The sequence below is a fragment of the Necator americanus genome, chromosome V, assembly GCF_031761385.1.
Source record: "Necator americanus strain Aroian chromosome V, whole genome shotgun sequence".
Taxonomy (NCBI): Eukaryota; Metazoa; Nematoda; class Chromadorea; order Rhabditida; family Ancylostomatidae; genus Necator; species Necator americanus.
In genome coordinates, this window is record NC_087375.1 from 14,696,739 (window position 1) to 14,757,686 (window position 60,948).

At 40.8% G+C, this 60,948-nt stretch overlaps 5 protein-coding genes across 7 annotated transcripts in view; 2 read left to right on the plus strand and 3 right to left on the minus strand.

Moving 5' to 3' along the window:
• RB195_013901 (uncharacterized protein) overlaps positions 1-3,250 on the minus strand; it is a gene marked incomplete at both ends in the record, with an annotated part of 15,551 nt that extends 12,301 nt beyond the window's left edge. Inside the window, 2 exons of the mRNA XM_064203926.1 lie at positions 3,047-3,083; positions 3,157-3,250. Coding sequence (XP_064059807.1) covers positions 3,047-3,083; positions 3,157-3,250 — 131 coding nt within the window. The remainder of the gene's footprint in view (positions 1-3,046; positions 3,084-3,156) is intronic.
• A 10,404-nt stretch (positions 3,251-13,654) lies between these two features.
• Positions 13,655-34,252, plus strand: RB195_013902 (uncharacterized protein; the record flags this gene model as incomplete). Of its 2 annotated transcripts, XM_064203928.1 has the most annotated exons (17): positions 13,655-13,750; positions 13,842-13,914; positions 20,800-20,852; positions 21,825-21,959; positions 22,060-22,185; positions 23,525-23,604; positions 23,915-24,018; positions 24,075-24,244; positions 26,516-26,613; positions 26,874-26,972; positions 27,551-27,610; positions 28,946-29,104; positions 29,170-29,299; positions 29,356-29,437; positions 31,427-31,608; positions 31,675-31,857; positions 34,175-34,252. In XM_064203928.1, the coding sequence occupies 17 exons, from the start codon at positions 13,655-13,657 to the stop codon at positions 34,250-34,252; spliced, it is 1,908 nt and encodes a 635-aa protein (XP_064059808.1). The 2 variants fall into 2 exon arrangements, with proteins under 2 accessions (XP_064059808.1, XP_064059809.1); XM_064203927.1 differs by lacking the exons at positions 13,655-13,750; positions 13,842-13,914 and having other exon boundaries at positions 20,808-20,852.
• A 2,033-nt stretch (positions 34,253-36,285) lies between these two features.
• On the minus strand, positions 36,286-49,689 carry RB195_013903 (uncharacterized protein; the record flags this gene model as incomplete). Its single annotated transcript, XM_013444624.2, has 10 exons — positions 36,286-36,498; positions 37,556-37,629; positions 37,885-37,973; positions 38,033-38,129; positions 40,808-41,006; positions 41,070-41,164; positions 43,246-43,365; positions 48,038-48,155; positions 48,284-48,442; positions 49,636-49,689. 10 exons carry the CDS (start codon positions 49,687-49,689, stop codon positions 36,286-36,288), a joined length of 1,218 nt encoding a protein of 405 aa, XP_013300078.2.
• Positions 49,690-50,714: 1,025 nt separating this feature from the next.
• On the minus strand, positions 50,715-53,538 carry RB195_013904 (uncharacterized protein; the record flags this gene model as incomplete). The annotated part of the gene is made up of 4 exons (XM_064203929.1): positions 50,715-50,861; positions 50,932-51,086; positions 53,218-53,352; positions 53,403-53,538. 4 exons carry the CDS (start codon positions 53,536-53,538, stop codon positions 50,715-50,717), a joined length of 573 nt encoding a protein of 190 aa, XP_064059810.1.
• A 264-nt stretch (positions 53,539-53,802) lies between these two features.
• RB195_013905 (uncharacterized protein) lies at positions 53,803-60,559 on the plus strand (the record flags this gene model as incomplete). 2 transcript variants are annotated; one of them, XM_064203931.1, is made up of 15 exons in its annotated part: positions 53,803-53,859; positions 53,950-54,075; positions 54,850-54,948; positions 55,099-55,113; positions 55,643-55,738; positions 55,795-55,887; positions 57,789-57,971; positions 58,231-58,385; positions 58,449-58,642; positions 58,719-58,864; positions 59,460-59,608; positions 59,738-59,875; positions 59,946-60,071; positions 60,137-60,227; positions 60,443-60,559. In XM_064203931.1, the coding sequence occupies 15 exons, from the start codon at positions 53,803-53,805 to the stop codon at positions 60,557-60,559; spliced, it is 1,785 nt and encodes a 594-aa protein (XP_064059812.1). The 2 variants fall into 2 exon arrangements, with proteins under 2 accessions (XP_064059812.1, XP_064059811.1); XM_064203930.1 differs by having other exon boundaries at positions 54,850-55,113.
• Between the last annotated feature and the right edge of the window lie 389 nt (positions 60,560-60,948).

Genomic DNA, 60,948 nt, shown 5'->3' on the forward strand with positions numbered 1-60,948 from the left:
TTCCAATGCCTCTCTTCCAGAATTCATTTGTTTGTAACGGCAAGTTCCTCTCTAGCGACTTTATGGCCTGTTCTATTGAGCTCAAATTTTTCTTAATCAGATAATGTTGTGGAACTGCCGAATCAATCCCATATCTGCATTAATATTCCTCGTTCCTGGACAACCCATTCACTGATAAACCGCTGTTCAGCCAGATTCAATTTGTTAATTAAATGTCACTTGTGTTTAAAAGTTTGTTATTGCCCTAATTCTAAAATTTCTCTGAGATCAATCATTCAGAACAAAACATTAGATCTTTCCTTAAGTAGATTAGATCTGTTTCTTAAACGAGAGGAGTACTTCTCGTCTCGGATGAGGTGAATTTTGGGAGAGGAGCATTGAAAATATAACAGAAAAAATGGAAACGATTGTAGACGTTGTCAAAAACTAAATAGAAAAGAAACTTGTAGAACGAGCCAAAGCAACGTATGATAATGTTGGAAGCGAGAACGCCCACAGAACAAGAAATGGTTCCACGCTTCGATTGGTGTTTACAGCTGCGAGAAATCATTTACCCTGTGCTAGGAAAGACTTTTTTGCCGATCAAAATTTCTATCTTGTTAGCGAAATGCTGCCAAATTCATTAGTTCCTGGGAGCAACTTAAACGAAAATTTGCGGGAATTGTCCAGTTCGTTTCACGGTCACTTTCCACAAATTCCACAAATTAAGTTGCTCCGTTCGACTATTTTGGGTTTCGTGGCGGTTTCGTCAGTGTAATGGCAATCATTGAAAATAACTTCAAAAATCAAGAACATAAAGAAAAGACGTAAATCCAACAGATTTTTCGGGCAAACAATGTACACCTGTGCGAACAACGGCAGGAAAATGTTTGTGCACTAGTTAGACAGCGAATTATTGAAATTCATGTAATAACAGCAAAAAAAAAAGAACTAGTTTATCCCTTCTCATAGAATATTCGCTGTGGAGTTCGTTCCCATTACGTATTTGTTGACAACTACAGAGAAACATTCCTTTTTTTTCAAAAAAGTTGATTCCAACATTAAAAAAAACCCATCGTGGTTGATCTGCGAAGAAAAAAAAACATGGCGAAGGAAGTGCTGCGACGTTATGATCATGAGAAGTGACAGCTGCTCGAAAACGCTGCTCCACAACAACAACTCAGGAGTGCAAAATTTTAGAACTTTTCGAGGAGGATCCAAGCATCATATCTCAATCAGCTCGGATAATTTATCACAAAATATGGTTGTTTCTAATTATTTTTGATGACTACCTTTGTGAGCAGCGCTCTTGAATAAAGCACAGTGCATGACGGAAGGAGCAGGTACTTCTGGGAACACATCCGGATTGACCGTCGGTTTTTCACCCCGATTTCTAAATTATAAAAGAACATTTTTTTTTGAAAAAGTATCAGGTCACACCATATCTTTTCTCCTACTTACTAACTCTAAATTTGTATTCTAGTCAGTGCAGAGGAATTTCTGTAACGGTTCAACTATGTTGTAAAATGTTCTCAAAGCTTCCCTTCGAGAGTTTTATATAAAAAGACGCGAGAGCGCGTGTAAATAATTGCACCATAACGACCGATCGCACCAATTTCGGAATTCGTTCCCAGGGTTTCAACGACCGCGACATGAATCTGAGAATAAAATTACTCAGCGTAAGCTCTAATGTGAGAAATCCATGTGTTTTGTTTTGTTAACAAGGTTTTCGTGAATCGTCAACAGTCGTCAGTCGCCACAAGGCTCTCGACTACAGAAAAGTGCTGGCTCGATGTATCCCTCACACCTTAACGAATGGCACCCAGTTTACCCGGGCCTGTCAATCTCTCCTTCTTTGCCCGCATCGAAGGCAGTTTCTCTAATATCTTATCAGTGGAATGAGAGTTGGGTCCTCTACGACTCTAACGCGCATGGTGCCATGTGGCTCTTTCGAGGAGAAAACCAGCTGACGCAAGCCAAATCGGACCTCCACCCCAAGAAGTGTCTCCTGTTGTCTCTTGTTGTTTCTGAAATTCGAGGGAAATGGTGTTTTATAAACTGCTCATACAAGGCAACACTGTCACCGGTTCCATATACGCTAGTCAGCTGCAGAAGCTCGCATCGGCCGTTCGAAATAAATGGTCGAGACGAGCTTTGGTGCACTTCCTCCACGATAACGCTAGGCTACATGTGGCTAAAAAGACCCATGAAAAACTGGAGGAGTTAGGCTGGGACGCAGTGCCCCATCCTTCCTTTTTTCCCGTTCGTGCCCCCTCAGACTACCACTTATTCCGGCCTCAAGCCTTTCTTAACTAAGAACAATTTCACCAACTTAGAAGAAGTCGAACGGGCGGTCAGCGAGTTCCTCGACTCCCAGCCTCCCCAGTTCTGGGAGAAAGGGATAGCTGACCTGCTCATTAGGTGGAACGTTGTAACTAATAATGGTGACTATATTGTTGATTGATTTCTATTGTAAGCCGAGTAAAAAAACTAAGGCAGAAAAAATGACAAATAGTGAACAAGACTTTCTGTCCGGCTTAATGGAAGTTGACAGGAATATCTTCTGCAATGCTCACGGAGAACAACAGTTCAATGATTCGCCTGAAGACGAATAAACTCGTACATAATAGAGTTTTTGTTACCGTAAATCCGATTGGTTCGCAACTCGTCGCAATTGGGACCTTCAAAGAACGTGTTGCTTGGTGAGCACATACGTACGAAAATGCCTGGAATTAGGTCGTACGCTGTTTCGGTAGCACATCTATCACCTGTTCTCACATTGCCCTTCGATTTGTCGGCAGTACTTCCATTTGTCGTGGTCGCGTGTAAAAACTGTCCATCGGATTATCTTTCCGAACATAAAGAGACACGAAAAACACCATGTTTTCCTCCGAAGAACTTCGCGAAGAAATCTGCCCAGTCACCGGTGACAATCATGAATTGCGCTTAACATCGCTCGTCCACGACGTCTCTCGTCATCGATCGTTAGAAGAAAGTTTTGAGTCTCTCTTTCCACAAACGGAATAGTACTAGCATCGTCCTTCTGATGAAGCATTCAAAGACCCACATTATATTTCTTTCATGCGTGCGAAGCTGCCGGGTTCCTGAAGCAAGGATTGAGGAAGAAAGAACGTGCTGTGGAGAAGAAGAACGCGATGTTCTCCACTACAACCTTACCACAATGCTCTGCTCCTGTAGGAGGTCTAAGTTGTGATCTGCGCCGACAAGTGTGATTCCAGTTTATCGATTCCGGTAGAGTGGAAAGTTTCATTAAAGGCAGCGTACTACGAGTCTGACGTGGTGAGGGAATCCGCGGGAAAAGCTAGAGATGGAATTACATATTACGGGATCAGAGGTAGTTCCGCTCATCTCTCCTTGATCGCTATAAAAATGGCGTAGAATGCGCCGTCGTTTACGACAATTTATATGCCAAAGCGCCACGTCTGTGTTCGTATACCAATGAGTTTGCTGATGAGATGACAAGAACGTGTAGGCAGAGGACCGTTCTAACGTACATCGTAATAACTGGAGCGTTTAGCACGCTGTTTTTTATAATTAGGGAGAGATGAGAGGAGCCTCCCTGGAACCAGAATTTACAACCCTACCTCTAGCTTTCACCTCAAAGCCCCACAAAACGTGGTATGCTGCCTTTAATGGCATCACTCCACCAATCTGGAGTGGTACGGATTTCCGGCTTCGAGCGTTTCGGTGCACTATTTTCCACAAGGAGTTCGATTGGAACGCGCCAGCCTTGTGCACGCGCGCATCTTCCGGGCCGTTTTTTACGGAAATTAGGAAGACGTGGAAGGAATCGCACCCCTCTCCATAATCTACTATTCCATGTGCAAATACTACACCTGAAATCCGCACCACTTCAGATTCGTGGTATGCTTCCTTTAAGCTTTATATACGGTGCGAAACCTGTCTGATCTCTTTCAGTTGCGTTAGCCCGCCATAGCCCACTTTGTACACCTAAATCCAATTATCCTCCTAAAAACTGCAAGATAAGAGCTTTGACGGCTGAAACTGTTATTTTTAAAGTTACATTCTCTGCTTTCCCCCATTAAAATTTCTTTTTCAGCAAAAGTGTCAACGAATAGGTTCAAGCAAATAGGAGGACCGAAGTCTAGAAAAAATACGAAAATAGATGAGGGAAGATATTAGGGCCAGAATGGCCACTAAAAAAAATACATGGGCACTGTTTGGGCACATTTGCTGTCTAGGATGACTCAACGGATTTCACGAGTTGGAGATTCTGTTTATTTATGACTGGAATGAGGCTGATGCGGTCTCAGCACGCGACCATACTCAGGATGAAGGAGTTTTAAGAAATAAGACGTGACAAAAACTGAGACTGCAAAATGTCTGTTATGTTTTTCAGAGAAAGACAATTGCAAGAAAGAGAAACAACAAGAGAGAGGGAAAAGGTTACTCGGGTCACTGTTGATACATTCAAAGAGTGTTTGTGAGAGTCATTTAAAGCCAATAAAAACAGTGTTGTCGTGCCTGAAATCCAAAATGCACTCCGAAAGTATCACGCGGATGGTGGTAGCAGCGCCATGTTGGCAATCATAAGATATGCTGATGTTTTCATCGTCAGCACTGAAATGTTTTCTGCACACGGAAGAGCTGGATGGATCAACCAGGCATTAGCCAGTAAATTGGTGAACGATAACCCTCGTGGATAATCCATAAATTAGAGCACGACATAAAATGTGAACGATTGCCGGTTTCGCGTTGAAATTTTCAATAAACTATTAGATAAGGGCATAGCAATAAATTCTACGAAATGGATTCATTGGATGGAATCAAAATAAGGATTGGGGTTGTTTTTGTTTCGCGAAGGGTTGTACTGCTTATTTGAACAACGAGCAGCTGATGCGGGGCAAGTAGAAGAGATGTCCAGTTCAGTGATGATTATTACGTTAACAAAAATGCCATTTGAAGATGATTGGTGGGGTTTCAGGACAAAACGAAGAAAGAAAAAGTAGCGAAAAGAGTAATAGTTGTCTTCTTTTGACCTGGAATAACCATGTATTTCTCATGCAAATGCTTCCATCTTCCATCCAAAACCTTAAAAAAAGAGTAAGTGGATGGACAGATCACCTGTAGCATGTATGAAGGACCCTAGTAATGCGAAAAAGGAGTGGCAAGGCGTTACAGAATAAGTTCATGAAAAAGCTTGACAAATCTTTGCCTTTTTAGTTCAAAAACGTTGAAAAGATGCTGTGTAAGTAAGCTTTCAGCTTCGTCAGAGCTTTTTGTTTTCGAAAATTGCTTTCAAAAAGAGTGGAGTTAAAGCAATGAGCAATGAAGTCTCGGTTTCGGCATCAAGAGGAATGATAACGAGCATCCACGCTAATATCCACCTAGTCACTTCGCCTCTGGATTTCTGCATATGGACTCACTCTGCAGTAACCCAGAGTACTCTACGTTCATCGCCTACTTTGGAAAAATACAAACTGTTAGGCTGATAAATAATAAACCCTACCGACAAATAAGAAATGTGCTGCTATCATTCGTTTGATTATTGCGGATAGCCCATTTTTTGTGTGGAGAACCTCCCTATCACAATTATCCTCAGAATTAACCTATTTTGGTTCCTGCATAGAGATTGGATGTTGTTGTTGTCCGCACTAGCAAGAATGCTACAGTTACCTGAAGTTCTGCCATTTAGCTAGCACTTTTCTCCGAAACAAATATATGTAGCTAAACCAAAAAGGCATAAACTCGCTTTTTTTGCGATTAATGGTCAAACTACAGTAATTGTACACTACAGCTCAATTTTTATCTTACTTGAAGAAAAAACTGGACAGTTCTTTTAGCTCCATGAAGAGAAAGCGAGCACTAACTCATCATTTCCCATTCTTTTTTCTAGTAACTTACAACTACAGGGAATAGTGTTAAGTTGACCCGTGAACTTTTTTCAAAGGTGAAATAAAAATAATTTTAAAAAATACAAAAGATTCAAAAACTCAAACATCGAAGAAATGAAAAATATTTCTAGAACGTTATACACCTCTTGGAAGAGAATTTCTGACTCTAGAAGACCCTGCAACTCAGATCTGTTAAATTCAAAGACTCTTGCATATTTTTTAATAGTGCCAAGTGCACAAAAAGTAGCGCTTTCTGTACCACTTGCTTTTTTCAATTAAAGGCATCATCCCACGAATTTGAGGTGGTGCAGATTTCAGGTGGAGTATTCGTATAAAGGATGGGAGACTACGGAGAGGAGGGTGATTCCGTCCATTTCTTCCTAATTGCCGTAAAAAACGGCCCGGAAGATACGGCTTCATTCGTTTTGACGCACCATTTTGTACGAGAGGTTCGATTAGAGCGCCGTCTTGCGCGGCGCCGTATCTTCCGGGCCATTTTTTGCGGCAATTAGGAAGAAATGGACGGAATCACCTCCCTCTCCGTAGTCTCCCATCCCGTATACGAATACTCCACCTGAAATCTGCACCAGCTCAGATTCGTGGGGTGATGCCTTTAATTGATATGATAAGGCCGCTGAAGTTGAGATTGGTGTTGTGAGGAGAGAAGAGCCTATTTTTTAAGGATTAAAGTTGTTTGTCCCGATGCTTTAAAGATGGGAATTTTTACATTAATAGCGAATCACACACTTGTTGATTCAACTAACGGGGTTGAGGTAAAATTTATTTTTCCTATTTTTTTCGGGAACAAAAACGTGCTGATGATTGATTAATCCGTTGCTGTTTTTCCCATCGTGTCCGATAACTTCGTACTATCGATCAATAGTCTTTTCGAGGGCGATTTTTTTACTGGTTCTTCGGTGTTTTTTCAGGTTTTTTTTTCGTTTTTTTTTAAATTTTCCATTAGTCATTTGGTGCCCCTCACGCACAGTACAAATATCGCAAACAGCTTCAGTGGCCTTATCACCTCGATTAGTGGTAAACGAAGTGAAGTTGGTAAACTGAACTGATGTGTTGAAGCTCCATTTTCGTGACTTGAAAAAACTAAGAGTCGATGAAATTTAGAAAATCAGCACAGGATTTTCTCGAAGAGTCAAACGTTTTCTATCGAATCACATATAACGTTTTAGGAATTGTTTTGGTTTCTATGCATATGCTTAGCCGTCAAAAAAGCGCTCAAGGCTTACTCCTCGACACGGTACATGCATGAGTTCCACCTTCAAACACCCGCTTAGCACCCGCACATTTAACCACACCCTTGTGATTTTCACCATTACCTCAAGGAAAAAAACAACTGCATAAAATTCCTTTTCTGTCCTTAGCTTGGAAAAAAAAGCTGAAAAACTCTCATATCTATCGAAGATGAGCCTGATGCTCTCACTACTTGAACTGCTTTTATCTCGAAAAGAAATGTGTTTTCAATGGCGCAAGATGCACTAATTATGTGTTTTTTTAAGACCTTTCTCAGTTTTTTCTTAGCGTTCTTTCTTTAATTAACAAATCTTCTAGTGGATCTTCATCCTGGACCAAGTAAGCATATGTATTTGCACGCTGGAGTTTGCGATCCAGAATATCACTGGAGTCGACGTGAGTCTGTCTTCCGAGCTAGGTTTTTGCTAAGCGAAGGTAGATGATTAGATAACACTTTGAGAAGAATTCTCAGAAGAGACCGGAAAAAAGCACCATACACCGATGTTAAAAATGACTATTTCTCCTACACAGACTGACAATTGTTTCTTATCAGCTGCTAGAACTCTACAACAACAATATTTACAAAGAACAACAAAATAAGCAACAAAAATCTCTGGGGTCACTGGATTATCAGACAGATTGCTACATGCAGCAAGTCATTTTAGAGAAACCAAACAAATTGTTATGCGATGAATGTGTGGGTAAAGTGGAAGGAAACAAAGCATGTAGCAGAAAACGTAATCTTTTTAGCTCTAATAAATAGGAGTTAGTGAACAACTGATACAAATCGACATATATTCTGTCACGCACGAAAAGCACGTAAACGTTTGTGTTTATCTGCATCAAGAAGTTACTGACTGATAGTAGGTGTACCACCCACTCTTTGGTGCTATTTACTCCGATGTGCTTAGATTTATTGGAGCAAATAAAACGTTTCACTGATTCCTTTTCATCTCCTTAGCCGTCGATGTAGAGAAAAACGGAAATGTTCATGTTGAAGAAGGTGACCGTAGTTGGAAAGATTCGTTATTGCGCACGGAAGCTGAGAATACACTTTGCTGCTTCGCTTCTGAGCAGAACCTTCTCTCTCAGGTAAGAAGGGACCACCTTTGGAGAAGAACCGTACTGCTCAAATCTACCCGCCGTGAATTCACTCAACGTTACTGACCCATATTTGCTTCGCTTTCGATGGCAATGACAACGATTCTGTTTACTATGAATAGCAGCTAGATGTTGTGTCCGTGGTTTAAACTCAAGAAGGTGTCTCTTATGCACTCGACGAGTAGCAAGTAACTTCTTAAACGCGGCAACGGTGCCTGTCCACGTCCAGGAGAGCGTTGGTAGAACTGTCGGCTTAAAAAGGTAGGCACAGAGTTTCTGGTTTGTCAGTCCGTTCATAACTTCTCTGACGACCTCAAATTTTGCCCACACTGTTCTCTCTCATACTCCTATTCATTTTTTCCTTCAAATCGGTCTTCATATTTACAGAACATCTGAGGTACGCGTATGATGAAGTTTTCATGATTCAGAGCCTTTCCTCCGTCCTCTCAGTAGAGATAAACGAGTCTTTTTTCTGTTTATTTGAAATTTTTTTCTCTTCACTGTTTTGTTTAATATCTTGAGCGTCGTCCCTACTTCACTTTTCGGAGAAAAAAAAACGGTGTCGTCCGCAGAACGAAGAGGCGATTCTTCCATAAACACGTATGCTCTTTTCTCTACGAGTAAGTGACTTCATTATCCACTGCAATGGAGCCGTGAGAAACTTCCACGATACTGTATCCCTCTTTCACAGCGTAGAAACTAATGCAACACTGCCAAGGTTTTTTTCGCAGTCGAAGAAGACTGAGACAGGCGGCAGACGATAGATCTCCAAACCAGAAAACGTCTCCCAGTACAAAGTCACACGCATGGATGTACTGACTTTCACGCCTATGATTCCAACTCGTACTTCCAATGAAGGAATCCGGGGTAGAACTTCGTTCGATGTTCGGAGTTAACGGAGTTGATAATCGGAAAAGTTCGATTTTAATCCCATCTTCCTCTGGCAGTGTTACTAGCAGAATATTGTATTTCGACGTTCTCTGCACTTTTTAGGTTTGGTCTTTCTTGCGCTGCTTCCAAAATTCTTCATGTACTTTCGGATACCTTCAGACACGGATTCACCTGATGGACTCCCTGTTCCTGCTCTACCAGGAAGGGCTCGTATTACAATTGTGTCCCACACGTCGTTCATGGATGCAAGAAGGGGGGGGGGGCGCTTCTTCGGGTTTGGAGTCACTTCTCCAATTGTCCAATTGTACAGGTCCAATTTTCCACTTCGGGAGGACAAACGTTCTCCTTTAGAGCCGTTTGACTAGAGACTTGTAACCTGTAACCTGCCCATATGTTTTAAATTCATATGCAAAACACAGTAATAGAAAAGAGTCTCCTGATTCCGGAGGAAAACCTGGAACGGTAGCGCCAGGAAGGAGAAAAAGACGGAGTTGCAGGAGTCGTGTAAGCTACCGAGACGGAATAGAACTAAGATGACGATCTGTACTTACAATGTCGGACATATGAACACACGACAGTAGAGGAGTTGGTGTCGTTGTCAACATGAATATGGCAATAAACATCGATTCTTTCGAACAACTTTCAATCTGAATTGGAGTTTACGGATGAGAAGATGTGGTTCAACGCCAGCTTTGACAATCTTCTTCGCTTAAGCTCTAACATCAAACTACTACGAAGAGGAAGTCGAAGCTTTCTATATGGACTTGGAAAAGTTTTACAGAGAAGAACTTCCTTCTACAAGGTCATAATAAGTGATTTGAACGTCAAAATTGGCCTTAGAAGATCGCCTGGAGAACTTCACATCGGAACCCACGGCCTTCAATGAAAGGAAGGGCGTGGGTTCCGATGACGACTAAAACTATCCATGGCAACTCTCAATTCCAGAACCCCTCCTTTCTACGCTAGACGTGGGAGTCACTCGATGGAGGATATCATAATGATGATTGACCACATCATCGTCAGTAAAAAGTTTTGCCTGACGCATGTCTCCATTGTACTAAAGCTTTATACGGGATCGGACATCGCCTTTTTCAAGGAGGATTTTCTCTTACACGGAGAGGAGAAAATGCCGCGACGTTCACAAAGCGAACTTCTACAACCATCTTCGACTGGGAGCTCTTCGCTTCGTTTGTTGGCTTAGGCAACCAAGAACTCATGTGCGAGCTCGCAAGACTTTGCGGAGATGCGATAAAAGAAAGCATCAAAGAGGGAAGAGCAGAAGTGTTGGCTGAAGATGCAGGGGGGGGGGGAAAAGAGCATTCGATACGCCCGTCGGACCTTCGCCAATCGTAAAACAAAAATGACTGCTCTCCGTACCGTAGATTTAACAACTACAGCATGGAGAACAGGGATAGAGACGTCGTTCACGACTTCTTCTCTCTTCGACAGCCACATCCTCTCCTTTCCTCATCACCTGAGTTAAGATGGACATGTCATTCTAAAGGTCCTACCTTCCGAAGTTCGACATGTCACCATGTCGGTGAAGAAACGCACTCCACACAGTCCCGATAGATAGCAAACCTTGACATGTGAAGTATCTACGACAGTCCTCATCAACACACTAGTGAGAGTCTTCACTTTTTATCTGTCAGAACGAAAGGCAATGAAATAAAAGCAAGACCGTGCTGTTATATAAGAAGGGGAACTTATTACTTCCGTCATCTACAAGCTCTTTGCAACAGTGATCTTTATAGGATTGAAAAAGTCTTCGATAAAGGGCACCCATGCGAGCAACCAGGGTTTCGAAAAGGATTTAGTACAATAGATCACATACACACCGTTTCAGAACTTATAGAAGTATTGCGAGAATACAAGATGCCGCTGTGTCTCACTCTCATCGATATGAAGAGATACAGTTGAGACCGAAGCGGTCATGGAGACTTTGGGCAAGCAAGGCATCCCTACTCCATACATAAAGATCGTGTCATAAGAACTTAGTGAGATGTATAGTAACATTAACGCCAAAATTTTCTCGTTCTACAATTATGTCGTAATCGACGTGAGGGAGAGGGGTTCGTCCGGGTGACACAATTTCACCCAAAATATTCAATGCCACTCTCGGAAACGCGATACGAGGATTGATATGGGATAACATGGGTTTGAAAGTTGACGACCGTCATTTACACTATCTTCGTTTCGCTGGTGACATCGCTCTAATAACATTAAGCATCACTCAGGCGGAACGGATGCTGGCCGGATTTGATGAAATGCGTAAAAAGATCGGTTTTTACTTGAACCTAGGCAAGACGATGTTCATGAAGAACGGATAGGTTTCTGATGCTCCATTCATTCGCTAGGAGTAACCCACTTCACGGAAGTGACAAATGGTATTCAAAGTTCACTCCTGCGTCACCGTTCGAAGATCAGAGACGCTACTGCATTGGCCAAAGAAAGCAAAGTTAGGTGGGTCGGAAACGTGGTGAGTATCGAGGACGGTCGTAAGACCAGAGCCGTAAGCTATTGGATGCCGTGCGACATCAAACGTACATCAGGAAGACCGCCGACCGGCTGGTCAGACCTCTTTACGAAGTCTTCCAAAGAAAATTTCGGCGCTTTTCGAGTCCTTTGAGAGAAGAGATGCCACTGGGGAACACTCGCGTGCGATGAGGACAAATAGAATTATTACTGGTGTCTGCAATGAATTTGTAGAAGGACTTCTCGTTACGCATCAGTTCCTCCAGCTCCTCATAAACATACCGAATTCGGATTCATCAGCTGATGTAGGCGAGTAGCAGTTGATGACGCTTACGTATTTTTGACGCTATTTCGCAGAGGCGAAAAGCGGCCAGGCGAACTGACAAGATATCGTGATTGGGCGAGATGTGCCACAGATAGGTGCACACTTAGCCCAGCACCCTTCCCCCCCCCCCACATTTTGTGGCGGGGTCCCCTTCGCCAGTGATGAGTGTACCGTCATTCATATTGTTGTACGTCGCTCCTTCTGCCCTTGTCTTTTGCAGAGCGATCAAATGGAATTTGATGGCCCCTGAACATTCTATTCTCGTATTGTAAGAAGGAGTTCTGAGAAAATCTCCATCTTCTGCTAAACGTTCATTTTTACTGTATCATACGAAAAAGTGATAACAATCGAGAGGAAAAAGAGAAGAGCTCCGGCTAGCTTGTTGCACTCTGTGGCGATTGCCGAGTGCTTTTCCTCAGCGAGGACGCAATGTGTCACTTCGATACAACACTTTGCTACACAACACTCCTTGCTGCGCATTTTCTCTTGTACTTCACAATTGGAATCAAATCATTAGCAAACTTCACAATTCATCTTCTGCGCGATCCAAAATTTTTCGTTCTTCGTAGGAAATAGTGAGCCTGGAGCAGTGCATGACGTCTTCTTTGACTCAGTCTTGCTCGTTGTTTGCAACTTTGAAGCTTTCATCACCTGCATTCAGAAAAGGGTCCTCTGATTTCCTATGTATTATCTGTGCTAAATTTCCATTTGAGTATTGAGCATTACTGGTACTCTATTTAGTGCAATCCAAAGCATGAACTGTCTCAGGTTCACTTGTAACTGTGAGCGAAAAGCAGTGGATGATGAAATGGCAGCCATTTTTTCGTAAGAAATCTACAGAGTTATAATAACAATGTGAGTCAATGCTGAAAACTAAGCCAAAGCATCTCGAAAGCTAAGCCTGAGAAAGGAACGAACTACAGCTCCTCTGAATGCTCCTGTCAGATGCAGTCGCGTGTCACTGACATGTTGCCGATGGCAATTAGATTTGGGAGATTTGGGGAAGCTTTCAAAAGTATTATCAACAACTCTCCACCGAAAAGAAACTTATAAAATCTTATCAAATGTAACAAATAGCTGTCCACTGGGAGATTTGTACCCAAGTCGATAATAGGAGCTGTACCTCGTACGGTAGACGAGCAGACATCATGAGTAAGAAAATTGTAATTACTTTTTTCACGGGTGTCTGTGCTTCGGAAGCTTGAAAACTGATATGAACAACCTACGCCATTAGGCGGTTGATTAGTATTCTTTGTGAAATGGTGAGTGAAGGTAATAATGGTATGTTCTTCTCCCTTTCAATTTTTTTTCAATTTTTCATTCAAAAATAATGCTCAAAAATTGCGTTGTGGACTGCAAATCTCAAGGTGTGCTGCTTGCCTGCACTTTTGGAGGTTGGCGAGCGGATGTCCTTCACTTCTGGACAAGCGGCAAATGGACCCCTTCACGCTGCACTCCATCAGCTAGACTCCCTTCACCTATGTGCGTGATTAGGTGCTTATATGGACAACGGATCTTGTAAGTGGAGAACATACGATACATAAAACTCTGAAACACTACGTAGATCTGTACGGCATGTACGGCAAAAACGATGAGAGAGAGACTAAAGTGAATCGATGCTTTTATGATTTGCATGAAGTCAATTCAGAATCGGAATGATCAAAAACGCTCATGAAAACCACTTCTTGCGGGCGCCAACCGCCGCATAAAATGACTGCATTTAGCTTTCCAGACAGTTCTGTTTAGCGACACAGGAACGATGAAAGGATTGGCCTCATGCAGTATCGTATCATCGAACTCGCAGATGAGGTGGGGATCAGTGGTCACAAATGCGCCCACATGTGGACAAGCCGAGGTAAGAGAAAAAGAGCGATTTAGCCCCGTATGATTCACTCGGACACTGGTAAGAAAGTAGGAAGATATGGCAGCATTGGTGAATTTTTCAGACCTGTTTCATTCGTTGCACAACTCTAACTCAAACCGTGGATCGCGACTGCTCATTGCAGCAATCAAATTTTAGTATTTAATATAATAAATAAATAAATATTATAATAAATATCCTAAATATAAATGATATTTAGAATCGCGATATATCCATATTTACCTTCGATAATCGGGAAAATAGCGACTCAGAATAAATAAACAATAAAATAGCGGAAGCTCAAAGACGTCCCATAACGCCGCGCCTCTTTGCTTCTTGTATTTGAGGATTTGTTGTGGTTTAGAGCGGCAAAATTTCAACTTTGAAGGTTCCTGTCGCGAAAGAAGTGATTATGGAATTTTCTTCACAAAATGTTGTCAATGAACATCATTTTTTCTCGGACTTCACGAGCATACAAGACAAATACTGTCTGACGTGACTTTATACTTTTTTGCCTCTGGATTTTGAGCAATAACCTTTGGCTTGCAAGCTTTCAAGCTCAACAAGTTTCTTAAAATACAGTATGATGTAGCTGAACAGAAACAAGACGATGAAAAAAGGTGTTTAAAGCTGGTTGAAGCTGGAGTGACATGCAAACAGCAAAACTGCTTTAAATTACATGTAGAAAAGCCAACTCCAACAGCAACCGCACACTTTATACTAATTTAATTATGCATTTCCAAGGAGATGTGTACTAGTGTGTAACCTTCCTTTGTCATCACTCATGAAAACGTAGTGTTGGTAAAAGTGGCCAAAACTTGTGTTCAAAAACAACATTTTCCATAGCCCTTAATAATCACTTCCCTGAAGACTGAAAACAACATTCAATTAAATTTCTCAGGTCGAGTACCGTTAAAGGCATCACCCCACGAATCTGAGGTGATGCAGATTTCAAGTGGAGTATTCGTATACAGGATGGGAGACTACGGAAAGGGGGGGGGGGAGGTGATCCCGTCCATTTCTTCCTAATTGCCGTAAAAAAACGGCCCGGAAGATATGGTTTCATTCGTTTTAGCGCACCATTTTGTACAAGAGGTTCGATTGGAGCGCGCCAGCCCTGTGCGGCGCCGTATCTTCCGGGCGTTTTTTACAGCAATTAGGAAGAAATGGACGGAATCACCTCCCTCTCCGTAGTCTCCCATCCCGTATACGAATATTCCATCTGAAATCTGCACCACCTCATATTTGTGGGGTGATGCCTTTAACCAATAGCTGCCCCGTTAGACGTAGTTTTTCTGAGTTCATAATCTACATAGAGAGAACGCATAGTCAAAATCAACCAAAACTATCGAAAACCTCAGCAGCACCAAAGACCTCACTTTGACTACCGAGACAACTCTTCACTCGCTTAGAATTCGCGGAATTCCATCACACCCGTCGGATTCTTGTGATGTCAACTACTCAGTATCAACGTGGTTTTCCATCTTATCTTCGAAGTTCGCAATGCCTTGAAACATGTATTCAAATATACATATCCGTCCGTAATAGAGAAACACCATTAATTTTCTGACTAATCAAATAATAAGCCGAGAAATGATGTGATATTTCTCAGAAAAAAAGGATCGTTTAGACGCTATACAGGATTAAGGTGTGTGATTTGGAGATTTTATTGCCTTCGTTGGGCGATCGTTGGTTCGAAACTACCCGATGCCAACCAAGTCTTTCATCTCTGCACCGTCGGTAGACTGGTACTATGAGTGCCAGAGATGACAAAATTGATATATCGGTTTGATTTGATATATCGACTGGAACCAGCAAGTCATATACGCCGATTATTTCGAGCAGTTCATTCATGAACTAGAAAAGATTTCGAATTGAAGTCGAACACATTGAACGAATAGATCCCGATGGAATTCATCGACGACAAGCACTTTGTTATTCTTCCGTTTGCAACATGCATTAGGTTGATTCACTAACAAATCCGGTACATTCTCCAACGCTAAAATGCCGTCAAAGAAAAACCTGAGTCAGAAACTTCTGTCGGAGAAGCCTCTTCAGGGTCGGTTGAACACCATGAAGACGCTAATCACACTATGATGAGAAATGCTAAAAGGATAAGTAGACTACCCCATCTAAAGCCTCTTTGTCTTGGTCGGAAAGAAAATGACTTTAGAATTGTTCATAAAATCATCCTCTATAGTTATGGCAAATTGAAATCTCCTTATTGTTTTTCCATTCAAGAATCGATAATGCGTGGTCCATAACTTAAAATTGGTTCTATCATTCCTAGGCCGGTGATGAGGCAGTATTGTTTCATTATCAGTCCTGACTCCGACCACATACTAGACCATGAGAGAAGCTAAATTTTGTTGCCTAGTGAAAAAACTGATAAAGGAGTGCTTATCCAAATAAGTAGAGTTTTTCTTTTCATTTGGATGATGAAGTACTTTTTTATCGCGCATTTTTGTACTGTTGATTTATTAATTTAGACGTGGATTGCCATGTAATGCGTAAACAAATTAGACGAGCTTATGGAGGGGGCACGGAGGTCACGTTGAACAACCGGTGATCCTCCTTATCGCACGTGTTGGGAAAGCCGAACACCAAATAAACAGCCACATTTGTGAAGCGGGCGATCACCGCTGATAACATATCGCCCATTTATTGATGGACGTGGGTAAATCTGTGTTTTCTCCCTCATCGTATTTGCTCCGCTCCTTTAACCTTTGAAATGAGTTTTGTTGAATTTCACATCCTGAATTATTTTGCTGCTTTTGAAACTACGCACCGTAATGTTGCAAAGCGTTAAGAAGTATGTCATTCATCTGAGCTCAGTCGCCTGCGCCCTTTGAATTAAGGTAGATAATTCCGTTGCTAAGTAAAGTGACTAGTCAATCGAACATTCGGTGGTGGAGTAGAACTTTGTACATCCAAACAACATTAGCTTTCTTCTTTGAATTGTTTATTGTAAGATTATGAATGCAACAATGACAACATCGACAACCAACCATCAGAATCGGTGAAGCAACCACCTCACCGGTGCCCAAAGCAGCCGGTTTTTGTGGGGTGGGAAACAACCGCAGAATGATGAAGACTGCGTTTGCTTGCTGGCGGTGTACTATCTACCCATATAATACAAGCTGTGCACCTAAAGCTGATGGTCGCGCAGAGTTTTTGCTTTTGCGAGAGTCGTACTGGAGTGCTCCCGTTGGATCGCGTTTAACATTAATTTATTTCGAGTCATTGATGCAGCGAGTCGCCTGTCAGCCGTCACGCAGAACAGAATTTTCTGTCTCCAGGTTTCGGTGAAAATGGAGAACAGCTATTAACAGCGTAAGCACTTGCGTCGACGTTAAAAAACAATAGATGCATTGGTGTTTTACAATGAACAGTACGAATTGAGCAACATCCAGAGATTTCTCTCCAGACGGAAAACTTCCTCGATTCAGATTATTAGGGCTCATTTGAATTAAAGCCCATGACTCCAACAAAATATAATTTTGATGTGGAAGAGAGAATGGGAAGAAGAAAGTGGCGCATATCGTTTGCTGTCCATTCTGTAAAAACTATACAGTTCTGGAACGTCTTTTTTCCAGGAAAAAACCTCTCACTCCGCACTCCACTTGTATTGCTAGAAATGAGGACTTTCTGATTCGAACCGTTCACCTGTACTTCTGCCAAACATGCTCGGAACTAGTTCTCGGTGAAATTACTTCCGTCCTCAGCAGGTTCCTGCAGTTTTTCGCTCCCATGCATTAAAGGTTGCCAGTGTCGATTCATGAAAACACATCATCGTGGTTTCATCCCGCACGTGAAATCACGACTTTGATCAGTTCTTCACTCTTTATCTATCGATTGCTTGAACCCATCGTTTCACCGCTTTCGTCCCTTCGAATAGTGAATTTGGCCTTACCAGCAAACCCTTCACGTTTTCACAGAATCTTTGTTCGATACTGTATTTGCACTGTACAGTACAGTGCAAAGCACCTACAGAAAGTATGCTTGATGCTTCCAAAACATTAGAGGCGTGTACAAAGAATGTCGTTTGTTCGTCAAATTAAAACAAATTAACATTTTTTACTCTATTACTCTATCTAAAGCTAAATCTAATTTTGATGAATAAACATTCAATTTTTGTGACTTTTGCTGCATTTCTGCTTTCCTCGAACTTAAACAATATGCTATTTTTGATATGCAGTTGTTCTGGTTTTGTGCTCGACATTTCGGGCAACAATACTACAAAAATTTAATAAATCTATAAAACAAAAGCAAGAGAATCGCCTTTCTCCGCAGAAGTAATGCTAAATAAGCTCACTTCTAATAACTAAAAGCTGAGTTTGAAAAACGATACTTGCAGGTACCTTTAGTAAGTGCATTTGGACTGTTTATTTTCCAAATATAACGATGATTTATGTGAGCGAGAGAAAAATTTCCAAGACTAGTGCTTCTGTAAAAAATCATTAGGTGAAAGACTAGCTAACAGCCCAATTTCTCTTCTAGTTCATTTTTTCAAGTTAGTTGCTGCAAGAGAATCCGAACTGTTTATGTTTAGTCGACTTGAACTTAATCTACTTTTCCCTAGAAAACTGAATTTAGAAAGCACCGGTATATTCCAATAAAAAAGCTTACATTAGAAACCAGAATTCCAACTCAGGATGGGGAATCCTTCATTCCAAAAGTTTTACTGCAAGTTTAGAGTTCATGAGAGTGTCAAGACTAATGTGGAAAATTAAGTAACTCACTGCGACTTTGGCATCTGGAGATCCTGAGTAAATTTTCAGGATTTTTTGCTTCTGTTCCTTTTTTGTTCGTTTTCCAGCATTTCGTGGTGGAAAGAGATCGGCATTCTTTACTTCAGGAGTTTGACCGCAACCAAAACAATTATTATTTCTCGGTTATATTTCGTAGTTTTCTATGAGCTTTCCGAATCTTTTACGGTGCAAATTCAACGAACCGGGTAATATTTTAATTATTTATCTTCCTACCATTTATTTTCAAGAATTTATTTTCTATACTTGAAGTGAGCTAATCATTCTCTTTTCAAGTTTTTTTCTTCGTTTTAACGTTTGATTCTCAGTTAACATTTTTTGTTAGTATACCTTGTGCCAACGCTTCTTCACATTTCACCATGCAAAAGTCTGGATTTCGATACGTCCAGAACTAGTTTTGAGGCACTTTGCCTCCATAATTACCCACATCGTTTTGCGAGAGCAAACATATTCCCTCTCAATAGACAGTCCGACCATGTATTCACGGAGTAACAGACTTCCAGCGACCTTTCAGTGAATCACTCGGTTCCGAAAAGTCGCACACAAATTCTCTTCTGCTTCTGAGAAACTACTCTTCTGCCTACCATATTTGTTCATTCAATGCTAATCCTGTTTTAATTCTGTCAGCTGAGAACAGTCATAGTGAATAGAGCCTGAAAGATGCATAAATGTTTTCTTCTATGATATTTTGTATTTATTTATTTATATTTATTTCTTTCATTTAATGGCGGGGATGAATATGAAAGAAGAACATGAAATGAAAGAAGATGATAGAGAAAGAGGACATAATCAAGGATGTAGGCTGTTCGGTTAAAAACAGTCTCCTATTTTGAAAATGAGTTACTGTTCACGTTTCTCTCCAAATCAATCGAAGTTCACGCTTTGCGTTGTAACCGAAACTTACGAGAAAAACCTTAGAACTATCTGACTTGTGCCATTTCAGTTCCTACCGAGATGTAAGACTTGATACAATAATCTATACCTTTCCACGATTTCCTTCTTTGTTTTTTTTTTTCTCATTGTTTTTAAACGTTGCGCGTTTATTCTATTGGCAATTTTGACATCGTCTCCATTTTTCCTCCTCAAGAACAGAATAAGGAACAAGAAACGCATATTTTTCCTGTACATTTGAGAAGTTTTCCATCCACGAATTGGGGTATTTTGCGTTTTTGCAAAATTAAAAGAAGATTTTTTTCGAAACATGTTTTTTCCTTAATCAATAGAGGTAATCCTCTCATCATCAACCGTACATGTCCTGTCACTTGATGGGTAAATCACCTCGACTGGAGAGGAGAAAAATGGTTTTTGATAGGAAAATATTGAAATTAATTATGGCCAAAAAAAAGTGTTACTTCCCGTACTCCTGATACGGGAAGTAACACTTCTTTAGGTGATAGGAAAGTGTACTTCAACTCTTTGCATAACTTTCAGTGATTATGTTGATATTTGTTTTCACGCTGAAATGTCATATCAGTTTGAGGAGTAAACCGTGAGGTTTCTTTTTCAGGGTGAAAAATGCACATAAAAATAGAAAGTATTTCAAAGGTGGTATGTAGTGAAAGACAACTTTGCGCTTTTTTGAAATTTCATCTTCATCATCTGTCTTTTTGGGCCATTAAAGTCAAGTGTCAGGAAGGCAAATGGGAGATATTTTCGACAGTTTCTTTTTTGCATCCACTAAAGATGATAAGACCTCTGAAATTGAGATAGGCGCTATATAGAAGATGTTTGATAGTTGCCTTGTCGGCGCAAATCGAGGGGAAATTTATTGTCTTTTTTTTCAAAAACAGAAAAAAAAGTACTGCTGATTAATAAACAGTTCACCACCTCAATCAACTTCAAGAAGCTGGAGATGTTGAGGATGCGCACTTTCGTCAACTTAACACTTCATCTTAGAGATTTGAACGAACGACAATCGATAAAACTAAAAACATCAGAACAGGACTGTCTCGTAGAGTGAGAACTTATTTAATTAAATGAAGTACCATATTTTTTAAGTGTTTTTTTTTCGTTACATATTCTTCATTACATTCATTCATTATTGTACATCATATTCTTCACTTAAAAAACTCTCACGAGTTATTCCTCAGCTTAATACGTGACACCAACGAAGAACTGTCCAAACGGAGATAACAAACGGCATCTGAAGTACTATTGTAAGGAAGCTCTTCTGAAGCCCTCAATGTTCTGCATGAGTGCATCTTTCCTCTTAACATCTTAATCGTAAGAGGTTTGACTAGAAACTGGAGCATCGTTTAAGTTCAATGTTTGTAGGGAAAAACATGACTGAAGAAGACGCTGAAGCTGCAAAAGAAGACCGAATGAAGGTATGTACTGGTCTTCACCACAGCAACCTAAATTTAACCCCAAATATCTTTCATATATTCCTAGTTGTTCAAAAACTTGTGAAGAATAAACAAGGTTGAACCTTTCAAACGTCCACAAATTCCAAGAGTGTATTTCACATCTTTCAGAAAATCACGAAATTGATGTTATACGGAAATCCTAGGGAGAACGTACATAGAGCTCAAGCTGTAGAGTGAGCGTGCTTTCGCTCAACTCCCTCTAATCGTCCAAAAAAAAACAACGTGGGAACCGATTTATTTCCTACGAGGTACATTAGAACGTGCTACCTTTAAACCCTTTCCAGTCCCCTCAGCAGCCTACACATTAGTTTTACTTGTGTAAACTAGTGAGGAGACCTCATTGATATTCGACAACATGCAGCTGGATACGGCGCGTGCACAGAGGCGCATTGTAGCTGATTTTGTAGGAAAGGGCGTCGTCTTCCACAACGTTTTTTATACGATGATTTGGGAAAGATGAGCGGAGCCACGCTCATTTCCCCAATTTACAACCTGAACTCTACGTTTTCCCTGGGGTTTCCATATCACGTCAATTTCGTGATACGCTGCCTTTAAGACATAGAGACAGTTATTTTTAGACCAAACTTACATTCTTTACCTCTTTTACGTCCCCTTTCCTGAACGAATTAAATCTAATTGCAGCTTCTTCAGCTCCACAAAGTAATCCAAATTTTTCTTCTCTAAATATACGGAAATTGGCTGTGCCTTCTAGATCACGTCCAGTGCCTCGAAGAAGTTATTGTTGTGTGCCTTTTTTCTGTTGTATTGTACAGAAACATAAGATTGGTCAGAACCATAAGAAATAATTTATTTTCAAAACATTCACAAAAACCATTTAAATCCAACTTTTGGACTTTCTCATGCTTTAAACACATGAGTTTTTTTTTTGTTAGAGGCTGATAGTAACTTCATTTATTCTACCGGTATGTATAGCACCAACTACATGAGGAAGTGCCGTCCACGGATCCGCCTGGAGAGCGATCGCGCGCATCGTCGCTGATCGTCAACTATTTACACCTGGATGCTGACAAAGTGTTATCGGCATATGGGAAATTCGGTCGATATCAGGTGAGAGCTCACCTCGCAGCTTTGTACTCAGTTCGTACTCACCACCGTGTCCGTCGCTATGATACAGGTCGGAGAAAAAAAGAAAATTTGCGAATTTCAGATGGTTACCTACCTAATTACGAATAGTGTACACATCCTCTTCGCGATCAATATGATGGTGATGCCATTCATTACGGAAGATCCTAAATTTGAGTGTGAAATCACTCCTCCGAAAGGTGTGAATTGGGTATGTTCACTAATATGTATGTATGTGTAGTGTATTATGTAGGAATTGGAATGTGCTAAATTCTAAGCTGACTGCAAAAAGAAGCGAAGCAGAGTCTCCTAGTAAATTCCCTATAACTGTGGTAGTCGTTGCTGAGCTGGCCAAAGCACGAGTCACGCGGGAATCTTGCTTCACAACAGAACACTTTCCAATTATACCTTTACTGATTGAAGAAAAACGATTGAAAATGATTTTAAACCTCTATTAACCTTCTTTTCCTCGATGCACGTGGATAGATATTGAAGATATTGCTATTAGCTGTCCAATTATTGGAAATGTGGTGCGAAAGACAAGCAAAGCTATCAGAAACTCGAGGAAACATCTACAATAGTGAGAGGTCGATATAGTGGCTTGTACAGAAGGCGAGAGCAGCATAAGCCACACGTCAACGCTTAGGGGTTAAGGGGGTCTCAGGGTATTGAGTCGGCCGGCAGAAACGCCACCGAAGTCGTCGAGAAAGGGGAAATAAAAAAATACAGCCTTTTTTCAACAGCTTTCATTGAAACAAGGAGACAATCATTTGTAACACATTTTGGCGCTATCAGCTATGAGCACCTTCAATATGATATAGACACAACAAGGTTCTAATAGAAAGCTGAAAAATATAAGTACGAATCACAAGTAAACCCTAATTATTGTCGCTCAGCGATGATAATGTTCTCTGGTTCTTCAGAACAACAATTTGCACAAATGAACCACAGTCAAAGCCGAGCGTATTGTTTCGATCTGTCACAAAACGGGGGGGGGGGGGACACCTTGCTATAGAGCGTCAAAACGACATGAAGCCATTTACACAACTGCACCAAGTTTCATGTCGTTTTGACCCCACTATATTTTGACTCTCTGCACTCACGACTGACAAGACAGTAATTAATAAGGTGATGACAACTCTCTACTGCTGTTCTTTCTTTGTTTTCCTTGAATGAACAGTTTCTAGAGAAAAGACACGAATGATTAGGATTAGCTCATAGTTGCAGTCGTAGCAAACGGCACTACTGATTGTTCTCCCATCGTTTGGCCTATTCCAGAGCGGGCCCACAGAGTGCAGTTCGTTTTGCTGACAAGACAGCTACTATTAAACAAAACTACATATCACTCCAAATATTTCACAATATTCTGAACATGTCTAAGGAGTCTGACGTTAACCTAGAGTTTTATGAGCGCTGTGAGAACCAGATTTTTGTGTGCACCTTAAATAATGAGTAGATTTTCGAAACGAGAACTTCTTGGAAAAACCCGGTTTCTTTCTCTTCTTATCGTTCGAATAGACTATCTTGATCAAATACTCTGTTTCGTTTAGGACTATACTATAGTGGACAAGTGCACAGTAATGGATAGCAATAACTGGACACTCACATGTAGCAGTATTCCCGGGGCCAGGTTGGAGAAGGCTCTAGTTCCGTTCAATTCGAGCAACTTGTTTGTACGCTAATTTTAGGGGACAGGAGAGTAATCTCTTTTTTTCTTCAAGTACAAAAACAAAACGTTCTTTTCGTAACACATTTCCGTTCCCATTCAAAAGTGTAATAATCCTCATAAATTAAGAAGGTTCTTGATATAAGAAAAATAGTTGAAAAGGCATGCATAACAGCGACATCCATTCCGAAACCCCTAAAAGTGGCCAGGCAGGTGTTCAGTAGAACTCGAACACGGAAAAGCAGCTTAAGACTCCAAATGCAACAGTTCCCAGGTACAACTACAGCGACGATAAACACGAATCATTAGCCTCGGAATTCAACCTCGTCTGTGACAATTACGAGGCCGTGGAACATGGCGCATCTGTGTTCATGCTCGGTAACGATTCCGTCCTCTGTTTTGTGGAACATGAAAGCGACGCTGATCCATTGCAGGCGGAATGCTCGTCGCTCCAATCATCACGCAACTATCGGATCTCTTCGGCCGTCGGCTCACTTTCCTTATTCCTCTCTATGTGGCCGTGGTTTCAAATTTGATTTGTGCTGTCGCCCCGAACTACCTTGTATTTTTAGTATTTAGATTCATTGCTGGAGTAGCGACAACGGTAAGCAAATTACACCATTTTTCGTGTATTCTATCGAAAACGCCCTATGATTATTTCGGACTACGTAAGTCCCCATCCTACATACTTCTCCTCAAGTGATAAATGCAGATAAAATGTCCCCTTGTTCTTCCAAATGTTCCATTCAATACGATGTGATTGATGTTTTTTGACGTGGCGAACAGCGGACAGGCTTGCATAACGTGTCCTCCTTTGAAGCTATCACCGTCTTCCGCTGTACCACAGATTTGAAGTACTACGGAAACCGTAGCGAAAACGTAGATCTCAACTTGCAGATTACGGAAACGAGCGTGGCTCCGCTCAACCACGGTCAAGGACACGGATACAGCGTATGCGCAATGGTAGTTCATTGTGACTGATTTTGTAGGGAAGAGCACAGTCTTCCACGACGAATACGGTAGGAAAAACGGAACCACGCTCGCTTCCCTGATCTACAAACACGGTCAAACTCCGCGTTTTTCCTGGGGTTTTTCGTACTACATCATTTCGTCTTTTTTCGTACGTCGTGATGTGCTGCCTTTAAACTCTCATTGATGAGCTTCTAACGCAGTGTTTTCGTTGGTATGCGGGACTCAAATCCACCCACAACGTTTACCTCAGAATTTACAGTTAAATCAAACCAGCATTAGTGGGACAATGCAAAAAACGCGAATAAGGAGATATCTGCGTTATCAAGATGCTTTACACTATCAAGTATGAGGTAGACATGTATCAATATGACACTAAATAATATAGATTGGTAATTCACACGGGTAGAGACAGCAAAGGAATTACAGATATTGCGATACCAAATCTTTTATGTGCGTCAAACTAGCTGCAGCATAACAAGCGTAATTATATACAACGTTAAAAGAGCTCGGCAGACTTTTTTAATCATAAGCCATCAACCGCCAGAAAGTAACTGACAAAAATGCACAGCTGAATCGAAATTATGGTTCCAATGTTTTTCCAGTGCGTATCAATAACATCGTCTAAAAGGCTTGCGCTGCTCATTATTAGACGCTTCTCATCACTTGCATATGTGAATAAGCTACATTTTTAGCGTGTAAATATTTTTAGAACTATACCATTAATTAATCACATTAAAAAAAGAGAAGTCGCTCACGACAACTGACTTCCTGGAACCCTGCACAGCTGCAGATGACAGATCCGCCTTCGGATGAATATACATCGCGCTTATACTTTATACTGTATACATCCGCGTGAATCTTCTAGTCCACAACCAAATTATTATTATATGGCAATGTATTCAAACAGAATTCACATGTCCGAAACACTTTGTTTGTCCAGATTTATAAATTATACTGGATGAGGATCCAATTGCGTTTCATAATTCATGTGAATTGTTGTTGAGAAGTTCGATATCGGAGACAAATGTTTTTGTTTACGCCTTCAAATTTAACTTCTGTGCATGTACTATGGGCTTTGGAGATGTACATGACACTTTCCGACTTCGAATTACTAGTAATATTCACTTAATATGATACTGCTGCTAAATTATATCTCAAAATTATGTCCACTAATAAAGTGTGCATCACAGAAGGAAATTGACACAATAAGTTCTGTGTAAAACTGCACCGCTACAAAAGTGAAACAAACACATGCAAGTAAAGATTCCGCAAGGAGTGTATTGTGTATTTATACTTTTGCAACATTATCCTAAATAAGTTTCTCATTAATACGAGGAAAACATTAATAAAACTCTCATATTTGAAGACAGCGACCTGAGAAATTTTTGATCCTACGTCCTCTCAGGTAGTAAATAAAGTTCGAGAAAACAGCTTGTACCAAAGCTAAAATGCAAACCAACATCTACGAGTCTAGAAATCAGGGCTATCAAGAGCATGTCAGAGGCATGTTTATCCAACGAGGCGCTGCACCGGTAGCATTGATAAAGTGAAGCTGTCTGACTACATTATTCGTGTATTCGTGCAGATGAAATATATTCAATTTATCGAGTAACATCGAAATATATTCCGCTTCAACTGCGTTTTCTTCGTTCAATACTTTCGTCGTAAAGAGTTAGATGCATCCTCTGATTTGTGGATTTTAAAGGTGTGGTTCGAGTTTTTGCGTCAATATCCACTGCTGAATAGAACAGAAGTTAAAAGAACAGCACAGAGCAGAACAACAAAACTCTCCCAAATGCTGCTTCAGCGAGCGCTGAAATGATTTTGGATCTGTGTTTATTGGAGAAGCAGCAAATGTTTGAATGACTTAGCCTATTGTCAGCATGAAGGTTCCTTTATTCAGGGCTTTTCCGCCATCGGATGGGTTCTCTGCATGGAATCGGTTGCTTTGGAGTTCCGTTCCCTCATTCCCTTAATGGGCAGTATCACGTGGGTTATTGGGTGAGTCCTCCTCCCGCAGATACACATTCGACAGCATGACTTACACGCGTTCACCAAATGCGGAGAATTTATGCGATAGCCACCATTAAGAACCTACCAACTTGTACGCAAAACGGTCTACTGCTCTGTACGTACACGCGCACATTTTGAGAGGACGCGCAAGTAATTTTGCCGGACTATATTCAATAGAGAGATGTCAACCTCAAAAAGTTTTCTGGATGCTGCTTTTAGCTGTATCCGTTTTATCGGTTGTATTTCAGGTACGTAGCAGCCGGAGTCCTGAAATTATTTATCTCAAACTGGCGTTGGCTTTATTTCGCAGTCTCTGTTCCTGGCATTCTGACAATACCATACTACTGGTAAGCACTGTTGAGACCATTCGCAGAAAAAAATGCAGCGCTCCATGAAAAAGAAAGAGACACCATACACATACAGTCGGGGCAAAGCGACCTGAAGCCGCCTACACATATATGCATATATGTGCGTCTGAAGTAAGCGCTTGGCTTATCAACAAAGCGAATGGTTCAGACACCCTCGACAACCCCTGGATATTTTAATGAGCATGCAAGTCATCATCAGTCATCATGCAAGTCATGCCATCCATCCGATCCTTCCACCTCAAATTTTAGATAGAAATTCGATTTTCTTTCTGGTTGTCCTCAAAGCCACCATTATGAAATATATTTCCACCTATCGGTGGCCGATATAAGCACAAGTTGGACCTCGCTGCAGCTACGCACGCTGGTCGCAATGCGGCGACCAGTAGAACGAAACTATGACAGGTATCTTAAAACGTGATTAAATGGATAGCACCATAGGGCACACTTGTGCGTTCTGACCTAACCACAACTACGCGGTGTTTCATTTCACACAATACGTTCAAAGGTGATCTAAGCTCGTGCTTGTTGTTCCTCAGTCGCAACAGCCACTACTTTAGGTTGACACCTGAATCTCTCCATTGGCTAATAACGAACAAAAAGAACAAAGGTGTTTCCAAGTAAGTGCCTTTTCCTTGGAGATAATCTCTTACTGGTGCAAATCTTACGAAAATCAAAGTAGTTAGAAAGGTCAAACGCAAAATTCTGGGAGATTTTCTATGTTGTGTTCCTTCTACTATAAATAGGCTTTGGTATTCATATCCTCAAGTATGGCAGTGAAAATACGAACCATCCTATCAGAAAGCCTCATTTGTCCAAGCAAAGCAACTCTCTACGCGCAAAGAATTGAAACTGCGTGAAGCTGTTTTCACCACCTGTACAGGCAAAGTGTAGCTCTTCCAGAGACTTTCACGCCTAATCTATTTTGTGCGGTCAACACTGTGGGGTAATGATTTCCCTTATAACTTAAGGCCTCCACTTCTTTTATGGTCCTGATTTCTGGACATATGTAAGGCGTTCAGCGTTTTTGCTGTAGTGCTTTTGAAAAAGTCTCGAACGGTCTGTTAGTGAAGAGATCCCAATACTGAAACCTCTCCCTAACGCTTCCTAAAAGGCAGCGTCCCACGTATCTAACGTGGAGAGAGAATAAGGAAAAGCTAGAGATAGGTGTTGTGTGATCCGGGTGCTTCCACTCATACCTCCCTAATCCTCGTAAAAAAAACGGGATAGGAACGAAGCGTAAAAAACGTTCTTTCTTGAGAGATTCATTAAAAAGTGCCCTTTGAACACGCTTTGGTACCGTCAGCTGCTTGTTCAATAGTTTTACTTGAATAGGCAGTCGAGGAGAATTTAGCGTTAAAAGCATCACCCCACGAATCTGAGGTGGTACGGATTTCAGGTGGAGTATTCGTATACCGGATCGTAAATTAAGGAGAGGGAAGGAGGGTGGGGTGATTCCGTCTATTTCTTCCTAATTGCCGTAAAAAACGGCGCGGAAGATACGGCTTCGATGGCTTCCGGCGCGCTATTTTCTACGAGTTCGATTGAAGCGCGCCAGCCTTGTGCGGCGCCGCATCTTCCGGGCCGTTTTTCACGGCAATTAGGAAGAAATGGATGGAATCACCCTTCTCTCCATAATCTATATACATAATCCGTATACGAATACTCCACCTGAAATCCCTACCACATCAGTTTCATGGGGTGATGCCTTTAACGCGGCGCGTGCACAAGGCTGGCGCGTTGCAACTGAATTCGTCGTTTAAAAAAAAACGGAGTAGAAGACGACAATTTTAGTTGTAACGATTCGGAAAAGATGATCTGAACCATTCCGGATCCCGCAATCTACAACCACATCTCTAGCTTTTCAAGCGGATTCCTTCACCAGGTCAGATTCGTGGTGTGCCGCCTTTAAGAGCCTTTAAGATTGGTCACTATAATCATATGTATATATTCAGATACATTCGTACCTCCTCCCGCTTTAATCGCGTGGAAATCCCACTGCACGAGTGCAAGTCCAGCACTAATCTAGATGGCGAAGGGAAGAAAAGAACGTTTTTCGATATCTTCAAGTGTCCCGCCCTCGTGATCCATCTCCTGCTCAATGCTTATATCCTGTGAGCAAACCATTCGTTTTCACTCAAATACACAATTCTACACTCTTATTCAATGTGGATTTGAGAATTGTAATGAACGGAACTTACTGGGCCCTTTCATTGTTCTCAACAGAGCTCAGCGCTGACAAAATGACGGGCTTCTTCCTATCTGGCATCGTCGAGATCCCCGCCGGTCTTATTGCGATCGTACTTCTGGTGAGCTTTCTTTGGACTTGGCTCTTCTGTGTTAGGCTCCTCAAGGACATTTTCAGGTCTATTTCGACCGAAAAACTGTCTCGTTCTTGTCCCTCACGCTACAAGCACTCTCCATGATCTGTGCTCTCTACTTGCCGCGTGAGGATTTATTTAACGAAGTTTATTATTCATTTAAAATGAAATTGTAGATGCCTAGGACATTTTCTATCTATGGGTGTATACTTCTCTTGTGCACTTTCTGCTACTCTATCCGCTTGGGATGCGCCATTACGTTCACTTAAATTCAGAATCGTTTGAGGCTTACGAACGGTCAGAGGTAGCATCTAGAAGAACGACTTCGTAATACTGCAAAGATATGAGTATAGCACATAAGATTGAATTCATAGTACCACGAAGTTAAGTTAGTGTAGAAAACTGATAGAGAACACAGAGTTCGGGGCGTAGATTCCGAATATGGGCGTAGACCCGTTCAATTTTCCCTTAAAAAAACGGCGTGGGTACCGCATTAGTTCCTACGAAGTACGGTGGAACGCGCCACCTTTCTACGCGCTTCGCTGAGGAGAACTCATTGATTTTCGACCGTTCGCTCATGAATGCGATGCGTGTACAATTGTGATGCGTTAGAAGTTACCTCGCATGAACGAACGCCGTTTCCCACGCTGTTTTAGAGGATGATTAGAGGAAATTGAATGGGGCAACGCTCATAGCCGCAGTAACCTCGCACTTTATTTTTTTCATCAAATTTCCGCACAATGTCTATTTAGTGATATGTGCCTTTAAGAGTTATTCATGGCCGTTATTTCTGAACCTAAAAATGTACATAGAGTTAAGAAGAGTCGTCAAAGTGTTGCTCACAATTTGATGGACAATTTCTCGCTCTATGAGATAACATTTTCCGATTTTTTGAGGTTAACGGTTCTTATTTTTCCTAGCATTAAAATGGAGTGTTAATTGGACAAAAAGGACCATTCCCAACACCAATTGTTTCCTTGCATTTAATCGAAACGATCAGTTCGCTGAAACTAAGATTGATGCAGTGTATGGAGGAAGAACAATGCTTAGAAATAATGCTCGCCGGTTATCTCAGCGCTCCAAAAATTGGAATTATGAACTCAGAGAAGGATCACACTCTTGTCGACCCATTGTTGTGGAATGATTTCATGTTTCCCACTTTTTTCGGAAGCAGAAAAAACTGCTACTGTAATCACACGTGGTTCTTCTTCTTACTGTTCGCAACGCCTTCTATGCATCATTCATTCTGTTCTACGATGGTTCATATTGTTTTTTTTATCAAGTTTTTTCTTTGCTTCCTCCCTATGATTCAGTCGATGCTTTTTGTACACGGCAAAGATCTTCCGAGATGTTTCGTCAGCTTTAACATCTCGATAAAATGCAAAAAGAAGTATGAAAATGGTATTTTCTATCCACTTAACACTCCATTTTAATTATTTGAAAAAACAGGAGTATAGCATTTTTATCTCAAATTACATATAGCATTTTGTTGATACTTTTCATTTCATTAAGTTTTTTAATCTAAAAACCTAATGTTTCGTATGGACAAAAAGTGTAAAATAAGTGCTACTCTGGGCAAACGTTGTGAAAAGAAGATTTATTACTGGTTTTTATTTTCCTTAGAACTTCTTGACAATCAAAGAATAGTGAAATAGAGGATTTAGGACATCTCGTGGGACATTTAGGAATTTAGGACATCTTTACACAATCAGAATAAAATGAGCATTTCACAGTACGATTGAAAAGAATTTGTGTATAATCCAGTACGACCTAAGTGGTTGCGTTCGAACCGGTGTGTACGCCACTCCCTCGATGACTGCAAGTACAATATATCATTACAATGCAATCAACGTTTCGCTTAAAACCCAGGAAATAATTGATGAGTCCCACTGCGGGTTGGGTTGATCGAAGGCCCCATCGCATCGCTTCAAACGCAACAATTTACGTCATACTGCAACTTAAATCAAGTCGGTTTGATCGGACTGTAATTATCGATTTCTCATAAACTTAAAGAACCTAGACATTTGGAAGTGTATCGGTATCCTGTATAGATGCTCGACACATGAGATAAGAAGCGAGGGAAACGAATTTGTCGTACATCTCCACTACTTCCAGTAGACCCCCGGATATCGATGATCTTTCCTCTATTGGCGAAAATGTCCAACACGATAGTGTGGTGCTCTCAACCTCTTCTGTACACTGAATCCACACCAACTTCTGTGCGGAACGTCTTCTGCGGAGTAGCAGGCTTTATGGGGGATCTCGGCTCCGTGGTTGCACCATACCTCAAGCGATTGGTAAGCCGATACTTGACATATAAACTAATTTCAAACTTCTTTTCTTGGAAAATCTTGGTATTACAGGAAGCTATTCATAAATCTGCTCCTGCCCTAGTCATAGTTGTGATGTCGTTGATGTCGGCCATGATTGTTCTAATCCTACCTGAAACAAAAGACAAAAAGCTGCCGGAGGATTTGGAAGATTTTGATCCGGGACCGTTGTTGCGATGGATGAAGAAAAACAGGAAACAGAAGAAAGCTGAGGAGGTTAATGTACTAGCCGATTTCCTGGTAATCAAGAGATGATAATTTATGCAAGGCACCGTAGTCGGCTGAGTCTAAGACATTCCCGTTTCCACGAAACAATGAGCTTTCCTTATTTTCAGTTCCATTTTATTCAGATTCTGTTTAAAAGAGGTCACTGGTCACTTAAAAGGTTCACTTTACCATTTCTGCACCAGGGTTTTGCAGCACTACTCAATACAGACTAAAACATCTTGGAGAAATTCTGCTATGTTCATAATTAGAGTATTCAAGAACCTCTACATGGTTTCAATGGGACTATTAAAATGACTTACATAACTTAGTCGACGAGGTGGAATTATCGTCTGACGCGGTTGTCCGCATCTTCGCCAAGGCATCTTCGCCAAGGCGTACAGTCCCTGAGCACAGTTCTGCCCAACCTTTTCGCTCTACAGCTCGCACAGAATCCATCCTTTCGCCATTATTCCACAGCCGAGACCTCGCGTCTCGCGCGAACTGCCACTGAGCGACGCGAGTACAATGTTCTGCAGTTCAGCACGAAACGAAGGTTGTTACCAAAGACTCCACTCTTCCTCTAGGTAATTGATCTATTTGGATTTCGGTTTTGGCGGTGCACTGAACAACAGGACTTTTTTGCAATACCGGGTGAGACTTCCGCCGTATAACTGTCCAACGTATATAGCTCGTATATAGCTCGCGCGTGCCCAGAGCGTAGAACCAAAAGTTCGATTTCATTTACAAGGAGGGGCACCGCCAGCAGGTAGCAAACAGACTCGTTCACATACGCGGCCCCGTTATCAAGATATAAAATGGATTTAACGGACCAGTGAAATCGATATAACCAAGTTGTTGTCGTAAATCATAAAATCGGTGCCACGTTCACGAAAGTGCTCCATCGAAAGCAGCAGCAGAAATCAAATCAGCAGCTCATTTACTTTCGAATGGTATTTTCAAAACTTAATTTTGCCACTTTCAAGAATTCCGACGGTTTGCGACGGATTAATCCGTCGGCGACGGATTTTGGGACACAAATTAGTAGCGGTGTTGTATTTTCCCCATAAGTTTAGTATGAAATCAAATGCACCAGACCATTACATGACAGACTGATGTATGGTTCATATTTTGCAACCAGTGATCTGCGCCCTGTACCAAAGAGACAGAGTGAAGTTTGGTGGAACTCGGTCTGTCCGCAGAGATCTGTCTGCATAACATATATTTCTGCTCACAGACTTTCTGCTTTATACATTGAGACATCCCATGAACAATGCGGCTGTTAAGGAAATTAAAGTCTGAGCGAGAGGGGATAGAATGCCTACATCAACATACCTACACTTTAACTCTTTCAGAAAGGTGGAATAGAATTGTAAGAAATGCATGTGAGTGTATTTTAAACGTTAGAAAGTATTGTATTTATTTAGAAATTCGAGGGGAAATAAAGAGAAAAATAAAGGAATGTGTAATTCCGCATTATTTATGAGATGGGCCAATACAAGGGGTTGCGATGCTACTTAGTCTGCACATGTTCATCGCCTTCTCGTCTGCAAGACAAGAAGCCGACTGCATCGCCTCTGGTCTAGTGCATTTGATTTCATGCTAAACTTACAAGAAAAATACAACACCGCTACTAACTTGTGTCCCAAAATCCGTTGCAAACCGTCGGAATTCTTGAAAGTGGCAAAATTAAGTTTTGAAAATACCATTCGAAAGTAAATGAGCTGCTGATTTGATTTCTGCTGCTGCTTTCGATGGGGCACTTTCGTGAATTTTTGAAGAGAATGGAAATTTCGAACCAAAATATGATGTGGGATACCAAAATGCTCTAAAAAACCTCCTAATTACGGATGTAATAAGCATTTTGTTCAATTCCGAGATAAGCGGAAGTCCTATGGAACACTTCTTCCTTCCATGGAGATGTATCCGCGGGATATGCCAGTGGCAGGATTGCGGAGGTGTGAAAGTAATTAGCGGGGCTTGAGGAAGCTTTGCCCGTTTTCAGGCCACGCATTTGTCAAAAGTAAATTCTCGAAGTATATTTGAAATCAGCAGCTCATTTACTTTCGAATGGTATTTTCAAAACTTAATTTTGCCCACTTCCAAGAATTCCGACGGTTTGCGACGGATTTTGGGACACAAGTTAGTAACGGTGTTGTACATTTGCCAAACAGGGCGACTACAATGAAAAATTTGGAATGAAACAATTGGAAAATCGAGCGATCAAAAAATTATAAAGATCTTGGATCCTTCCCAGCCCTGCATATCCCACACGTAGACTGCACTCGTATTTTCTTTCCACTCAGTTCAACGATTTCCTACTGTTCAGAGCTCTCCTATGGTGACGAGAAATCCAACAACGCCAGCGATTTCGACGGAGGGCAAGGTGGCTCTGTTCCAAGCCTAATTCTGCCAGAGCGATTCTCGAAGACTTGATATCAGATCGAGATCTACATTCTTCTTCTCAAAACCAACAGCAGTGCTTTTGCCTCAAATAAACCCCAGTTGATGCTCCAAATCAAATAACCTCACCTTGTTCGAATGTTTCCAATTTGGCATGCCATTGTTACAGATAACCTGGCGCTCCCACCGGGATAAATAGTGCAATACTGTAATTTTTGATGAGTAAAATTGATGGAAGTAACAAAAATGTGAATACCGTTTATGGGAGACACCAATGCACTACCAATGATGTGAATCCACACACTAAGTGCTAGGAATTCAGTAAAGTGATACTTCGTTTTAATCGAGCGGATACACCGGACTATCACTACCTAGCCCGATACAGATATCTATCACACTCCGGGACTTATCGAAGAGTCGTGAACCTTGGATTGAGGAGTCGGCTCCAGCATTTTGGACTGAGCTGTTAGAATAGCACAGAAGGACTGCCATTATTACGCTTCCTCTGCAGCTGCTCGTTTCTTTTCTCCCCAGCTCTGTTCTCTCGTTCTCATTTTATCTCTCGCATACCTAATAATGCTCCAACTTTGTCCAATCCAATCCAATGTGAACACCAATCTCTTTCGAAGCGAAAGCTACTTACCTCCGAAAGAGCCTCAGGCCATAAATTTTGTTGCCACTATATTGGGTTGCGCAGGAAACTCTGAATAAAACTTCCTCTTTTCCTCTAGAACTTCACAGAGGTCAAATCAGAATAGTTATATACTATAGCAGGTTTCCAAAGTTTTACCTCAAGACGTATATAAGAGCGCCAATCAATGTAAAGCCACTGTCTACCTAGCTCACGACAACGCTCGTCCTCAAACTTCGGAGCTGCCACGGCAGAAGATTGCCGAAATGGGATGGCGACTGCTGCCCCACTCTGCTTATTTCCTCGACCTGTCTGCTTCCAATTGCCATCTGCTTGCTGACTATGAAGCTTCGCATCAGAAAAGAAATCCGACGATCAGTTCACGAAGAAGCTGAGATCGTCTTCTTCTCCAATTCCCGCGACAATCCCAATGTGATAAAACTACGCGTGTTTGAAGCGAGGGGAATTTTCTTGAAAACTTTTTTTTTTCTCAACCAGTTGGTTGCGAATAAATCTTCACCAAACCTTATATTTTTCTTACACCAAACCTCCATCCATATGTAAAAAAAAACCGACTAAGAGTGCGAAGGCTAACTCATTGGGAAATCTACAAGGACATTTATCTAAAGACTACAAAACAATTACTGCTAAATATGTGTCAAAATTTGAAACCGCATTTTCTGCGGAATTTTTTATTATAGTGGCGAAGAACGAGGCTGTGTATGAATTCTCCATGTAACCTAACCAGCACCACGCCTAACTAGTGGCGGCTGTGCTTCATTTTTCCCACGAATTTTTTGTCGGTCCATTCATCAATTCTAATACATCGTTGCACTGTTTGTTCGCTTATGAGCTTAAATGAGCTTTTTCAGCGTACACGTCTGAACATCCACGTTGCTCCTTAGAGGAATTACGTAAAACATGAGTTAACCCAACTTGAGTTTAATACTTTAATTACCTAAGGTAATTAAAGTGTACTGATATCTTTTCTATATTGCGACAGCATCACTATTGAAAAAATAGCCTTGTCAAGATAACGAGAATCCCATAATGAGACAGAAATTTGGCACAATCAGTTCTAAAATCAGTTCTGACATGTATATTTACAAGCTGGGGTAACAAACAGATATAAAGTTAATACAGAAATAATCGATGAGCTATCCTTTGAAAGTGAACTGAGAATGTCGCATTTGAAGTGGTTTCTATGAAAAACTGCAACATTAGATAAAAAGAGAAGGTGAGAGGAGAGTCACATCATCACGAATCCCGAGTAATCGTATTCGAGTAGAACAAAAGGATCCCCAAAGGAACACCGAGTTGAAATAAGTCGACAGTTATTTAACCACGATTGGGATGGAGGAGTACATATAGTATCAGAATGATAATTAATTGTGAAACAGAAAATGTTACCGCCGGAATATTCTACTAAATAGGCTCGATTTTTTAGGGGATTGTGATTGTTTTCCGGAGGTAGGCGTTACGATCGTGGAGGAGCTATTTTCAGAACAAGGTACAGGTCCGTCAACGGCACTGTCTTCAGCTGCCTGTTCTGCCTCAAAGATGATTTTCTTCACGGTTTCGTCATCAATTGAATTATCATCCGAATCGGATACGTCCACCTAAAATTAAATCATTAAGAACCACCATAGTATAAGGAAACTTTATCTACATAGAGATGATATGTTTCTGCTACGAATTGTTAAATAATTATTTCCGTACAAAAAAGTGGGAGTTGAATATACAGTATCGAAGGCCGCCACTGAAGCAGAAAACTATTGGGCAAAAGCAAAGCGCGATATGCTTTTTTTGGCGAGAGGCTTGATGATACTCTTTTGCGTTCCCTTTTGCAAGGTGACCATTTGGTTCTTTCTTATAAACTAAAAAAAAATAGCTAAACATTTATTCTGGAAGTTACTCGAAAAAGTGGAGGATAATACAGTTTCCAACAAACAATCATGTTCGAAGCTCGTTTCATGTTCGAAGCCTTGCGAGATTGAGCGACAACAGGGAACCTTTCAAATTCACTTTTGTCATTCGATCTCACCAGGTGAACTTAGCGTTTACTGAACTACTGAATCTGGTGCAAAAATAGATTGGATTGAACTGACAGAAAAATCGAATATTGACGAGAAATGTAAGGGAATGTTATTCTTTGAAAAAAAAAGAAGCAGATTATTCAGTAAAAGAGCAGAAATTATCTACTGCTATATTTGGGAACACATTCTGAGTAGAAGATGAATTTCATTACTAGATTATGATCACTTTAACAATAAGATAAAGCGAACTTGCGAACTTCAGTAGACCCAGAGAAAGTTTGCAAAGGGGAAGACAGGAACAAGAAGAAGAAGAGTTGGCTCCACGAAACTTTAAATACACAAGTCTTTGACCAGTGACTTGTTTTATGTTCGTATTGTCCTCTTTTTGTTGCACATCCTAATCTTGATTCCAGAACCTTGCATTTAACCTTACGCATTTTCCCCACCATTTCAAAGTGAACGCGATCTTTAGAACATGGAGCTCTTATGACGTTTTCTGATCATCACCAGGCACACTAAATGCTTTTTTTAACATGAATCTTAGATTCTTTCGATCTAGATCATTTTGAAGCTATTAAAGCAATACAACAGACAAAGAAGTATTCCAAAAAATTCATTTTCAATCAACACAAAGCCTTACCTTGTCCAACTGTTTATCCCAGAAATTTCCCAATTCTTTGCTCACTTTTTCTATGTCCAGAGATTGCTGACGAGCTAAATGTGCATGCCGATTAGATATTAATGCGAATCAAATGCGAATTAAATTTACTGAGCATATATATTTCATTTAACTGCAGAATAATAGAGAATTGTGCTTTCATCAACAAAATCCTAGTTTATTCTCAACTAGCTAGAAATCAGCTCAAATTTTTAGGTCCAGCTTAAATTTTTAGGTCAATAGATTTCCGAATGAGTGTTTATATATGCAGATACTGGTACAACTGAAAGTTGTGATACTGCAATACTTACTAGCAGCAACGACATCCTTCATTTCCCGCTGCAACGCCTTTTCTTCAGCCTGAGTAATGTTCACCTGTTTTTGCGCATCTTCCAGCAGCCTACAGGATTGAAACGAAATTCAAAACGCAAAGAAAACAGGATAGAATATAAGCATGACCTGTTGATATCATCCAAATCTTTGGAGGTGGCTTCACTGAAAGCTGTTGCTGATGACACAGTTGATAACCGAGGATCGCTTTGGCCAGCACATGGATCTTAAAGTTATGATCTGCACCAGCGAGTCTTTCTACGGATTACCTCAAAAGTGCGAGAATTCTTTGGCATATATAAAAATTATGATCAGCGTATGTGGAAGTGTGTCAGCTGTTTCCACTGTCTACATAACGAAAATATGTAAATATCAACAATGCTAGTAGCTGCTTGAAGGTACTTTCGACGAGATACCGATATCTAACAAATTTCGGCGACTTCTACAAACCCAAAATTCTGGCGGACAGGCACAAAAAAAATCACATCAATCATAGTCGACAACCTCTAGTGGTCAACGTCCGTGCAGTTCTGTACGATACAGAAGAGAAACCTGATCTTTGTCTCATGCAATGCTCCATGTTGTTTTCACTTTCCCCACCAATGTTGCTCCTTCCTTCGTTCTACTGTTGCGTCCCAAATTTTATGACAGAGTTTAAGACTTTAAGTCTCAATTCCTCCTCTGTAATCCACGGAGCGAGACTGTGACCGCATCTTAGCGGACCATATACAGTAATCTGTTTCAGTTATCTTTGAATAAATGCTGAGAGCTCGAGTTCACATCGATAACTTCATTAAATATAATGCAAGACAAAAGCTTAGGACACTTGATTCGATTGCTCAGTGTTGTTGAAGTGGCCAGATCGGACGAGATTGTGTGTTTTCTAGGTGATACGGTCAATTGTTTCATTTCCTCAATTTCCCAATTTTGAGCTCCCGCTGATCCCTGAGTGTTCGTGGGAAATCTCGTCCGATGGACGATAATTTTACGTTTTATACAATAGTAGAGCGACATCATCCAGAAGTGCGAAAGTTCGACTTTCCATGAATCTTGGCATAGAGATTGCAACTTGTCGATAGTCCAATTTAGCAACAGCCAAGATTGTTAACAAACGTTATTACGGCTAACGTTTCGGCGTCATCGCCTTCGTCAGAGCCTGTAAAGTCAGATCATTTGTGAAATATCCTCTCAAATGCCTCATTCAGAACAAACAAACAAAATGAAACATTCAAACGCAGCAACCCCTCTCGGAAATCATCGCAGAAAATGTCATGAAAATGCTCCTTTCTGCATAGCAGCCACGATCCTATCGTACGAACCCGAAATTGTAGCTCCCAGAACTTTGGAGGCGTTTTGGATAAATGCAAAAGGTCCAAAAATGAATAGAATGGAAGAGTGCTTAGCCGTGACCAACGAGCTGGCTCTGTGTCAAGACCTTTGTGAGTTTTGATCTACGGGGTCATATGCGGGTCGCACCCCAATTAAAATTAGCGGAGCGATTTTATCACGCGGAGGTCCGCTAATATCACGGCAACGCGGCTACCTAGGTAAGCACAACGTTTTGGTTTCGATTTTGGATGTACCATCTTAGGGAATGATGTCTTGTTCTGGATGAGGCATTTGAGAGAATATATCACAAATGATCTGACTTTCCAGGCTTTGACGAAAGCGACGACGCCGAAACGTTAGGCGTAATAAAATTTCTTAACAATCTTGGCTGTTGCTGGATTGCTATGCTGAATTGGACTATCGACAAGTAGAGCGACAATTTTGTCACAGCAACGCACAAACATCTTCAAATGACCTAAAGATGAAAAAGAGCACATCACTCTTTCAGAGCGTAGCTACATGCCTCCAAAACCTTATTACCTTTAACCTTATTACTTTATTACAAACTTTATTACATTGATTATTTCTGTTAAAACGATACGAAGTGGAGATGTGTAAGTGGCTGCGCTCAAAGCGGCGCGGTTGAGCTACCATTTGGAATCGCAAACTCCGCGGTAAGCGGTACTACTAAGAGTCCCCTCGATCCTAACCGCAACGATTTGCGCGCAGACGCTCCTGCAACTTCACCGAGCTTCACATCGTTCACCCGACAATACATGTCTTATGATTCTGAACATCTTCATCTTAAAAAAAATTATAACAACTACACACATAGCAAATCGCAAGTAAGAATACTTAACTTGCAATCAAAGGTAATTGATTTTTAGTTAAGTATTAGGAAAAGTCATAGAAATCGATCAAGTGTAAAGTTTTTTTTGAATGATCTAAGGTTTTTCACTTTAAAATGTTTTCATTTGTTTTCATTTGTTCTACTTGGCTATTATCAGTCAAACATGTTTGACACAAACAGCTACAAGACTCGGCTGTTTTCAGAAATATTTTGAAGCCGTTAAGTTCACTGCAAGTGAGAATGTCCTATCATGGCTTCACTTACGGAACCGACTTGATAGAAGAAAAAAACCATCTGGCAAAGAAGCTGATTAGAACGTAACCTCATTTATAGATGTTAAAGGTGGGGACAAACAAAGCAAAAAAGCGATAACCTACAGTACGTTCGCATGTAATCTCTTTGTCGCACCACAACTTAATATCGTAATGTTCTCACATGCACCAAAGAGTCTAAAGACTTGAGGTGTTTGGTTAAAAGTAAGCTACCACAATGAAAAGTTGACTAGATGAAGTACCCTGTCGAAAAGAACGCAAAAAAAATAATAGAAAACTAATTTAATCATGGAATAGACACCTTTCACAAAAGTTTCTTTTTTTTCGCTTTAACTCCCACGCTCTCCACATCATAGTTTCAAAACATCCCAGATACTCGAAAAAAAAAACCTAAGGAAATACATTTTTGCAAAAATGCAAGATAACGAACAAACCAACTGGCTGGTGGCGTACCTTCAACATTTAGACTTTGGCCCCCGGGTTTATTAGAACTTGGACATTCTAAGTTGTCTTCTCTCAGCGCCTTATGTCGTTGTTCTAACTGAATGGCAGGGTCGTGCCTTTCTTCAATTTCAACTCGCTCCTTTGCCATTTTCATCAGACCTTGAGGAGAATCGCAGTAGGGAAGAGGATTTGTCGTTGACTCGAAAATCTGTAAAACTCTGGAAAGTTTTGCGAAAGGAAATTAAAACCTCCAAGAAGGCAAACAACTAACACAACGTGGTCGACGGATCAATTCCACATCACAGCCGCGGAGTATTGCTAAGCGTTCTTCAATCTCAGAAAGTGTTAGAGGTTGACCAGGTTCATCTGAATGGAATCGTCTCCAGCCAGTAAAATGCTGAATTTTCACATTCCATACGTAATTTTTTAAAGGCAACATTCCACGAAATTATTAATGTTGGGTGAGATCTTCGCACGGAAGGATAGGGTTAGGGATGTTGATTTTGGTGTAGGTCACGAGGATGGAAAAAATCCTCCCAACTTCCACACTCAATTCCTTCCAATCATCCAGGAAACTGCGAGGAGGACGGGTTTGTGGCACCGAATCCTCCTACAGTGCACCAAATGCGGTGTCTCCGACCCGAATAATCAATGAGCTGCGAGAAAGACAACGTAAGGATTCCTCGTAGAGGAATGCAAAAATGCGATGAAAAAAAACGATGCAAAAATATCACCCTCAATTTCGTGGCATGCCGCCTTTAAGCAATGTCGTTTAGTACCCGGCATCGGACGATTGCGACGATAAAAGTTTTTAAAGTTTCTGGCGTTAATCAATCCGCTTGGGATGCGCCCCCACGTTCACTTCAATTCAGAATCGTTTGAGATTTACGAACGTGTATCTGGCCTATACAATGACTTGCGGTGGCTAGCCGATGGGTCAAGTCAGTGTTTTTATCCTCCCAGACAAGTCTGGTACCAATTTATCGGAGGGATGAAAGGCTTGGTGAGCACTACGGCGGATTCGAACCTCCGATCGATCGTGCAGGAAGCGGAACCTCTAACCGCTACACTACACCCGCCCCATTGAGACGATAAAGTCGAGAAAAGAAACGAAACAATGTCACCATAACTGATGAAATCAAATTTCAGCGACATGCGAAATCACAGAAAAGTGGTCCCTCAGTCATGCCTTAAAGACAGCATTCCACAGCTCTGAAGTGGGCTCCGAAGAGAATCCGCAGGAAAAGCCAGAGATAGGGTTGTAAATTGCAGATCCGGGGTGGTCCCGCTCTTATCTCTCCTATCTCTTCGTAGTAGTCAATACAAAAAGCGTGGAAGTTGTCTTTTTTTTACGACGATCTCAATTGTAACGTTCCATCTTCGTGCATGCGCTGAATTAAGTGGGATCGGTGCAATACTGTCATAGATCCGATAGTCGAAGCCGGGGCTATGACCCTCTTCACTCTTGGACAGTTGGAAGCGATCCTCATCAAATGAGCTGCACCGCATGAGCTAGATTTCCTCCACTTGAGGAAGGCTGAGGAGAGATACTCCCTATCGCACGTATGTTCCTGATATGCTGCCTTTAAAACCGGCTGCAGGATTAGTCGGATTGCAAAGCGGCTGTTATTTGGGTGAACCTGGATGTTGATATAACATTTCTCAATTCATTCCTACAAAAAAAACTCGACAAAACCAACTCTTGCGGGCAGTAAATGAGCGAGGGATGGGGAACTTTAATATAAGCTACGCAAACAACAAAAATTAGAACTTAGCTTGAGACAGTCTCTCCAGAAGGTAGAGACGTCACTGCGCAATGTTACTGCCATCAATATAGCGTCGCCTATCTCCTATCACCTATCTGTTGTTTTCCTTTGCAGCTACGGCAATCTTTTTTTCCTCAGAATAAACAAATATGATGATTCTCACTGAAGGTCAGCCTTCAAAAGGAGACTTTTCAAGCCTCTATTCAAGATCTGTATGGAAAACTTCCACCATTATTTTGGTAGGAAGCTCTATTTTATTAAAACTGTAACCTACGGGGGAGATGAACTCCGCAGCTCAAGAAAAGCAGATTTTTAGCCGTGAGCCCCATTGGCAAGGAAAATATCCGAAACTAATTGTAGTGAAAATGAATTGCGGTGAGCATCGCTAAGCATCGAGAAAATCAAACGAAACTGCAAGATACAAAAAAAAAAGAAGAAAATTAAAGAGACTGACGCGCCTACATACCAAAAGTTGAAAAACCACACTTCAAAAGAATTTCTGGATTCTGCAATCAAAATTAAGGTACAGAAAGATTCAACAACAAGCGCGGAACCGTTTCGCAAACATCTAACAAATTCAAGCGGTTAAGTAGCGGAGACATCTGAAACGTTTACTCACACCGATCGTTTGGAGAAACCTGTACGAAAAATATGAGGAATCGCAAATGCCAATTATCCCACCATCCTGTCGCGATTTCTTCCATCTTTCCTCCAAATCATTTACGTCTTTTTCTTGACGCTCCACCTTCTTAGCATGATTTTGAATATTTCTGTGCAGAACATGAGAAGGCGAATTTTGACCTGCAAAATTTTATGGTGATAACCTTTAGGTATGAGATATTTAGAACCTGAAGAGAATGAGGGCCAAGAAATTCTTGCATCTACCTCATTCTCGAGAAAGAGGGGAAACAAAATGCGACAATAACACATTCTATCAATGATTAACAATCCCACTTACACCAAATATGTTTCACAGCTGTTTACTTTTGAAAAAGGAGCAGAAGTTTAAAGCCGTAAACTCGTTATTTAAACCTAGATGTATACGATTATAGAACTGCGACAACAACAGCAAGAAACGGTGGAAGCTAGAAGCACCATGACGGCAATAATAATAATAATAAAGTGGAAAGAACATCTTGCTTAAGGTAGCAATTTTTCTGCTGCAATCATCGATAGAACGAATTTGAGAGAGGGAAAGCAAACTTTAGTTGCGCACTTCGAGACTTGGTCATTCACGGTGAACATGACCACTCCTTCCGGAACAGTAGTGAAGCAGTCATCGTAACGAGAGCGATGGAAAAAGGTACATCATATGTCCGGCAGATAATATTGCTAAAAAATCGTACGAGAGACGGTCTCGACAGATTTGAAAAACTTAATCAGCGGGCTAGTGTTATCGCCTGACGCTGTTATCCGCACCTTCGCCTAAGCACGTAGTCCTCGAATATAGTTTTGCCCAAGCTTCTTAATCTACAGCTCGTACAGAATCCATACATTAGTCACTGTTCCATAACCTGCGAGACTTAGTGTTTAGCGTAAACTGACTATCGACACCGAGGGACCCGAGTACCTTCACCTCGAAAATGTCCGACAGTTCATGCAACGAAACGGAGTGCCGTTACCAAAAATTCCGCGATCCCTCTGGGTATTTGATCTAAGTGTGTTAGGAATTGGCAGTGTTCTGCATGACAGCACTTTTTGGAATATCTGGGTAACATCGTTGGAATAACCGTGCAAGCAAAGTTTCAAAGGCGAATGAGTGCGATGTGTGTGTGTGTGTGTGTGTGTGTGTGTGTGTGTGTGTGTGTGTGTGTGTGTGTGTGTGTGTGTGTGTGTGTGTTTTTGTATGTCTGTCTGTCTGTCTGTCTGTCTGTCTGTCTGTCTGTCTACGAAGATACTCCACAACAATGAAAAATGTTTCAGCGGCTAGGATCGAACCAGCGCCACTTGGTGGGCCAGCGTTCTACCAGTGAATCACTGTTAAGAGCTCTGCTGAGACATATAAAACGCTGAATAGGGCAGGTTACTTTTAGTTATATGGTGGGAAGAGCATATGTTATGAGTATATTCACCTCCAATTTTACAAAGCAATAAACTAATTAGTCCCTCAATCATACAGATAAATTGAAACTTCTTTGGAGCATTCACAAATCACAAACTTGCCGCATTCTCTTTTGAAATAATATCTTCAAAAGTTTCTTAATAGTAGGGTACCTTTTTCTTGCAACATTCAAAAAATTAAGAAGTTGTGATTCATGATTCCTTTCTAACCATATCTTTTATGACGAGTGTTTTGCGCAAGCCTTACTTATGTAACATATCAAAGAGAACAATTACGTTTTTAAATACTGTTGCAAAGAAAGTATGTGACGTGACATGTTCAGAAGCTTAACTTAAACACGACAAAAAACATCGAATGTGAAAGCTTATCATTCATTCAATCTTAGAATTTGATTAGATCCTTGTTTTCCCTTTTTGAGTGTTTTCATCTTTCTCAGCATTCACACGAAGACTTCTTTTTTTTCGTTGATATTGTTTACTATGTGTAGTAATTTAGTACATCGTTCCGTGTGTGTTTTTTTTTTCTGTAACAAATTACATAGTTCCTAGTGGTCGGTTTTTTCATGTTGTTGTGAGAAAAACTGCGTAGAATAAAGGTACAACAAACTTTCGCCTCCACTTTTTTCTTCGTAATCTTTAAGTTGGGATATTGAAAAACCACATGTTTCTGTGCGTTCACGTCAGAAAGCAGCGAAGCGAGTCACATGATGCTAAAGTGGTGCGCGAGCGCCAGAAGGCAGAAAGATAGGGTGAAAAGATTGTGCGTGAGATTGTGCCTCCGTACCTGAAAATAGTAACGGGGTGAGAAGGGTTCCTAAACATCAGATAGATGCGCCAGGACCAAGAGGCAGGAAGATGTGGTGGGACGCCCCAAATTCAATTTTTTTTTTTTGCTTTCTGGTCCTCAGATTGGTGCGTCTGTGCAGTAGAATTGGATGGCACGGTTCGAGTGCACCAGATAGGTATACTTGTTCCAGAAGGCAGCGGAACGTACACCACGTCATCTAGACGCGCCTTCACCAGAAGGTGAGGTGTTGGGATAGGACGGGCCTCACGAAGTCAGACGAGCGTGTTGGTATCAGAGAGCAGAGACGATTTCCACGACATAATAGTGCACCAACGCCAGAAAGCAGTAAAGTGAAGTGGGATGGGTTGCCTGCGCGGGCTATCTCCGTAATGTAATCCTCCATCTTTCTACTTCCCTATGTGTTACTCTCATCATGCTAGATGATTTGTTCAAAAATCATACATGCATGCAGACAACCGCTTTAGTAGGAGCTAGCTGTTTAAGTGATCTAACGCACGATCCTTATCTTTATCAATATGATGATGACGTTCACGTCATCTAATCTTATTACACCATTCTATGTTAACTGTTGTTAAAGTAGGCGAGAAAAACTTCGATGTTATAGCGCAAAAGAAGAAATATCGTCATGCTATATAATAACTGGGTTATTCTGCCACGTGTGTGTAACGAAATTCCAAAAAGCAGTGAGACGAGTGCAACAGAGTAAGATAGGTGTGCTGCTGCAAAACGATAAAATGGGATGAGACGGATCTCACGACGTCGAATCTGTACGTTGGCGCCAAAAAGCGGTGAACGGGGTGAAACGGATCTCATGGCGTCCAAATGGTGGATCAGCGCTGGACGAAATAAGTTTGTGAGCTATGTCTCACGTCGGATAGGTGCGGCGCGGTGCAGCAATTGGGACAATAACAGCGAGTGAATTTCTCAAGAAGAGAGAGACGTTGTGTTCGACGTTTGTGTTAGCCGTGAAAACTGTTAAGGAAGATATTGAATTTCACCTATACGTACTTCAGCACATGTCCATTGCCCTGCATGATTTCAAGAGTGAATTTATTGTCCTTTATAAATTCCACATGAAAAAACAGAAAATACGAAAATAAGCGCCCCACCAAAATCAACTCCCTTGAACACTGATACTTTCTAATTAATATTGTTGTCAACTTGTTCACATGGTTTTATTACAAATCTCTAGTATGGAATTCATCTTAGGGGTAGTTTGTCTGGCGAAAAGAAGAAATATGCAGTATATTCTATTCCACTATTCCGGAAGTCAATAGTTTGAAAGCTAGCGTCTCAGAAATTCCATTTTCTATTCGTTTATTACCACATAAGGTGCATGTAGCGCAGTCGGCAAGAGGTTCCGCTGTGACTGCACAATCGATCGATGGTTCGCAACTCCCTAGTGCCAACCATACCTTTCTTCCTGGTCCGTGGTCGACAAATTGGTACCAAATTTGTCTTTGAAAATAAAACACTGACTTGATTTATCGGTTACCTCCCACCAAGTTAGAGAAGCCGTTCGTGGATCCCAAACGATCTTGAATTTAAGTGAACGCCCATGAGGATTGAATGTCACAGTCTACCCCTTTATCCTTAATTACCAAAGCAAACATTTTTCCATTTGTTCTCTAGTTATTCCACTAATTTTTTTTTTGGAAGAAATCAAGTAGGATTTCAGGATTCTAAACATACCACCACTTGTATTCGACAGCAATTGACGAATTTCTTCAAAAATATATACATTTCATTCCAAAATCTAGTGAAGCCCCAATCGTCATCATAGATGCGATAATCGGAGCCGCTGCTCCGACCGTTTCACATATGGACGGTTGGCGAAAACACCTACACGCTGCATCCCATGAACTAGATCCCTTTCACCTGGGGAGGGTCCGGCTCCTCCTTATCGCACCTACGACCGAAATCTGACACTTTCTTAGGCTTGATCGACAATACACTTCTTTCAAGTTCTTCTTTTTGTTTTATTACGTTTTCTAGTGTTGTATGATAAAGATGGGAGATAAAATCTAAATCAAAAATAGTACAAGTCTTTCATAAATTCACAAACTTTTCTGAATTCACAAAATTTTTTGAAATGATTGAGTAGATTTTTGTTGACATTTTTACAGCGATTTCAAAAAATCTGAACTTTGAGGAAATTTTTTCAGAAGGTCTGAAAGAAAAATGTAAAAATATGGGATGTATATTTACAAATACGCTCATTATGATCTGGAACTGAAATTAGAAGACGTAGGTAAAACTTAATACTATCGTCACAGCAACATCTATAGTCAACTCTATCACCAATGAAATAGCAAATAGAAAAAATGAGGCAGAACTGTGACCGTAGACAACATTAAAAAGATAAAATATTAAAAATTTGACGTAACAATATGCTTGGAACTCCGCCAGCGCGTTTCCATCAACCCAGTGTTTTTGGATTCCTAGACAAGTCTGGTAGGAATTTATCGACTCCAAAGGATGAAAGGATTGGCTGGTACTAGGGCGGTTTCTAACCATCGATCTATTGTGCAGTTAAAGCCGGACCTTCTACCGATTGTGCTACACCCACCCTACAGGAAAACTTAGTGACATGAAAAATCATACCTACAGACTGCCTCATCGAGGGCGGTGGTAAACCGTCTCCCCACCAGTTGTTTGTTCGTACATTATCTGCACCCGATGAATTTGGCCGAGATGCATCACCAATCGCAATTTTTGTAATCTAAAACAGCATATTTTCTACTGAGATTTAATTAGAATGAACGGACGATAACGACTGTTCTATTAATACGAAACGGGAACTTCGACGATTTCTGACATAGTGGCAGTCTATGGAAGGGGGAGGCTCACCTGAGCACCAGTCTTGCTCTGTTTCTTCAGCGTCTCTTCATTCAATTTCTCGAAGCATTGGAAGCATACTGTAACAGGTCTATCTGCAAACTGTGGTAGAATCGCACGGTGCGGCAAGCATCTTCGACAAAACGAAAGCGCACAGTTTGAACAGCCTTCCTGAAGCAACAATACGAAATATTCAAATATGCAAATATACCATCTTATTTAGATGAATCCAAACATAGAAAGCTACACAAAGCAACATATTCTTCACTTATCATTAAACGAATCCCATGAAATCATACAGCTGTAAAATCATGGCGAAATGCTGCCATCCTAAGTAAGGTATTTGGGACAAAGGATAACAGATCCGGGTATTTAAGAGCACACAAATGCAAACAACAGACTAATATGGAAGTGCCTCATTCCATCAGTTGATCAGTCCAAAATCCCTTTTCGTACCTGCGCACCTATGACATTCGACTTCCGCAAAAAAAAAGAGAAAAAAGAATGAGGGAGGTAAAGTTCGCAGTAAAGTTCGCAAAGTGTTCGATCCTAGAATAAAAGAGTACATTTCGTACAGAAACGACCGCGAGGGTTTCCTACTTTTTTTTTAAAACTTTCTAAGACATTTCTTAGAATTGAATATTCTTAGAAGGTGGGAGGATAGCTTCCAATAAATAGTCGTCCACAGATCATTGGCAACATCATATATATCCACTGCCAAAATAATTAATATATACGCCGCATTGCATGTTGGCCAATTCTTCAGGAGGATGATTAGTATTTTAGAGTCAGCACGAAGACCGTTAGGACATTTTGATTCGACTGTACCACTGCATCGCCTTGTTCAGAAAGAACGCAACAAAAATAGCGAAGATTTTGCACTGCACAAGGAATGGAAGTCATTTTTGTTTCGCAACAAAAAATCAAGGTAAATAATCACCACTTTCCTTAATTTTCACTGAATCAGCAAAACTTCTGCACTTCTGACTCCCCGACTTTTACCTGTTAATATTAATAAGGCAAAGTGTAAAGTGCTCGGCGTTGATAAACCCCTTTGAAATTTCCGAACTCCTTCGAGTTCCACTAATAATCGTTCGGAGTTTGTAAAGCATATGTATTCTGTAAAATGATTTGCGATGTATAGGGTTAGGGATCTCATTCTCCTAGAAAGATCTGACACCAGTTTATTGATCTTGAGGTATGCTTTGATCTCCTGAACTTCGCCCCACCCCCTTCTGATATTTGAAAACCGACTTCCGTTCAACTTTTTGACACACCGAAAACAATGACATGAACTCTCTTTGATCGGTGGATCTCTCTAGAAATTATTCCCGAACAACTAAAAAGCAATCAATCCGGCTCACCTCGGGATTAAGTATAGAATATTTCGCTCGACAATTTGTGCAGCAAGATGGCATCTGACATTTACAGCCTTCCACGGAAGTTCAGAGAAATTGAAGACCTGCAAGATCATAGCATAATCTGTCCTGTCCAGAGGAGTCCATCACACAAAGATCGAAGTACTCAGAAATAAAACTTCGTTGTTTCTCTGAGAAACAATATGTCTAGGTACGGACTTCGATAATCACTTTATGTTTCACATCAACTAATCGAATACAGGCAGAATAGAGGCAAGTGAGTCATCGTCACTCATAAGCACACATACGTGTATTCGACAGCGAATTTGTTAAAGGGATGAACATGCCTTCGACTAGAGCAAAGAAAATGGGAGAGCGGGTATATCTCAAGCTGAAGAAGACTGCGCTCGCTGCGACAGGCGCATCACGCTCATCCGTTTAAACACGGTTAGTGCCGAATGTGCACGAAGTCGCACGCGTAGAAAGGGTAAATCATCTCATATCAGAACAATTAAAAAAGCAAGCATTGACCGAAATCATGCATTTATATATTGATGCAAAAGGTGAATATCTTCAACCACAAAGTAACTTTGGTTTCCACCATAACCTTGACCATGATTTGCTCGGCTTATCTTTATAAATAATCAAACCACAACAAACAATAAAGCAAGATCCACAGGCATTCCGATAACACTCTCTTCTCTATTGACACCGATTTTCAATCAATCTGCTTCCCTGTTCAACACTTTTTTCCAGCAAGAAATGCGGATCCAACAGTAAAATTCACGCCTGAGAGGAACATAAGAACTAACAGTAGAATACTTATAAAACATTTACTCGGACTGGAGGTCGAATATGCAGAAAAATGTTTTATAGAGTAAATCATCGCGAATAACAGAACACAGCAACACGAACCAATGTGCTTCAAAGTTTTTAAGAAGTTCAGATATGAAGAAACAACAAATACGTTTACTCATCTAAGCTTTGACAATCCAGCATGAATAAACAACAGCGATTCATGCTTCGTTCTTCAACAAACGACTAGTGAAACAACAGTTATGTGGTAAGAAATAATTCACAGGAACCTAAAACCCTTTTGTGAATAAGAACTTCTCGATAATCGCTCGGTCAGCGCCCTTGATCACTATTCTACCCTTCAACTCATCAACATGCGTTGCAATGGGTTTACACAGCTCCTTTTCAAGGAATTCACGGAGATCTCTCTCACAAGCCTGAAAACACTCTAAATAAAGAAAAAGTGGTCTTTGGACACTGCAGGGAATGTAAAGATAATAAACTTACAAAAACATCACCATCGATCTCTTTCATTGTTACAAGCTCCACATAGTCAAAGTCTAGTGTTTTCTCATTAAGTAGGTCCCTACGCCGACTCAGGTACAAAGGTAATGTATGATCTCGTTTTCTTCGAACATAATAAGGTAGCTTTGGTGGGGGATCTGAAACATCAATGGGAAAATTCACAGAAAAAAAGCAAAATAAAGGAGAGAAAACAAAGAAGTATGGAAGCTGAATAGAAATTGCCGTGAAAGCTGTGCTATGTATAGCACATCGAATTAATGAGTAGCTTTCTTCTCAATCTTTTCCTCATTTGATGAGCTGTTCAATGGGATTCCAAGAATTATAGGATGAACACGTACAAAACATAAAACTCTTGATCTAGTGAAAGCAATAAAAATAAAGAATACAAGTTACTCGAAATGCAAACAAAAATATAGCAACCATGCAGAAAAATGCGTTAGAAGGATAAAATGGTCATGTTTACATTTCATTCCGTCATGTGCTTGTGTATTATTTGGATTTCTCAAAAACTTGTCTGTTTTTTTCTTCATTAAAACATTTTCCATTCATCACCTCAAACAACAAATTATCCCAGTGTACTAAGCGATTTGCGCACTAATGCAGTTGATACGTTTAATACTATGTTTCTGCATATTTAACTCAACTTCAATTCAATTTCAGGTTAGTTCTATAAAACACCCGCGACTGATCATGTCCAATTTCGCCAAAAAAAGTACTGGGAATAATGGGAATAAAAATAAATAAGTCATAACTTTATTCTTAGTCCAACTCTTGAAATACTTCCAATCCAAAAATTGTTCACCTCTGATTGGACAACATGACAAACGAGTTACCGTACATCACTCATAAAATAGGGACAAAACGACATGACGAACGATGCAGCTGCGTAAGCAATTGTGCTTGAAGCGCAGCAGTTAGGACCAGGTAGCGACCCTTAATAGCACCGTCCACCGCTGCATTTCACGACGGTCCTGCGTCGACTGCAACCTCTCTCAACCCTGCCGCTTCGAGCGCCCTGACCTACGCAACTGCACCATGCTTCATGTCGTTTTCACTGGTTACAGTTAGGTGTTTTCGTAGACATGCACAGGGATCGCAATTATTCTGTATCTCGAAATACTACTACGTGCCAATATTGGCGAAAGTGTCTCGTCCTTCCCCCATAAAGAGAGAAATCGGAGAGGAATTGCAGCGCATGTTCGTTTTCTTTTCCAAAGATCTTATACCAGAGCTGAAGCGATGCCACTAGAGCGGAGCACCACTGACAGATAATACTTGTAATACAGGGAAAAAGGACAGGAACTAGGGTCTACATCTCATCTACATCTTAGTAAAGAGTTCATCTTCGCTTGCAGATAGGTCTGACATAATATTCGCTCATAAAATCGAGTAGCAAATGTTAAAAGATGCGAATTGCAGAAAAGGACGGTGAAAAGGTAATTGGAAGGGTCAATGGAGGACCCGATGTTGAAGTCGGGAAGCTTCCTTCGCGGTAATTTTAGATGTAGAGCACGAGTGTAACGTCAACATATTGGACAAAAAAAAAGAACAAAATTTAAAGATGTACCCAGTTTTCGTGAAACATATTTATAAAAGAATTCAAATTCTATTCGTTCATCAAAACTGAGTTTCGAAATAGCCATCAAAAGTCCGTTTTCTGCGGCCCTGAACAGTGCTCTTGGGTTAGGGTATAGCTTCAAAGAAAGCTGATACTGGAACACCCGACCGAGATCAGTTCGTATGAGATTTGGAATGTTTTCCGTGTGAACACAACAATTTCGAAAATTGGTCGCATTCTTTTTTAACGGAAACTGCGTTCGAATTTAAGTTTTACGGTAAGCCACTATTCCGTAATCCGAATTCTTGTACATTTCCCACTTGAGAATAGTCCAGTTAGCAACGAGAATCAGTTTTATCTGAGTTTGCCTTCCTCTAAAAACCGTCCCACCCACTTAATCTATATGCTGAATGGATGCGAAAATCGTTCCCTGCGTTCCAGAAGTGGACCTGGCTCGAAAATAAAAAGGAAAAAACTGAAAAGAAATTAGGCTGAGCCCCTCCAACTATTCTTGTACCAAGTCAGAATTACTTTATAGCGCTCCTAAAAATGACTAGGTCTTACTTACAAAATAATGTGATATATTTGAGTCTATGATACAGACCCATCCTTCTCCTGCGACACTTTGATTATTAAAACAGAACATACAGGAATTGATGTGAGCAATAACACATTTCCGCTTTAGACACAAAACTCCTCTCAAAACTTGCCTTGCGGTGGCTGCCATCCACTTGGTGTCGGATAAGAATCGTGTTTGGGCAGTGGTGGAACGACGTCGTAAGGCATCAACCTTTCAACATACGACCAGTCGATCATAATCTCTTCAAACGAGGTAGTCGTTGAAGCTACAAGTGTAGTCTTAAAAAGAGAACAAATGCTGGTAAATGTCACATACAAGTCTTTGGAACTGCGTGATCCCACGGATTGAGCCATGGCTTGGTCTCGTCATCATTCGCTTCACGCGATGCACATAGAAATCTGCAGGGCTGTTTTCCTACCGTTAAGAATATTCGAGTAATAGGACGCAGCATCTGCAAGAGAGTCGCTGATGGACGAAAAAAAAGTTGGAAGAGCAAAACACAACAGCAGCCAAAAAAGAACAGATCAAACGCGCGATGTTAGAAGACAGCCCCAGCAGCGAACGTCATTCCAAGAAACAATTCGAATGCCCGGAGTTAGCATGTGCGGGACTTTTGCCAGTGTTTCAATTAGTTCACCCTACTTCGAAAATCCGAGACTTCTCACTAGTTGCTTTGTTTATTGGATGAAGGAGTAAGATGATTAGATAGCGTATTATGACAGAAGATCCACTGAGATTACTGCGACTGACGACCGCAAAACTAGTCAACCAGGTGACCAGACATCCCTTTTCCTCTCAGTTGTATGGTTTGGAAAGTGTTAAGTCAGCACCGATGTCTAACAGTGAGTAGGTAATGTTTCAGGCGGTGAATACGCCTGGATGCACTGTAACAACTGATTCCCAAGATTTCAAGAGGCTGAAGACCCAAGTGCGGAAAAATGAAAGTATTATACCGGGTTATGTCGACTACTTGTTCTTCTCATTAAAGGTAGGGATGTTTTGAGGTGTATCATCATTATCTTTTCTCTAGTTTTCTTTTATCTGAACGACTGAGAGTTTGTGCCCTGAAGCAGCACTGCTACTAGTGCTCGGATTTCTCGTCTACAGAATTATATTCTTGCTACGTTTCGATAACCTCTAACAAATTACGTTGTCTTCAATAAGATAATGGCAAAGTGTGAATAGCCACCATGTCAAGTCACCCAGCAGAGATATTTTCGCCGCAAAAATTTCCCGGAATTCCTTGACGTAATGGTGTTCGTAGTTCACTATTACGACGATCTAGCCTTCAGACGCTTTCCATTAATACTCACCGTGACTCAAGAGTTAGTGTTTGCAATTTTACTCTTAATGATCTTAAGCTTAGTGATTTATAAAAAGGCTAAAACCAAGTGTATCTCTTGACTGGTGACAACTACTGCAGGGACGCTCTATGTGAAGAAAATTGTGCGAAGAAAACTTTCCTGATTAGTAAAATGTGTCGGTTAGACAACGAATGAAATTGTGAATTGCAAATCAGCCGCTTTATTTTGTCATATGCTTTTCAAGTTTCCTTAGGTTGTTATGCATTATATTTAATTTTGGTAACTTATTTGCGTGTTCATTATTTTGGTTTGTCGCTTAATGTCTATTAATGTTGACGGTTCTTGCCGTACCATCTATATTTGCACTAATACAAAATCTACAGTTCCTTCGAAAGATTTCTTAAGAGAAATAGAGGGGAGTGTCATGCGACGATGACTAAACGATTGCTTTTATTCAGCGTTCTGACTCGGAGCGGAGACTCGCTCTGCTTTCATTGTTTGACTACTTTTTCAATCGATCTCACGTATTTCGGCTGAAAACCGTGGAAAACTTACAAGTTTGTCCAGGTTTTTTTTTTAGAATTGCCATATCTATATCTGCTCCCTGTAGAGATTCTTTGATTCTACTAATCTTTTTCTCGGAACTACTTGTTTTGGTATGCGAAACAAATCCTTTACGATTTCCTCTACCTGGCCCAATCGTTGAGGCTAAACAGCTGAAGGTCAGTATTTTTGTTTTTTTTTATTCTGTGGTACCTTTTCTTATCTTACTTCTATATATATTTTTCTGCACTTGTGAACGATAATTCCTACCGGTTTAGAAGTAGAACTGGAAACAGAAGAAGTAGAACTGGAAACAAAGCAGCGTTCAAGCTATTTAAAGGCATCACTCCACGAATCTGAGGTGGTACGGATTTTAGGTGGAGTACTCGTATACGGTATCGTAGATTTTTGGGAGAAGGGTGATTCCGTCCATTTCTTCCTAATTGCCGTAGAAAACGGCCCGGAAGATACGGCTTCGGGCGTTCTGGCGCACTATTTTCTACAAGGAGTTCGGCTGGAGCGCGCCAGTCTTGTGCTGGGCCGCACCTTCCGAGCCGTTTTTCACGGCAATTAGGAACAAAATGGACGGAATCACCCTTCTCTCCATAATCTACCATCCCTTATAAGAATACTCCACCTGAAATCTGCATCACCTCAGATTCGTGGGATGATGCCTTCACAGTGTTTCTACAATACCCAGATTTGTAGGCTAACGCAATAAAGACAATCAAAAAATGGCTGGACAAATTTGGCGCTGGTTATGAGAAGTTGAATTTTGTAGGGGACTACTTAAAGGAATCTAAGGTATATTTTTCTTACTCTTTCTTCTACCATCGTGACTTAATAGTTAGCTTGTCTAGGCAGTCGATTTTGAATCTGCCACAGCTGAATTGCTCGCCGAAAGGACGAGAAAAGCGGCAGAGGAAGCAAAGGCTGCGGAGAAACTACAAAAGGTGTGTTGTTTTTCAAATCCAGCTTTTTTAGCTTTCTTGTAATATCCGACAGGTAAAGTTTGGCTCAAGAAACACTAGCGGCTTTCTTCAATTTTTATTAACTCTTACTCTTAACTCTTACTACTTATAACTTCCTACAATACAAAAAAGTCATATATTTAATAAACAACAAAACTTCTTCCTGAATGAGAATAAATATGCTTCATCTTTGTCTTATTCGCTCGCTGTGGAAAAATTATTTGAAGGGATTTATGGCATCGAAAATGAACTAGTACTAAGGGAAAATGCAAGGAAGTTTTATTTAATGTCCCTAGCTTAGCAATATGTCTTATAAAATAAGGGTAAGTAGGTACATCATTGTTCTTCTCGGAGGAAAGGAGCGAACAGTCATGGAGATTTTATTCGAGTACCAGCATGAGCATCTGGCTAAAGCTGGACTTCAGGCTTTTTTTTTTTTGGTGTTCGCTTCGCTCGCCTTCACGGATCAATAAAAAATAACAGTAGCGACATTTTTTGTAAACTTAGGATTGTTTTTTAATCAACACTTTCTTCAATTTTTTATTCAAAAATTAGACCGTAGATGAAATATTTTGGGATTTTCCCCTAAACGCATCAATTCCATATTTGGAGAACAACAGAACTTGATTTAACATCTATGTTTCTCTCAACCCTCGACAATTTGGAAACTTTGTTCCAAGTATGAGTTTCCACCGTTCTCAACTATTAGCAAAAATGATGTGCTTACATGAAATGACGTGAATATCACTGTCGTAGTGACAAAAGTAACGCCATACGTAAGATCGCATAAACCGTTGGCTACTATGTATCGTATTTAAGCACCTGTTCGCACGTGTGGTTATTCTTTTTGAAGAAAGGATGTTAGCAGCATCATGGAGACATGCTGGGAAACAGATATGCAGAGGAACCGTAGAAACCCATTCTACCGCGCTGGGATTCCACTGCACCAATCCGACGCAGTGGAACCCGTCTCTCCCCACTCTATAGCTTCCTCGCACCGGTGCGCCATTCCGACTCCGTGGGACCCGTCCCATCCCATTTTATAGCTACCTGGCTCCCTACAGAAATTCGACGCCGTAGGACCAGTCTCACCCAATTTTATCGCGTTGGGACTCCAGCGCACCAAACCGACGCCATGGTATCCGTCGCCCTCTCTTTTTCGAATTCCTTGACTGAGACGCACACATACACAGACGCACACACGTGACAGAATAAGCCCGTTATTATATAGCATGATAGTTTGCAAATTTGGAAGCATACATTCACATAAAAGTTTATTTACCCTCGCTAACATATGAGAGGAACTAACTAGCATTATCAAAGCCAACATGCGTCACCACATATCTTCGGACAATGGTGGAAAGGTAGAGTGCTGGCCTATCAGGTGCATGGGGATGGTTCGGCACCTCACCGATGAAGCGTTATAGCATCATGATTTCACAACTAGTTCGAGCTCGTTACGGTTTGTGACCAATAAAGTCTTGGCGTATCTATGCACTTAGACTACTCCAACACGTTTTTCTGTAATTCGTAATCGTTGAGGTTCTGGAGCGCATGTTGGCTTATACAGTCACTTGCTGCGGTCAGCCGATGATCAATTCAGTGTTTTTGTCCTCCCATGCAAGTTACAAGTACCAATTTTTCGACACAGGAGAGATGAAAGGCCCGGTTGTCACCAAGTCGGCACTCGAATCATCGACTGTGCGGCCATAGCGAACCTCTGGCGCTAGGGCAGCGTTACACCCGCCAATGTGGACCAATAATACTCTTTGATTTTGTGTTCAGAACGAAATTAATACAAATGGTCCTGATATACTAGAGGTAGAGGAAATGTATAAATCTCATTATTTCACGAAGAACTCATTCAACTGTTTCGGTTCCAGATTGCTTCAAATGTGCGCCGCAAATTTGATGAATCTAAAGATGATATTAGCCGATGCTTAGCTTCGGCTGAGACTGCCCTCTCAATAGTTGTTCCGATTTTTGGAGTTGCTCCGGAGTTCAATGGCGAAACGAGTTTTACAGATATCCCAAAGCCTAGCGGTACTGAGCAAGATGAAATGCAGGTACGTTCGCAATTTAACTAACTTCTGTTTGTTATCAGAAGTATATTTTTTAATAACTTAACGAACTATCGGATATCTCTATTGGAAAGACGGAGTGTGACACTTTTGATGCTCCTTTTCTGTATAGTCTCATCTCATGCAAAAGCTATAAATTGTACCGGGACAAATTCCTTATTAGTGCTGTGCGGGTCTTTTCCATGCGTGATTTTTTTTTCTGGAGTAATTCTCTATATCTAAACTGTGAACAATCGTTTTTCAGCAGGCTGCCCATGGATACGCCAACGCGGACACCATTTCTGTGGTTTTGACGTCATTGGCTCCAGAAGTAACTATTAATGAGGACAACGAAGCTCTCCTGGAAAGCATACGGGATGCAAAAGTGATGCTGGACAAGTATCGGAGCAACATAATTAGGTGCCTCTGAAAGTTTGATTGTTCAGCTCCTTCGCTAAATTCTTCAATTTTATCCGGTTACAGTTGGCAGCGTCAGATCAGTGGAGCCTTAGGAGCGGAAGATCTTATGCGAAACTTGACGAATCTTAAACAAAAAATTGAAAAACAATGCGAGAAGATTAGCGAATTGAAGCTTAAACCGAAAAGAAAGAGTCGTAAAGGTGCCGATTCAAGTGAAAGCGAGGAAAGCGATCTTGAGGACGTGCCAGAAAAGCAGCGTGAGTTACTCCTATTCTTAAAAAAGATATTGATTATCCATTTTTTTCATTCAAAACGGTGCACAAACACATTCAGTAGAAGAATTCACTCCTCCGGACGAAGTGCCTCGATATATCATGGAACGGGTGCAACAGCTAGAAAAAGAGAAGGGCCCATGTTGCAGTAAGTCACTGGAACCAATAAAGAGCACTGAAAGCAGCACCGATACCAGCCTACCCACGGTGACTATTCCTTATTGATTGAGTTTTTTTTTTTATAATCCAATCCGGGTGCAGCATTTTGATACATTGAATATATTTGCGCACTTTTCACTTTGAAAAACGTTCACGACTTACTTTTCAACGTAATATGTGCGCTTCGTCCATAGGAATGCGCAGGGTCAGAGTATGGTCTGTGCGGACATATCTGTGCCTGGAGACCGTTTCAACTGCGTTCGGAAACAGTGTATGGGTTTATTCTCAGTCAGATTGCCTTTAGTCTCTAGATATTCGCGCCTATTAAGGTCTCAATTTGACAATGTCCTGGATAGTGGATCATGTGAAACATTTGTAGGTGATTATTTATTGGTATCTGGAAACCATCTCTACGTAGATTTCGTTTTTAAACTTGCCCGAAAAAACAAGATTTTAAACCTCGTGTAAGGGTGAGATGCAGAAGAAATAGGAAGCTGTCAAGATGTTCAGTTCATCCTTTCCTAATTCACTTTTAATAATTTTGGTTTCCTAATTTCTCTTTTCATTTATATTCGTTTTTTCATGTTCTTATACTCTTTTCTCTTAAGTGGATGAACTTTTACACCCAAATCCCTTTTTGTAGACTGAGGAGTCTAAATCGAAGTCGCGAATCCCGGTAGTTTCCTTCGGTCTTGACTTGAAATACTGGGGAGAAAATCACGTAGAAGCACCCATACCCCGCAACAGTGCTGATTGCCATCGGTTTTGGAGGCCTCCTGATGATGACGATAAGTTCGTTTATTCAGTACGAGTTTTTATGAGATATTCCTTTGTGGCTGCGGATTTGCTGTTCACAAGTTTTGCTTACATATAATTTGCGATCTCATAAAGGATTCCCACGATATTAAATCAATTTTCTAGGCCTTTAATAAGCGAAAAAGAGGCTTCTTTCGGCGAAATGAGGGTTATCACCTGGGTTGGAGAACCGCGAAAGGCTGATAAACGATGCAAAGCGAGGCTACCAAGCGGAAAGCTTTGCCCTAGAATGGACTTTCATAAGTTCGTTATTTGTGAATCTTTGCATAGCTGTGCATACGTTCTTCGAAGAACATCTGAGAATGTGTTTAAGGTGCCCAATACATGGCATAATAGTGGACCGGGATGATGAGGGGTTTCCCACAAAGGAAATAGATAGCTCTACAGAATCAACTGCCCAGAAAGAACGAGATCAACTAGAGGAAGAAGAGTACATGAGGTTCACATGATCTCATTTGTTTATATTCGCACATAGGGAAGTATGTTATGTTGTTTTTGTTCTAGGGATCTAGAATCTGCCACTGGACAGTCTTTCGGAAGCAAGCCTAAAAAGAAGAAGAAGAAATATGAGGGAACTGTGCGGCAGAGACTAGAGGTTTGTTCTAATAGTTGTTGGATCTTTGACTTGAATCTCTTTTTTTTTGTCTGAGAATGCAAACGAAATTAACTGAAAGTGATACGAAATGTCAGTTTGAGGCAACTTTTTTTCTTTTAATGAGATACGATCTCATATTTCCCCTTCAATGGTTTTATCATTTGTTTTGATTAGAAATTCGCCTGGCTAGTGTATTAAAACTGTTTTTTTTTAAGAAAAAGTTGCTGGATCCGCGTACAGTAAAGCGTGTTTCTGCTGCACTAGATGCTGCTCGAAAGGCGAAGCTCCAACGAAAATTTGGTGGACAATTTGCACAGGCACTTTCAAAATGACATTATTGATTATACATTGATAATAAATGTTTATTTTGTGTGGACAAGTTAGAAAATTGTTGTGTACGTGGCATCCCACAGTGGTTTTTTTAACTGTCTTTAGTTTTCTTGTTAGTGGTGATCTGCGAGATCTGCGGCCCTACATTACTTAATCGCATCAACATCGCTAAACTGAGATCCAATGAGCTATTTCTCTTCAGGGTTTTTTTTTTGGCTTCCAGTATATAGCTAAATCACAAAGGAAAATGTAGCACCTACGAATGTGTACGTATATAGCTGTATTCGATGCAGGATAAATGTTGAAGTGTATCCTGTTATACAATTTTTATCCACACGTAGATACCATTGAATGTGTGAAACTGGACTAACGTAAAGATAATTCGAACAGT